Genomic DNA, 72,089 nt, shown 5'->3' with positions numbered 1-72,089 from the left:
TGGCAGTCAGATGTCCATGACAACAATAGCTCTTCTGGTGAACTTTCAAGTCGATTCTAATTGTTGTTTCAAACTCCAGATGAAGCATGCTACTTGGTTTCTGGTTTTATCCTTAACTGACTTCAAATGATGCTTGACTAAATTACATCTTCAAGTCAGGGGACAGGCAAGATCTCAGGACTTTGTTATGATAAAGCATTATATATAACCCCCCACAAATATTCCCTAAAGTATATGGAATATTTAACTATGTATTCAGCACTATGTTTCCCTTCTTTACGCAGCATAGTGTCATCTCCTTTTCTCATTTCTACTTCTTTTCACTTTCCCCTTTCCAGGTATCTGTACAAATCCTTTGTCTGAATTATCAGATATATATGACCACAAGTCATTTGATTTTTGGAGATTAAAAATGGGTAGTCTCTTAGAAATGCCAGCTGCTGTTGTTTATCAGGGATCCCATTACTTTGGAAATTCTGCATCAGCATTTGCTTGAGCAATAGTCCTGTTATAATTTTTTTCAACAGACCAGTCTGAGACAACCTTTAAACATCAGGAAGATGTGGAAGAAGGCAGGGGTGTGTAAAAAAAACACATATCCACAAGTTTAGTTTGCTTCCTCTATCCTGGAATTTATAAGTTTATCTAGCAATCCATGGTAAGTGGGCTTGACCTGGGTCCTTAATGCAGGACAGCATCAAGTACAAACTGCATGCTCATGTGTACAGGCACATGTTTACCTAATATAAACTAGTTCTAGCAATAACTTTCTATGATTCAAAAATTACGGCCATTTTAAATATAATTCATGTCGTAATCAGCTAGTGACTACTCATAATTAGTTTTATATTTAATGAAAGCATCTAAAAATAATTCTCCTTTATTTATTTTTTTTAGGCTATTTCTTCTCCTTCCCTCCACTACTATATCACAATGCCTAGGGATACTGAACAGGGAATTAAAATGTGTTATCAAAAGAAAGGTTATGGACTGTGAGTTAGCAAGAACAAAAGAACCAAATACATCATGTAAAAGGTAATAATATTTAGATAGGGAGCCCAGAATTTAGTATTTTCATTATATTTTTCAGTTAGCATGAAAGTTTAATCTTCCACTAATCATTTAAAATGTAAAACAAACAGGGCTCTCAGCATATCACTGTCTATACTTGGGTCCCCAGGAGAGTGAAAACCACAAAAGAAATCTAACAATATGATGCTATATATTCTGAGATAGTGCCATTCAATCTGATTTGCCATATGCCCATACATTTTAATGAAATCTCTTCTTGATTAATCATTGGTGAAAAATGACTAAATTGCACTCCAGCATCAGCTTGAACTGGGGCATTGTTAGCAGCAACATCCATTTGAAAAGTGTACCAGATGGGCCAAGGAAAGGTCAGTATGGTACTACCACAGACGCAATGGACAAAGCTCAGAAACCAGTGGCAGAAATAGTTGCACTGAAGGCAGCTTTACAGAACCCGCTGTGAGACTGTTTAATTTTTTAAATCATGTTAAAGAAATGTATTATCAAAATATTTTATAGTCTTCACTGCCTCGCTACTGTCAACAAAAAGACTAAAAGGCATATAAAGCTATTGAAACTTCTGAACTGTAAATAAAGGTGGATAGACTTTGGTATGGACTTCTGCACTTTAAGAACAATTAGTACAATTAATTGTATCTTCTATAATTGTACAGTTTTCCATGGTATTTGCATAGCTGCTTAGCATCTGAACCAGTCCCAGTCAGAAAGGTTCTTGGGTCCTGTGAGAAAGAGTTCCCTCATCCAGTTCTTTCCTCCAGTGTGTGCTAGCTTATTGCTTTTATGGTGAAGACCTGCATTTACAATCTCCAACAGAGCTTTTCATTATCACCCACATAACCCTCACTACTGTGAAACAAAAGGTGTGCTGTCATTTCCCCAATTTATAAATAGACAATCTACCTCTAAACATGGCAACCAACAGATACTTCCGAATCAAGAATCCTGCTAAGGTGCTGGAGTACAAAACTGTCCTAAAAGTTTCCACAACTGCCATTTCAACATTACAAGTGCCCCAGAGCATTCCTGATCGCCCTAAAATTTTGACAGACCTCCCTTTGTTTCAGCCTTATCTCATGCTCGAGTTTGGTAATGATCCTCTGGGACAGTTCTCCCAAGCCCTTTGAGAGTCTTTAGTTGCTCAGCATACTTAGAGAGCACCTACTATGCTTCTTCCTGTGCATGCTACATCAGGCACATGCAGGGGAATGGAAAACCAGTACAAAATACATGGAACCCCACACAAAGTCTCCTCAGGCCTCCTTTAACTGCTCAGCAGGCCACTGTCATGAGCGATAAGTGGTCAGAAGTTTGTAGCCCAGGCATGCCATTAGTGATTTTTTTTTCTTTCAAGTGAGGATCTACAATTGCTGTGTTTAGCCATGCTAAAAATGCTATTACTACAATGTCTCTACATTTTCTTTAAGTTTACATGTCCCCAAATACCTGACAAATACTGCCCATTTATTGACACTGATCTGTCATTTGAACAAATTCAAAAAAAAGATCATTTAATATTGGCTTTTTAACCACAATGAGAATTTGCATATTATGGGTAGTCTAGTAACTTCAAAATATCTATTTACCAGAACTTATTAACCTTGAAATATGTCTAGTGTAGTAAAGTGTATAAAGAAAATGTCATAAAATAACCTTATATTTGACATTTTAAGAGGAAAAAATGATCACAGGAAAATTGTAATCCGTGGCTTCTAAGCACCATCACTGTCTGCTAACAAACAAATGTAAGTAAATATTTTCTTAACACATCAGTTTCTCTTTTTTCTGCATCTACCTTTCTTCACATCAAATTCTAATTCATATAATGAACACACGACAAGTGGCTCGCAGACTGGGACTTTTTTCTTTTAATGCTTGAAGTTGTATGCAGAGGTACAGTCTACAAGTACACAGAGGAATAGTTTGAGATGTTTTAGGAGTCTTGGTCTTGTTTCAGTAATGCAAGATAGACAAACTTCACATATACAACTAAATTAGCTACTGGAGCTATACAAAACTATGTGAAGCCAATTAGAAAGATGCATTATTCTGCTAAGCTATGAAGTCCTCACAGCTGAATCATGGCAACTATAGGACAGGAAAGATAAAGTTGCCCACCCCATAGCTTGTAACTTAACCCGGTATATCTATTTTTGTTACATATATTTATGGGTCTTAAAATAATGCAGAAAACAGTGAGTATTGCTGAGATAGGCCTTTCTTGCTTGTTCAAGGGCTTTTCCAGTAACAGCAGCACATAGTATAAAACAATGGGGTTTGTTTTCAATAAGGTTAATATTGAACCTTTCAATAAGGTTCAATTGCCGAGGTGAGTACCTCCAGAGAGGACGCCTTCAACACCAGAGCGGGGGGAAGCACAGCGTCCAGGAGCCTCAGTTCGGAGCGGCAAGAGCGACCGAGGGAGCCTCAAGTCCTCGACAGGACTTGCACAGGAGCTGACAGCTCAGCTGACGTGAGCAGCTGACTCACAGGGGCAATGCCAGGAGTGAAGGCACCAGCCCTCAGTGGGTAAAAACCCACCCCAGGGAGCAAGAGCGACTAAGGCGGCCAAACAGGGCGTGGCGTGGCAGTTTGCACGGGCAGTGAGCAGGATGGTGAGCACTCGTCTCAGGACCACGGCCTGCTCTGGGAGCTCTGCTCTGGCTGCCCCGGTGGTGGCCAGTGTAGGCACCCAGACAGAGCCGATGAGAGGGGAGGCTGCTGCGCAGACCTAGGAGTGTAGTAAGTGCCTCCAATTGTCTCTTGAGGCAAGGGTAAATAATGGACAGGGCTGCACTTGGTGCACCCTGGTGGAGGTCCTCCTGCAGCAGGTGGCTGAGCTGTGGGAGGCTGTTGGAGAGCTAAAAGATGCCAAGGAAGCTGAGAGGAAGCTGGGCTGCTTGCTCCAGGCCCAAACTGTGCAGGGGCCACAAGCGTCCATCATAGCGCATACAGGAAAGAAGGAGGGCTTTAACCCAGGAAGCTGGGAACTAGTAACAAAAAAAAACCCCAAAAAAAAAAGGAGGAAGAGGACAACTAACAGCAAGGTGCTTCCTCCTAAATTCGATGCACCCAACCAGAACTGCTTCGCAGTTCTGCAGGGGGCTAACGAGGAAACACCCACCACACCAAATGAACAACCAGCTGATGCACTAGTAAAGAGGCCTACTGGTGCCTCCAGGAAAAAGCAGCGAGTCATAGTAGTAGGTGACTCTACTTTGAAGAGCACAGAGGCACCCATCTGTCGGCCTGACCCAGTCTCGAGGGAGGTGTGTTGCCTGCCAGGGGCTCTGATCAGGGATGTTGCTGAGAGGCTGCCTGCTCTAGTAAGTCCTGCTGACTATTACCCCCTTCTAGTGGTCCATGTGGGTGCTAGCAATACAGATAGCAGTAGCCTGGAGAACACTAAGAAGGACTACGGAGCCCTGGGAGAAGTGGTTAGGGGCTCTGGAGCTCAAATAGATAGTTTTTTCATCAATTCTCCAGGATAAAGGGGAGGACCTTAAAAAAACTACGCGCAGGTTAATAAATGGTTAGAATGGTGGTGCCATAGTCAGGGATTTGGCTATTTAGAACACGGGGCTCGATTTGGGAGTCCAGGTCTACTGGAGGTTGGTGGAGCTGGTCTGACAAAGAAGGAGAAGAGCTGTTTTGGTAGGAGGCTTGCTAGGCTAGTCAGGAAAGATTTAAACCAGATGTGTTGGGGGAGGGGGGCATTGATCCATACTGACACTCCCAGTCACTTGCCAGTACCTTTAATAAATGCTCGGAGCGATGCAGAGCTATTTCAGCTGCTCCAGACAATGAGTCAGCTTCATTTGGAGGTCGGCTCAGATACCTCTATACAAATGCCCATAGTATGGGGAACAAACAAGAGGAATTAGAGATGTGTGCATGGCTACAGGGATATGATATCATTGGTATCACAGAAACATGGTGGAATAGCTCCTATGACTGGAGTGTAGCTGAACCCAGGACAGTATCCACCCCTTAATCCGTAACATTCGCGTCATGCTCAGATCCCATATTTTTCAAAATACGATAGCTTTTGTCTCATATATATATATACACACAACCACAAACAAAGAGAGAGATATCATTCCATGGACCTCCCATTGGTCCATGGACCAATCCGTGTAAAATTGCTGAACTCATCCAGTCCATGATGTCCCATCTCTTGCAACAGTCTTTCAGGGCAGGAGGGACGGTATGTAGTGTTGGGTTGTTGCCTGCTGATGATACCGCCAAACTCTTCTGGTCACTGCTGAGCTCGTCTGGTTTCCTCAAAATTCATTCTTTGTTGAGGTGATGATCGGAGGGAAGTCAGGGTCAATTGCTGGTGACCTGAAGATATCTAGCTGGTGGGCTATAAAAGTCTTATAGAGCAGGCAACAGCGTACAATTGAGTTCATTGGCTGTTTTCCCCCAAAATCAAATCCCCTTGAGGTACACATCGGACTTCCCCATCTTCCCGCATTACCCACCAAGTATATCCAGGTCCCTGAGCAAAAGCAACCCCACGAGTGGGTTTGCCTTTACCTGAAGCAGGAATAACCCAGACTGTCTTCCCCAACAAATTCTTGATGTGCACCACAGGAACTTTATCCCCCTCTACAGTACGTAAAAGTTCTGATTGGGCTGGGCCAGCCCTGTTGGCAGATCCCCTAGTGTTGACCAACCAGGTGGCTTTTGGAAATGTGTATCCCAGTGTTTGAAAGTCCCACCACCCATTGCTCTCAGTGTAGTTTTTAACAGCCCATTGTACCGTTTGATTTTCCCAGAGGCTGGTGCATGGTAGGGGATGTGATATAACCACTCAATGCCATGCTCTTTGGCCCAAGTGTCTATGAGGTTGTTCCGGAAATGAGTCCCATTGTCTGACTCAATTCTCTCTGGGGTGCCGTGTCGCCACAAGACTTGTTTCTCAAGGCCTAGGATAGTGTTCCGGGTAGTGGCGTGGGACACAGCGTATGTTTCCAGCCAGCCGGTGGTTGCTTCCACCATGGTAAGCACATAGCGCTTGCCTTGGCGGGTTGGTGGGAGTGTGATATAGTCAACCGGGGTGCCAGAAGGAGCTGCGCGTCAGTTCCAATCACTTCTGAGGCAGCTCAAACCCCTTCATAGGCTGCCAGTATCTCTTTTTCAGTGGGAGTATAGCTGGCCTCGGATCCTTTATATCCCCAACTCCAAAAGCCAAGGGGTCGACCTCGAGTCTCCCCTGGAGCTTTCTGCCAGAGGCTCCGGGTAGGACCATTCTCCCCAGCTGCGGTATAGAGGACATTTTTCACATCTGGCCCGGCCCGGACTGGTCCAAGGGCTACTGCATGAACTATTTCTCGTTTAATTTGTTCAAAGGCTTGTTGTTGCTCAGGGCCCCATTTGAAATCATTCTTCTTCCGGGTCACGTGATAGAGAGGGCTTCTTAGAATCAGATTGTAATTTGGGATGTGCATTCTCCAGAACCCCACAACACCTAAGAAAGCTTGTGTTTCTTTCTTGTTAGTTGGTGGAGACATTGCTGTTATCTTGTTGATCACGTCTGTGGGGATCTGGCGACGTCCATCTTGCCATTTTATTCCCAAAAATTGAATCTCCTGTGCAGGTCCCTTGACCTTACTCTGTTTTATGGCAAAACCGGCCTTCAGCAGGATTTGGATTATCTTCCTCCCTTTCTCAAAAACTTCTTCTGCTGTATCACCCCACACGATGATGTCATCAATGTATTGCAGGTGTTCTGGAGCTTGCCCCTGTTCCAGTGCAGTCTGGATCAATCCATGGCAGATGGTAGGGCTGTGTTTCCACTCCTGGGGCAGTCGGTTCCAAGCGTACTGGACGCCCCTCCAAGTGAAAGCAAACTGTGGCCTGCATTCTGCTGCCAAAAGGATTGAGAAAAATGCATTGGCAATGTCAATTGTGGCATACCACTTGGCTGCCTTTGACTCCAGTTCATATTGAAGTTCTAGCATGTCCGGCACAGCAGCACTCAATGGTGGTGTGACTTCGTTCAGGCTATGATAGCCTACTGTTAGTCTCCACTCTCCATTAGACTTTTGCACTGGCCATATGGGGCTATTAAAGGGTGAGCGGGTCCTGCTGATCACTCCTTGGCTCTCCAGTCTACGGATCAGCTTATGGATGGGAATCAAGGAGTCTCGGTTGGTGCGATATTGTCACCGGTGCACTGTTGTGGTCGCAATTGGCACTTGTTGTTCTTCGACCTTCAGCAACCCCACAACAGAAGGATCCTCTGAGAGACCGGGAAAGGTGGACAGCTGCTTAATTTCCTCTGTCTCCAAGGCAGCGATACCAAAAGCCCATCTATACCCTTTTGGGTCTTTGAAGTACCCTCTCCTGAGATAGTCTATGCCAAGGATGCATGGAGCCCCTAGACCAGTCACAATGGGGTGCTTTTGCCACTTCCTCCCAGTCAGGTTGATTTCAGCTTCCAGCATAGTTAACGCTTGGGATCCTCCTGTCACTCCAGAAATAGAAATGGGTTTCACCCCTTGATACCTTGATGGCATCAGAGTACACTGTGCACCGGTATCTACTAGAGCCTTATACTTCTGTGGGACTGATGTGCCAGGCCATCTGATCCACACAGTCCAGTAAACCCGATTATCCCTCTCCTCCACCTGGCTGGAGGCAGGGCCCCTCTAATAGTGATCATAAAATTCTCCACTTCTGTCTTGTAGAAAAGGATTAGTATTCCTTATCACAGGAGCTGGAGTAAAATCAGCTCTTCCACTCCATCTGGGAAACTGCTCACCAGAGACTGGAGCAGCAGCTTTCTTGGGAGGATCATCCTTGACCATTGTTCTCCTCTTCAGTTCACGCACCCGTTGCTCCAGAACTGAGGTAGGTTTTCCATCCCACTTTCTCATGTCTTCTCCATGATCCCGCAGGTAAAACCATAGGGTGGCCCGTGGCGTGTACCTCCTATATTTTCTTTCTCAAGTAGTAGGGCGCCTTCTGTTAATAGCTGAGACATGGGTTGGTACGCGTGGGGAGCTGGATAGATCGGATAAATCTTCTCTCAATTGTTTGAACTCCTGGGACAGTTTTTCCACAGCTGAAATGATGGAAGGGGTGAGATTGTCTTCAAACTCTCAGAGTTGACAAATCAGGCAATCCACTGTTGGTGATATTCCGTCATTCCAGGTCATTGATGCCAATGTGTGGGCATATGATGATGGCGCACTCCGTGTAAGTTTCCGCCACATGGGTCGTGTACATTCGACTTCATCTGGATCTAGGGATGTGTTCCTGGCATCCGGCCTACGATAGATCATCTCTATAATGGCTGATTCCCTCAGGGACTGGATGCCTTTCTCTATCGTGGTCCAGTTGGCTGAGCGACTAGTAATATCGTCTTTGTAGGGAAACCTTTCCTTCACAGCTGCCAGGAGCCGCCTCCAAAGGCTGAGGGCTCGCTTCTCTCTTGCAATCGCTTTGTCAATTCCTCCTTCCCTAGGAAGTGATCCCGGCTGCTTGGCTTCCCTACCTTCTAGTTCGTGACCGTCGGCCCCATTGTCCCAGCATCGGAGCAACTAGGTGACAATGTGCTCCCCTGGAAGACGGGTGAAATCTTTTCGCATATTCTGCAGTTCGGTTGAGGTCCGGGGTCGAGAAGTGACCTCTTCTTCTTCTTCCTCTTCCTCTGACCCACGTAGTAGTAACTCTTGTTCAGATGCTGTTGCATGTAGTAATGGCACTGGGTCTTCATCTTTCTTCGCTTCGCGGGTTGCTCTTTGTGCCTCTCGTCTGCTTTTGCTTACAGGGGCAACAGACATTGTCACAAACTGGCCATTTGGTTTAGCTGCAGTGTTTGTCACTGTGGTTGGAGTGGCTGCAGTGTCTGCCACTAGGATTGGAGTGGTTGCAATGTCTATTGCTGGGGTTGGTGCAGCTGTTGTGCTTGGGAGTTGAGTAACACCAACAGCTGCATTGTCTGTTGCTGTCGGGGTTTGAGTAGCTACTGTGCTTGTCACTGGGGTTGGTGTGGCTGCTGTATTTGAAGTTGGAGTAGTTGCGTTGTCTGTAGTGGTCAGGGTTTGAGTAGCTGCTGTGCTTGTAGTTGGCATAGCTGCATTGTCTGTTGCTTTGCCATCAGATCCAGAGACATATTTTTCCCTTTGAAGGTGCTGGATAGTGTTGAGCAGGGCTCTGTAGGCGTAGGCCAAGCCCCAGCACGTTGCAACAAGTTGTCCCTCTCTGGTATAACCAGGACGACAGCACGCCTCGTTTAAGTGTTTTACTAGTTTTTCCGGATGTTGCACTTGTTAAGGTGTGAAGTTCCAAAGCACTGGAGGGGCCCACTGGCCTAGATACTTGCCCATACTATTCCACACACCCTGCCACTCATAACTGTCCAGCCTCAGGGAAAATCTCTTGGTGGACCTCCTATATCGTCGTCTAATCCTAGACCAGATTCGAACCTGATACTGCTGAATTTTTGAGATTAAATGAAATAGGATGTTCCTACGACGGGATGGCCGTGGGTAAAACACACTCCGTATGTGTGCCAACATGCTGATCCCCACCACAATCAGCAGGCAGGTTTCAAGGGTATTCAAAGGCCATCTAAAACCTTCAGAACTCTTAACTGCTGTTGCAAATAGGCTGGTGGGGGAACGGGGGGTGAAAGAGAATGCTTCCTTCATAAGTTTACCCCCCAAGGAGAAAAAAAAAGATATGCAATTGCTAAAATATTTCATTATATACCTCCCAATGTATAGAGGTGATGGCCACGCTGGAAGCACAAACCAGACCAGTTTCATGATCAATGAGTCTATTGTATTACAAGTCATTACCATGAAGTACAGTGAAACAAGAACCTTAGCCCAGGCCCCCCTGCAGATAAACGCTAAAACAGCAAATAGTGGCTGTAAGTAAGGTACAACATGCTGAAACTCTGAGATCAAGCGCAACAAGTCTGAGAGCCAAATAATCACCATTGTGATGAGTAGTAACAATGAATGCTTATCACAAATATGATTAAACACACTCTGGTCAGATCTGTCTTTATCTCAAACTTTCGTGCCCCACGTTGGGGGCCAAAAAGAACTGTCGTGGTTTGAGCCCAGCCGGTAACTCAGAACCACACAGCCGCTCGCTCACTCCCCCCCTTCTTCCTCCCCCCGCTCCCGGAGGGATGGGGAGGAGAATCGGAAGAATGTAACTCCCACGGGTTGAGATAAGAGCAGTCCTGCAACTAAGGTATAATACAAAACCACTACTGCTACCACCAATGATAATAATGATTAGTGAAATAACAAGGGGAGAGGATACAATTGCTCACCACCCGCCGACCAATACCCAGCCCGACCCGAGCAGTGATCTGGGCCTTCCGGGTAACTCCCCCTGGTTTATATACTGGGCATGACGTGCTGTGGTATGGAATACCCCTTTGGCTAGTTTGGGTCAGGTGTCCTGTCTCTGTTTCCTCCCGGCTTCCCCTCCTCCCTGGCAAAGCATGAGACTGAGAAAGTCCTTGGTTGGAATAAACATTAATCATAGAATCATAGGATAGTAAGGGTTGGAAAGGAACTTAAGATCATCTAGTTCCAACCCCCCTGCCACGGGCAGGGACACCTCGCACTAAACCATGTGGCCCAAGGCTCTGTCCAACCTGGCCTTGAACACTGCCAGGGATGGAGCATCCACAACCTTCCTCGGCAATCCATTCCAGTGCTTCACCGCCCTCACTGTAAAGAACTTCTTCCTTATATCTAATTTAAACTTCCCCTGTTTAAGTTTGAAGCCATTACCCCTTGTCCTACTGCTACAGTCCCTAAGGAAGAGTCCCTCCCCAGCATCCTTGTAGGCCCCCTTCAGATACAGGAAGGCTGCTATGAGGTCTCCACGCAGCCTTCTCTTCTCCAGGCTGAACAGCCCCAACTCTCTCAGCCTGTCTTCATACGGGAGGTGCTCCAGCCCTCTGGACTCGCTCCAACAGCTCCATGTCCTTCTTATGTTGAGGACACCAGAACTGTACGCAGTAGTCCAAGTGAGGTCAAGCATGGCACATCTCCTTGTTGGCTCCTCTATTACTTGCAAGAGGAACTTGTCTTCCACACAATTGAGGAACCTCCTGGATTGCTTGTGCTGTGCCGTACCGTCCCTCCAACAGATGTCAGGTTGTTTGAAGTCCCCCATGAGGACAAGGGCCTGCGAGCGTGAGGCTGCTCCTATCTGTCTGTTAAGCTTTTCATCCACAGAGTCCTCCTGATCAGGTGGTCTGTAACAGATCCCCACGGTAATGTCCTTCATTGCTGTTCTCCCTTAGACTCTGACCCACAAGCTCTCTGTTGACCGATGACCTGTCCCCAGACAGAGTTCCATACTTTCCAGCCTATCACTGACATAAATAGCTACTCCCCCTCCCTGTCTGCCTGGCCTATCTTTTCTAAAGAGCCTATAACCTTCCATTCCAACACTCCAACCATAGGAGCCATCCCGCCATGTTTCTGTGATACCAGTGATATCATATCCCTGTAGCCGTGAACACATCTCTAATTCCTCTTTTTTATTCCTCATACTACGGGCGTTTGTATGGAGGCATCTGAGCCAAGCTCCAAATGAAGCTGAGTCATTGGCTGGAGCAGCTGAAATCTCTCTGCATCGCTCCAAGCATTTATTACAGGTGCTGGCAACTGACTGGGAGTGTTGGGATGGATCGATGCCCCCCTCCCCCAACACGTCTAGTTTACCTAATGTTTACCTAATTCACATTAGTGTGCTTGCTTTTAGTGTGCTTATTGGCTTTAGTGTGCTTATATAATAAACTCTGCCTATTATGCAGCTAGTGTGTGGTCACTTTGTGTCATACCCCGTCTGTCGGCAGAACAGGAGACTAGATTCAGTATTCTGAGCAGTGTTGCTGTACTGGCCCCCTTGCTCTATAGCTCAGATTTCCAAAGTGTGCAAGAAGCAGCAGCTATCGAGTTCTCATTCAAAGTCAAAGAGTTCCAATACTGAACTCCATTAGACTTCATTTGTAAAATCCCAGCCTATTCTCCTTGACATGGGATATGTCTTCATTCTCTTCTAATCTGTGCCTGGTATGCATTGTACAAGTGTTAATTAACTGATAGTAACATAATTAAGAAAATGTTGCTACAGATCATTGTCATTCAATTTCATACACTGACAATGAAATAGAAATACAATTTTAAAACAGCAACTTGCTGCCAAGCACTATGGAAATAGAAATATCAACATGAGGTTATGATTAAAATTATGGAACCTTCAAAAGTAGCATTTTTAGCCTGTAACAACAGATAAGTTAACACTGTATTGTTTAGTTTTCTGTGTTTACACCTATATGACAGGTGATGACTTGTTTATACATTAGGAGTTTTAAATATATACTGATCAAATATTATCTAAAAACAGCTTAAATGGAAGTGGTACATAAAATAGATGTTTAATTGATTAATTTACTTTACAAGTCAGGGACTTATGAGACTAGAAGCTAAGATAAAGTGGAAGGCATAAACTAAATTATCCACCAGGTGGGTTCCATTCCATTTCTATGTCTGCACAATTAAAATCCTGAAAACACAAATAATAATGCTGCAACAGACAATAAAACACTACCTAGCCAGTAGGAAAGCAACAGAATGTTGTGTATTTCAATTGCCATTGTTTTCAATAGTGCTGTGAGGATTTATACAGTGAGGATGTGGTCCTCTGAAATCTACAAAATACCTCCCTTTTTATTTTTTCATCATCATTTTCTAGGTTCAGGTTTGGGTTTTTCAGCCCAAAAGTAATACTGTTGACAGGAAAAATAAACATATTTACACAGAATTTTTTGAAATTATTATGCAGATGAGCCAAACTTCTATATCCAAGAAACAAACTTCTAAGCCAAGTTTGCATTTAGCGTAAAAGGAACAAATCCTGATATGTTTTTAGTTCCAAGCTCCTAGAATTAACCAATACTCCTATTAGCGTCCTATACAGCCCTCTTCTCAAGAATTCTCCTAGTGCAGTGGCTATACAGTAAGTGGGACAACACAGACAGTGACAACATCAGGGAAGTAGAAATGAACAGAGTAATAATAAAAATAAGGATTTTGCTTATTCTGCTGCTGCTATAACCTGCAATCAATGCAATTATAGGAACTTCCAGAACTACTGTCAGTGCTCATTAAGGTAACAAAAGTAAAAACATGGCTCAGAACCACTTTCTATTTTTATCTTTCCCTTTTTTTTTTTTTTTTTGCCATTGGACTCAACCCAGCATGGAGTGATGATGCAAAATATTGATTCCCACATTCAGAAGCTGAAGCTGAATCTGGATTTTGGGATCTCTAGTTTCTGTATCTTCCCACATTTGAAACTCAAAGTTCTCTACACTGAAATATAAAGTCTATAGCAGAAACCATGATTCCTTATTTTGAGGGATATCTACCTGTCCCATAAGAGTCACATGAAGCATTTGAACCTTATCCTGCAAACAACTGTGCATGTAACTATATGCATGAAGAACCCCACTGAAATTAATGGAGTAGGCAAAACACCAAGTTACATGAGTAAATGTTGTGGGACTAGGGCTTTGAGCATTATACATCTGCTTCTTCCCAAAAGATAAGATGAAGCACATCATCTTTTCCACTTGTACATTGTGTGAAAATAGAGCTCAGGGGAGTAAGCATCCTAAAAAGATAAGTGACAACATCAAGAAGATGCCATACCTGAGAAATATATTCTAAAGTTATTCATAAGTTCCCCTATGACCTCATGGCTAGCATTTACAGATGACCAATATGGAACACAGAGAGAAATTGTACCCCCAAAAAAATTTCTTGTATATGCAATTTGGAAGACATTACAGGAAAGATGCCAAATATGTCTTGATTTTATTATCTGAAACAACTATTTTGTTCCTTTTTTTTTTTTTAATGTAGGAATTCTGTCTGTTTATCCAAGGTAAATATGCAAGATGCAAGCATTAATAACATAAGAATCATAGAATCATGGACATTGTTTGGGATTAAATTAAAACCATTTGCCTTATGCATGCTCATTTCCTTTTTTACTACTCAATTCCCCTATGATGCCATCTGATCGCTTCTTGAATGTCCCCTGTGCTTTTGCCTTAACAACCTTGCCTGGTAGGCCATTCCGCATGTTTGTGCTTCTTGGCATGAAAAAAATGCTTCCTGACATCTGTTCTGAATTTGTTTCTCTTTAATTTCCATTTATACTTCCTTATCCTAACATCTGTGTCATTGTGGAAACGGTAATTCAGATTGATGTTATCTGTGCCATTTAAGATTTTACATTCCCTAGCTAAAAGCTACTCATAACCATGTAGTGTTCTTGTAGTTCTTATTGATAGGTAGTTTATAAACATTTCCTAGTTGTAATTCATATGTTTTAGGTTATACTTTGACTTTGTGGTCATTGTTGTTGTTTTATTCTCCTTTTACGAACATTTCTTTCAAATCAAGGGCCAGCACTGTACTCAGTGGGCCCATTTCAGCCCATAGGTCTTCCTACAGCTGTTGTATAGGAAGAAAAGAAGTAGAATTTGGCCTAATAAGCTTAGGGGGGGTATCAAGAAGACTGTATATTGTGCTAATTCCTGCTGTGGGTTAATAGTGTGCCTTTGGTAGCTCTAAGAATCCAGCACTTCTTAGGAAATTTTTCAATTGTTTCTCTCAATGGCTTAAATATAGGGGCTGGGGGACCAAATTGTACTCAGTGAATGTTATGTTTCAATAATTTCACCCCATTTTGTCCAGACAGCAGAAATGGCAAAAAGATTATGAAAATTCCTTTTACAGTTTTCTTAAGTCTAGAAAATAATATGGGAATACTTTTTATATTCCTTTAAATCCCCAAGACTGGGACTCGAGTATCTCTTTTTACCTGCCCTTAATGAAACAGATAATTCCAAGAGATGAACTATCAGAGTCTGGACTTCACAACAAGCAAAGCAATTAATGGCACGCTTAACAGCAGTTAGCAAACAGTCCCATCTCACATGGTTGGTAATGATGATTCAGAGATTAAAATGCACCCTTTGTAATACTAAAAAAAAAAAAAAATTAAAATAGAAGTAAAGCAATATGGTAGCTGACTATGGAGTCTGGACTAGGACTTAGGATTCAAGCTAGAGAACCTAAAAACATCAACTACTGATCCCTTTCTCATGGTAATAAAGAGGTATGATTCATACAGAGCTGTGTCTGAAAGCACAGCCAAGGTTTACTTTTCTGCTTCCAAAATACACAAATTTGATTATTTGAAATTATCAGAGAATTAGCAGTACCTTGGGTATTCTTTGACCTTACTTATTTTTGATTGTTGAATTAGTGTCTCTAGTGTTTGTCCCAAAGGTGCTAGTGAACCCTGAAACCAGTACTGCCTAGAAAGGTTCATCAGTAATTGCTAGCACTTAATTGCCCTACATAAATTCCCCCCAAAGTAAAACCTTTTACAGTGACTATTTCTGAAAATATTGAAAAAAGATTCTATTTTATTGCACTGTGCTAACAGAGTGCTTTTGAAAATATACCTAGATACCAAGAAGATTTTGATACACAAGTTCCAGTTTTTCTTAAGTTCATAATTTTCTTTTGTGGCTAATACACTTCAAAGCATTATTATTCCATTTATTTCTCATAACAGAGTAAGAAAATGAGAACAGTCTGTTTCTCTATACTTAGAAAGAGTGTATGTTCCGTCTAACTAGGTTACCCAGGCTTTTGTAATGGAAAACTCTGTGTCCATAATTCAAAGCTTGTTTATTCTACAAGGTAAAAAAAGAAGCTAAAGGTGACATCTTATTTTGTAAAGGATTACCTTGATTCATTCATCTAGATGAAGTAGAGGACTTTGAAATACCCAAATATAATCCAGTTTTAATAATAATAAAAAAAAACCCAAATCAAAAGATATTGTGCAAGTAAACATGTTGGAGGCATGTGCGAATGTGTAGGAGGGGAGACTGATTTAAAAAATGAGGTATTCCAGAAGTAATGTGTCACCTAAAACGTGTTTCACAAAGTAACAATCCTGTTCCTTATAGCCAGCAGAGAACTGCATATTGAGCAGACTAACAGGGAAAAGGTGGAAGAGGAAGGAACTGATATCAATATCTGTTTTAATTAAATGTGAGGGAGGAAGAATTTTTACATATTATTCACAGTTTGTGCAGATTCCTTTCCTTTAAACAGGGAATGCAAACATGAAACACGGCATTCTAATTTCTTCTGCTGAAAAGCATTGTTTTTTAACAGTAGTCAATATTTTCTCAAGTAAATGAGAATTATTTTACATCATGTATTTTAGGTTGCTCAATTTAGGCAAGGAAAAAAAGGTATTTTCTCAAAATGTTTGATATTCTGGAACACCTGTACTTCCAAGTAATGCTTTCTGTCTTACAAAGCAGGCCTGGATTACTGACCCTGCTCTAACTAAGCTTCTTCCCTGATTAAAAGGTAAGTTTCTTTCATGGTTATATCATTTTAAAGCCTATTCAGATGTGATAACATTTTTGCTTCTGTATCTTGGCAACATGATTTATTCCATTAACACTGAGCATTACAGTCTGAAGAAACTATACCATCTGGGTTGAATTAATAGCCTACCCAGAAAAATAAATGAGAATAGTCTGCTATAATGAACATGTAGTTAAAGTATATTTAAGAGATTATTTTAATTAATATATCAGTTACTGATTTCATGCTAAACAGATTTGTGAACACAAGATATTAAGATTAGTTACCCTCTCTGTATGCGCCGAGTAAAAATGCAATAGAAGAATAGATCCAAAGAAACAATAAAATTGACCTTAACATTAAGAACATCAGATATGAAATTTCAAGCAGAGATGCAATGTACGGTATTATGAAATAGCAGTAGAAAATTATTAGTTGCATGAATTCAGAATTAACACCAGTAAAACTCAAATATGACCTTACACGAAACAAACACCCATCAAAATGCATGAGTAATGAATTTAAATGCTGCTAAAGGCATCCATCTATCAAGATCTGTTTCGTAAAGCTGTCTTAGTTTGTATTACATAAAACATAAGTTACAGTAGAAAGCAAACAAGAGATGTGGATTTGATCAAAATTCCATAAAGCACTCTCATCTAAGCAGGCTTTTCATAAAACACAGAAGTATTGGTTCGGTTTTCACAGGTTACCAAAAGACCAGTGACTTTTTTAGTGACTTCCTCCTTCCTAATGTGTCCCCAAAAATGTAAACTTCAATTTCTTTAGCTACCCCACAAGATGTATTTACCTTTATTTAGGGTCTCGAATGTCTTTTCAGCTGAACTGATATGACATTGCCAAGAGATATCAGAGAAACGATTACAACTTCACAATTACTATTTGTCTATCCTTATCTTTCTTATTCTTTACTAACAAATCTTGAAACTAATTGAAGATTAATATCTGAAACTAATGTCACTCATTTTGCACAGAAATTATATAGGTTAAAAAAAAATAAAAAGGTTTTCAACTGCCCACCTCCCCCCTTGCATAATTAGGGCAGATTAAATTCATGTTATAAATCTTGTTTATTACCGAAAAGACTAAGGGTCATTTGACAGAGGTGTTAGGCACATTATAAACAAAGTATGCAGGAGAATCCATTCCAAAAAGTTTGCAATTTAAATAGAGAAGAAAAAGAGGAGACTAAAGGGGCAAATTAAATTAAAATGCAGTTGGAGAGCCAGGGGAATTCTCTGCTTTTCTCCTGACTTTCACTTTATGCAAAGACACAAAAGTTAAATGCAATAAAATAGTAATATTTTTAAACACATTTGGGATGACAAAATCATGAAACACTTATAAACAAGGCTACAGATAATAACACAAAGAAACCTGAACGAGACATCACTATTCAGCACACAGGTCTCATAGAACAATAAGGAAAAGCACTGAATTTAATGAGGTTTAAAATATTTTTAAATTCAAATCATATTGGGGGGGGAAGAAATCCAAAAGCATTAATTGGCACAACTTTTTTCTAGTGGAATTCCACTTGGATATCAATAGGTTGTGGAAAACACTAAACACAGGACCAGCACATTGATCACAGGGAGCACGTGACAATTAGAGGGTATCACAATTATATAGCTGAAGAAGAATACTACAGTATTATACAGTAATTGTCACAATTTAAATAATTACTGCAGCTGATTATTGTAGAATAGGAAAAAAAAATCAGCCAAAGAGATAATAACAGGAATGGCAGAAAAAGTTTCTGTAGCTTCCACGTCAAAATTATGATAAAGGACAATACTCTTGCATTCGTTTCCAAGTCCATGTCAACTACAATGCTGCTGTTAATGTTCTCCAAGACTTTCACTTCCAATTCCTAGAGATACTCCAAAGTAATTACATTCATAGAATCATAGAATCATAGAATAGTTAGGGTTGGAAAGGAACTTAAGATCATCTACTTCCAACCCCCCTGCCATGGGCACTAAACCATGTCACCCAAGACTCCATCCAACCTGGCCTTGAACACTGCCAGGGATGGAGCATTCACAGCATCCTTGGGCAAACCATTCCAGAGCCTCACCACCCTCACTGTAAAGAACTTCTTCCTTATATCTAACCTAAACTTCCCCTGTTTAAATTTGAAGCCATTACCCCTTGTCCTACCACTACTGTCACTGATGAAGAGTCCCTCCTCAGCATCCTTGTAGGCCCCCTTCAGATACTGGAAGGCTGCTATGAGGTCTCCACGCAGCCTTCTCTTCTCCAGGCTGAACAGCCTCAACTTTCTCAGCCTATCTTCATACGGGAGGTGCTCTAGCCCTCTTATCATCCTCGTGGCCCTCCTCTGGACTCGCTCCAACAGCTCCATGTCCTTTTTATGTTGAGGACACCAGAACTGTACACAGTACTCCAAGTGAGGTCTCACGAGAGCAGAGTGGAGGGGCAGGATCAGATCCTCCTGCCTGCTGGTCACGCTTCTTTTGATGCAGCCCAGGATACGGTTGTCTTCTGGGCTGCAAGCGCACACTGCCGGCTCATGTTCAGTTTCTCATCAACCAACACCCCCAAGTCCTTCTCTGCAGGGCTGCTCTGAATCTCTTCTCCGCCCAACCTGTAGCTGTGCCTGGGATTGCCCCGACCCAGGTGTAGGACCTTGCACTTATCCAGCTACAGAGGGGGTTTTTTAATTCCAGATGAAGGTTGATTTTCTTAAGATAACAGACAATAAGTTTTCACCATCTCTTCTGGAGCATTTCTTTCGTTACCTATTGGCAAGTTTGTAAGTTTTGTTCTTGTGTTTTGTCTCATTCTTCGAACTCTGAAAGTCTGTACAATCAATCATCAGTTGTCTTGTTATAGAGATGATAAAATATTACCTTCTCACAGTTTTGTATCCCTATTCAGTTTTTATTGCAAGTGTGATAGATACTCAATAACTTATTTGCCTACAATGAATTTGAGGCATGCAGATTTAAACTGGACACTCATGATGTAATCCCATTAAGTTTAAGAAAGATGGTTTGGAAATTGTAGCATATTTATTAGGGTTTAGGGGTTGTTTAAAAAAACCCCTCAAATCCAAGTAGGCGAACCTTCCTTTCCCCCAGATCTTAAGAAAAGGGTCTTGCAATATGTATGGGTGCTCTTGAACTAGGCAGCTGCATACACGGTGCAGTGCAGATGTAGTTTCAGGCTTCAGCATAGACCGAAACACGGCACACTTTCCCAGAACCCTTCTGCTTGCTCTGGAGTTAGCTCGTACTGCCTGAAACTTGTGTCTCTATTCTTGCTTGGGTGTGCAGAGAGCTGCAGTCGGCTTTCCTAACTTCAGGGTAAAGGGCACTTTTTTAGGATGTGTGACACTGAAATGTGACTGCTGTGGAGCCTTCGCACAGCGGGCACAAGTACCTCCTCTGGGGAAAGCTGGCTTGTAGCTTGCTGATTTTGGCTCTCACAGTTCATTAGGCCTGATGGTAGCTGCTGTTAGGAGGGTGCTGGCTATTACAAAGGATCTTCAGAAGCTCAACTGTGCATGCTCTGGGTATCACGTCTCCAACTTGCAGTTTTAAGGACATAAAATATTTGTGCTCTTTGCTGAGCAGCAACATAGCTGATGTAGAGATTTCAACTGGCTAAATATTCAGCAGAGCCTCAAACTGCTTTCATTTTTCAAAAAGCTCCAATAAATTTCAGATTTTGGATTTGGAAACAACCATTCAGATGGTTAGCCAATAACTAACAATATGGAATTATTTATGTAGATGTAGTTGCAACACTTCTGCTGAAATGCTCTAAAATGTGACCTGGCCAGCAAAGAAAATCTTTAATCAATTCACAAATCACATGGTTTGACACGGTGGTTAAATCCTTATCTGAGGACTGGGGAGCTGAGAGCCCTGCATCTGCTGCAGGCTGAGGACTGTTTTGACAGCAATCCTGTAAGGGGTACTAAGTATTTGTTTTAAGATATATTTTAATAATGTAAGTGTGCAGTCTGTGGTTTATTAGATGTTGATCTTCTCCAACTGGGGACATTCAGAGAGGGAAAGCAGTTACTGCTTCACAAAAGAAAGGAATTTCCATGGATTGATGGCATCTTCTCAAAACATCCTGCTGTCACCATTTCCCTTCTGTGTTCGTAGTCCCCAACAGTACCATACTTGCAGGCATAATGAGAATAGAGCACCAATGTCAACTTTTCAGTTGTTCAAAATTTGTAATTTCATCCTCAAAAGGTGTTTTCTTATGAGAAAGGAAGCACACTTCCCCCCCCCCGAAAAAAAAAGGCCTTTTCTGCCAGGGACAGACTGAAGCTGAACACTTAGCTATGAAGGCATTCCTTGCTGGAATAATCAACTTTATTTTAATTAAAACTGACTTGGTGCTTGTGAAAGCTGCTGGGATTATGGTACTAGAGGAAAATGAATAGTTTTGATGAGTAATAAACTTATGTGAGAAGGTAGTTGTGGTTGCTATTCTTTAACTCGGTTCCAAACAAAAAACCCAAATGAACGGTGCAGTATGCGTTACTGGTAACTGAGAGAAGATAGTTTGTTGTGAGTTTATCAATTTATAAAAACAACCAGTTTGCTTTTCGTTAAATATATTTTGAAGGGAATTAATAGCCACCTTTCGAGAAACTGGTTGGAAAAATGTAAGCTGTGCTTCAGGAGTTGTTATTTTAGTTTTCTGTGGTGGCAGTTTAACTGTAAATCAGTGGGCAAAAGTGCATGCAGGCATCTGAAGACATGGCTTATCTTGTATGTGGGAAAGATGCTTTGTGTTCTACAGCTTGAATACACCTATCTGTATGTACAGCATAAATATTACAGCTAGAGTGGTTGAAAATTTTTGAACATAAATTTTAGGCAAGGAATTTTTTATTGGATTTTCACCAGTTTTCTGTAAGAGAGAAATATTCTTTGTCTGCCAGTTCATTTTTATGACGTTTTGCTGCAATTGCAAATGAAATCTCACTGTATCGCCAAAATCTGATTTATGTATGACAGTGGAGTGTGTGAGCTGTGGGTCAGACAGTAAATATTCTACCTGTAGCTAGGATGGTATTGTGTTTGTGGCATTATCCCTTTATTAGTCTGTGTTCAAATATGATCCCCACAATATGTTTTCTGAGCATTTATTTTAATTTCTGATATTAATGTAAATTTTCATAGAATCATAGAAGGGTTGGAAAGGACCTTAAGATCATCTAGTTCCAACCCCCCTGCCACGGGCAGGGACACCTTGCCCTAAACCATGTCGCCCAAGGCTCTGTCCAGCCCGGCCTTGAACACTGCCAGGGATGGAGCATTCACAGCATCCTTGGGCAAACCATTCCAGTGCTTCACCACCCTCAAAGTAAAGAACTTCTTCCTCATATCTAACCTAAACTTTCCCTGTTTAAATTTGAACCCGTTACCCCTTGTCCTATCACTACAGTCCCTAATGCAGAGTCCCTCCCCAGCATCCTTGTAGGCCCCCTTCAGATACTGGAAGGCTGCTATGAGGTCTCCATGCAGCCTTCTCTTCTGCAGGCTGAACAGCCTCAACTTTCTCAGCCTGTCTTTATACGGGAGGTGCTCCAGCCCCCTGATCATCCTCGTGGCCCTCCTCTGGACTCGCTCCAACAGCTCCATGTCCTTTTTATGTTGAGGACACCAGAACTGTACACAATACTCCAAGTGAGGTCTCACGAGAGCAGAGTGGAGGGGCAGGATCAGATCCTTCTACCTGCTGGTCACGCTTCTTTTGATGCAGCCCAGGATATAGAATCATAGAATCGTAAGGGTTGGAAAGGACCTTAAGATCATCTAGTTCCAACCCCCCTGCCATGGGCAGGGACACCTTGCCCTAAACCACGAGGCTCAAGGCTCTGTCCAACCCGGCCTTGAACACCACCAGGGATGGAGCATCCACAACCTCCCTGGGCAACCCATTCCAGTGCTTCACCACCCTCACTGTAAAGAACTTCTTCCTTATATCTAATCTAAACTCCCCCTGTTAAAGTTTGAACCCATTACCCCTTGTCCTACCACTACAGTCCCTAAGGAAGAGTCCCTCCCCAGCATCCTTGTAGACGCCCTTCAGATACTGGAAGGCTGCTATGAGGTCACCACGCAGCCTTCTCTTCTCCAGGCTGAACACCCCCAACTTGCTCAGCCTGTCTTCATACGGGAGGTGCTCCAGCCCTCTTATCATCCTCGTGGCCCTCCTCTGGACTCACTCCAACAGCTCCATGTCCTTTTTTATGTTGAGGACACCAGAACTGTACACAGTACTCCAAGTGAGGTCTCACAAGAGCAGAGTAGAGGGGCAGGATCACCTCCTTTGACCTGCTGGTCACGCTTCTTTTGATGCAGCCCAGGATACAGTTGGCTTTCTGGGCTGCGAGCGCACACTGCCGGCTCATGTTCAGTTTCTCATTAACCAACACCCCCAAGACCTTCTCCGCAGGGCTGCTCTGAATCTCTTCTCCGCCCAACCTGTAGCGGTGCCTGGGATTGCCCCGACCCAGGTGTAGGACCTGGCACTTGGCTTGGTTGAGGCTTCATGAGGTTGGCATCGGCCCACCTCTCAAGCGTGTCCAGGTCCCTCTGGATGGCATCCCTTCCCTCCAGCGTGTCAACCGAACTACACAGCTTGGTGTCATCGGCAAACTTGCTGAGGGCGCACTCGATCCCACTGTCCATGTCTCCGACAAAGATGTTGAACCAGATCGGTCCCAACGCCAACCCCTGAGGGACACCACTCATTACTGGTCTCCAACTGGACATCGAGCCGTTGACCACAACTCTTTGCGTGCGGCCATCCAGCCAATTCTTTATCCACTGAGTGGTCCATCCATCAAATTGATGTCTCTCCAATTTAGAGACAAGGATGTCGTGCGGGACAGTGCCGAACGCTTTGCACAAGTCCAGGTAGATGACATCAACTGCTTTGCCCCATCCATCAGTTCTGTAGCCCCATCATAGAAGGCCACCAAATTGGTCAGACAGGATTTCCCCTTAGTGAAGCCATGTTGGCTGTCACCAACCACCTCGTTGTTTTTCATGTGCCTTAGCATGCTTTCCAGGAGAATCTGCCCCAAGATTTTGCCAGGCTTGGAGGTGAGACTGACTGGTCTGTAGTTCCCCGGGTCTTCCATATTCCCCTTGAAAAAGGGGGTTATATTTCCCTTTTTCCAGTCGTCTGGAACTTCACCTGACTGCCATGATTTTTCAAATATGATGGATAGTGGCTTAGCAATTTGATCCGCCAGCTCCTTCAGGACCGGCAGATGGATTTCATCAGGTCCCGTGAACTTGTGCGCATTCAGGTTCTTAAGATGATCTCGAACCTGATCCTCTCCTACAGTGGGCCTAAGGTCTTCATTCTCACAGTCCTTGTATCTGCCTTCCAAGACTTGGGCGGTGTGGTCAGAGCGCTTGTCGGTGAAGACTCGGGCAAAGAAGTTATTGAGAACCTCAGCCTTCTCCAAATCCAGGGTGGCCAGTTATCCTGTTTGCTTCCGGAGAGGGCCCACGTTGTCCCTAGTCTGTCTTTTGTTTGCTACATAACTATAGAATCCTTTCCTGTTATCTTTCACATCCCTTGCCAGATTTAATTCTAACTGGGCCTTAGCTTTCCTGACCTGGTCCCTAGCTTCCCAGACAATATCCCAGTATTCTTCCCAGGCCGCTTGTCCTTGCTTCCACCTTATATAAGCTTCTTTTTTCCCCTCTAAGATTCCTCAGCAGGTCCTTATCCATCCATAGAGGCCTCCTGGCCTTCTTGCCCCATTTCCTTCTAGTCGGGACGCAACGGTCCTGAGCTTGGAGCAGGTGATCCTTGAATATCAACCAGCAGTATTGGGCCCCCTTGCCCTCTAGGGCTTTATCCCACGGAACCTTACTAAGGAGGTTCCTGAAGAGGCCAAAGTCTGCTCTCTTGAAGTTCAGGGCAGTGAGCTTGCTGCATGCTCTTCTCCCTGCCCTGAGGATCTTGAACTCGACCATCTCATGATCGCTACAGCCAAGCCTTCCCTGGAGCATTGCATTCCCAACCAGCCCCTTCCGTGTTGGTGAGCACGAGGTCAAGCATGGCACATCTCCTTGTTGGCTCCTCTATTACTTGCAAGAGGAACTTGTCTTCCACACAATCGAGGAACCTCCTGGATTGCTTGTGCTGGGCTGTACCGTCTCTCCAACAGATATCAGGATGGTTGAAGTCCCCCATGAGGACAAGGGCCTGTGAGCGTGAGGCTGCTCCTATCTGTCTGTGAAGCGCTTCATCCACAGAGTCCTCCTGATCAGGCGGCCTGTAACAGATCCCCACCATAATGTCCCCCATCGCTGTTCTCCTTTAGACCCTGACCCATAAGCTCTCTGTTGACTGATCACCTGTCCCCAGACAGAGTTCCATACTTTCCAGGCTATCACTGACATAAATAGCTACTCCCCCTCCCCGTCTTCCTGGCCTGTCTTTTCTAAAGAGCCTATAACCTTCCATTCCAACACTCCAACCATAGGAGCCATCCCACCATGTTTCTGTGATGCCAATGATATCATATCCCTGTAGCCATGCACACATCTCCAATTCCTCTTTTTTATTCCCCATAATACAGGCGTTTGTATAGAGGCATCTGAGCCAAGTTCCAAAAAAAGCCGACTCATTGGCTGGAGCAGCTGAAATATCTCTGCTTCGCTCCAAGCATTTATTACACGTGCTGGCAACTGACTGGGAGTGTTGGGATGGATCGATGCCCCCCTCAATGCTTGCTATGATTAATCCCAGTTTAAATGACTGGAGAATACAGTGGTTTTGCATTCTCATATTTTGCTGAGTATTTCTACAGCATGGTGTCATTGAGCTCATATAGTCTGAATCAGTCTTCAGAAGACAAAATATGGTCACGGTATTCTGTGTATCTCTTTTTGCCTCAAGGCTGTTTATTTGAGAAACCTCACGTACAAAATGATAATGCTAGTAACCCTGTCTTCCAGACAATCAAATCTTCTTAGTCATGCATGTACCATCTTTGGTTCTCTTTAATTTACAGTACTTAGAAACAGTCCAAGTGTCTGCTGATGACTCAGTCTCATCCTTGAATATCCTGAAATTCCCAGTAGCTGAAATGCGTGTTGTGGTGAAACTCGAGGATTTATCTCTCAGTAGCATTCATGTCTGTGGTAGAGACAACTTCAGAAGAATTTGTAAGAATAAGTGTCTTATGCCTCTTCTATTAGTGATAAACTTCTAAAATTAAACACATGAAAACTTCCAGGGACAATTCATACTGCATAAAGTTACTAAATGAGACAAGGAAGTGCAAAATGAAATGCAATCCTTTGTAAATAAGAAAATTCAGTTTTAAGTAACTTTAGGCTTGGTGGCTTTGTACATAGCAACAAAACTTTCCAGACCTAAAAAGCCCAACCAAAAGAACATAATAAGGATCCTTGTATAAGATAAATCGGTTTAGCTGACATAGTTTTAGAACCTTATGACCTTCGTACAGAATTTATTGTAAGCAAAATAGGACTGTAGATAAAGAGTATCTGAAACTAGCAAATGTTCAGGATGTGCTGTAGCTAAGTTAACTGGTAAGTAGAAGGACGGGAAGAAATCACTCACCTATTTGGAGCGAGTCCAGAGGAGGGCCACGAGGATGATAAGAGGGCTGGAGCACCTCCTGTATGAAGACAGGCTGAGAGAGTTGGGGCTGTTCAGCCTGGAGAAGAGAAGGCTGCGTGGAGACCTCATAGCAGCCTTCCAGTATCTGAAGGGGGTCTATAAGGATGCTGGGGAGGGACTCTTCCTTAGGGACTGTAGTGGTAGGACAAGGGGTAATGGCTTCAAACTTAAACAGGGGAAGTTTAGATTAGATATAAGGAAGAAGTTCTTTACAGTGAGGGTGGTGAAGCACTGGAATGGGTTGCCCAGGGAGGTTGTGGATGCTCCATCCCTGGCGGTGTTCAAGGCCAGGTTGGACAGAGCCTTGGACCACATGGTTTAGAGCGAGGTGTCCCTGCCCATGGCAGGGGGGTTGGAACTAGATGATCTTAAGGTCCTTTCCAACCCTTACTATTCTATGATTCTATGATTTCAGCAGTGTTACCGAACTAATTAAACTGGTGTAAGCTCTTATCTATCTACTGCGCAGACCTCAAAGACTACCAGAACAAGAGTTCAAGGAACGGAAGTAAAACGACCACTAAAGACCACTACCACTTTGTTATGCACATGCGAAAATAGGCGTGGAATTATGTAAAACAATACTCGGAAAACTAATGAATATGTATGACGTTTACCGGAAATGTAATGAATATGTACGTTAAGCAACAATATAATCCCGGTCTGTTTGATGCTTAAACGAGACACATTAGGAGGAGATATCCCCTGTGTCTCCCGGCACCGCAATTAAGAATACCTGCTTGTCAACTTAAAACTTTGTTGGCGAGTTCTTAACGAGTTCTACGAATCACTAAATTAAGCTTTGCTTTGCCCAATAGTCTTGATTTTCAAACAGTTTCTGAAAGCTAGACTTGCAAATAAGCAGGCATTTTAAAAGTAGTTACAATATCATATTTTTCAACAGGTTTATGTACTCAAAACTGTAGAGCTATTGCCTATGTTTTATCCTGTAAAAAAAATGCACTGAAGCACTGTATTTTTTGTAAATAAATTAAAATAGTTATTTCCTTCATTTGAATCAACCAAAAGTAGAAATCATTTTGATGCAACTCCACTTAATAAATTTATCCATTGAAACATCAAACATTTTAAGGGAGGTTTTAGAACTGAAGAGGAACACACTGTGGATAGTCATAGATTTAAAATTGCTGTATTATGCAAAGTTTTTAGAGTGCATTAAGCACATTTGAGCATTCCAGCAAAAGCAATGATAATGAGGAAAGAATCTTCAGGTAAGATACTTAAGCACCATTAGCAAGCCCGGGCTTACACTGTAGCAGTTCTTGCTCCTGGGTTGTTATTTTCACTTTTGCGGCCCAAACTGACTATTTTTCTATTCGCCATTTAGAAGATTTTTTTTTTCCCCTATGCTTTATTGTAGCACGTGTGTGTGTAAAAGTCATTTTATGAGACTTCGGAAGAAATAAGCAGTGGTAGTGCTACTTTTCTTCAAGATGTTTGTCGTTGTTTAAGCCCAGCCGGTAACTCAGAACCGCACAGCCGCTTGCTCACTCCCCCTGCTTCTTCCCCCCGCTCCCAGACGGATGGGGAGAAGAATTGAAAGAATGTAAATCCCATGGGTTGAGATAAGAACAGTCCAGTAACTAAGGTATAATACAAAACCACTACTGCTACCACCAATAATAATAATGATAAGGGAAATAACAAGGGGAGAAAATACAATTGCTCACCACCCGCTGACCGATACCCAGCCCGACCTGAGCAGGGATCTGGCCTTCCGGGTAACTCTCCCCAGTTTATATACTGGGCATGACGTGATGTGGGATGGAATACCCCTTTGGCTAGTTTGGGTCAGGTGTCCTGTCTCTGCTTCCTCCCAGCTTCCCGTGCCCCTCCTCACTGGCAGAGCATGAGACTGAAGATTCCTTGATCAGAGTAAGCAATACTTAGCAACAACTCAAAACATCGGTGTGTTATCAGCGTTGCTCTCAGACTGAAATTGAAAACACAGCACTGCACTAGCTACTAAGAAGGAGAAAAAATGACCACTTTGTGAATTTGGGAAAAATCACAGAATCATAGAATCATAGAATAGTAAGGGTTGGAAAGGACCTTAAGATCATCTAGTTCCAACCCCCCTGCCATGGGCAGGGACACCTTGCCCTAAACCACGTGGTCCAAGGCTCTGTCCAACCTGGCCTTGAACACCGCCAGGGATGGAGCATCCACAGTCTCCCTGGGCAACCCATTCCAGTGCTTCACCACCCTCAAAGTAAAGAACTTCTTCCTCATATCTAACCTAAACTTTCCCTGTTTAAATTTGAACCTGTTACCCCTTGTCCTACCACTACAGTCCCTAAGGAAGAGTCCCTCCCCAGCATCCTTGTAGACCCCCTTCAGATACTGGAAGGCTGCTATGAGGTCTCCACGCAGCCTTCTCTTCTCCAGGCTGAACAGCCCCAACTCTCTCAGCCTGTCTTCATACGGGAGGTGCTCCAGCCCTCTTATCATCCTCGTGGCCCTCCTCTGGACTCGCTCCAACAGCTCCATGTCCTTTTTATGTTGAGGACACCAGAACTGTACACAATACTCCAAGTGAGGTCTCATGAGAGCAGAGTAGAGGGGCAGGATCACCTCCTTCGACCTGCTGGTCACGCTTCTTTTGATGCAGCCCAGGATACGGTTGGCTTTCTGGGCTGCAAGTGCACGCTGCCAGCTCATGTTAAGCTTCTCATTAACCAACACCCCCAAGTCCTTCTCTGCAGGGCTGCTCTGAATCTCTTCTCTGCCCAACCTGTAGCTCTGCCTGGGATTGCCCTGACCCAGGTGTAGGACCTTACACTTGGCTTGGTTAAACTTCATAAGGTTGGCATCAGCCCACCTCACAAGCGTGTCAAGGTCCCTCTGGATGGCATCCCTTCCATCCAGTGTATCAACAGAACCACACAGCTTGGTGTCGTCGGCAAACTTGCTGAGGGCGCTCTCAATCCCACTGTCCATGTCGCCGACAAAGATGTTGAACAGGACCGGTCCCAACACTGATCCCTGAGGGACACCACTCGTTACAGTTTTCCAACTGGACATCGAGCCATTTACCACAACTCTTTGCGTGCGGCCATCGAGCCAGTTTTTTATCCACCGAGTGGTCCATCTATCAAATTGATGTCTCTGCAGTTTAGAGACAAGGATGTCATGTGGGACAGTGTGATGATCTCGCACCTGATATTCTCCTACAGTGGGCCTAAGGTCTTCATTCTCACAGTCCCTGCATTTGCTTTCCAAGGCTTTCGTGGTGTGGTCAGAGCATTTGCTGGTGAAGACTGAGGCAAAGAAGTCATTAAAAACCTCAGCCTTCTCCAAATCCATGGTAGCCAGTTCTCCTGATAGCTTCCGGAGAGGGCCCACGTTGTCCCTAGTCTGTCTTTTATTTGCTACGTATCTATAGAATCCTTTCCTGTTATCTTTTACATCCCTTGCCAAACTTAATTCTAGCTGGGCCTTAGCTTTCCTAACCTGGTCCCTAGCTTCTCGGGTAATGCTCCTATATTCTTCCCAGGCCGCCTGTCCTCGCTTCCACCTTCTATAAGCTTCTTTTTTCCCTCTAAGTTTCCTCAGCAGTTTCTTGTCCATCCATGGAGGTCTCCTGGCCCTCCTGCTGCACTTTCTTCTAGTCGGGATGCAACACTCTTGAGCATGTCGCAGGTGATCCTTGAATATCAACCAGCAGTCTTGGGCCCCTCTGCCCTCTAGGACTGTATCCCATGACAACTTACTAAGGAGGTTCCTGAAGAGGCCAAAGTCTGCTTTCTTGAAGTCCAGGGCAGTGAGCTTGCTGCATGCTCTTCTCACTGTCCTGAGGATCTCAAACTGAACCATCTCGTGATCACTACAGCCAAGGCTGCCCTGGAGCGTTACATTTCCAACCAGTCCCTCCCTGTTGGTGAGCACAAGGTCCAGCATGGCACGTCTCCTCGTCGGCTCCTCTATTGCTTGAAAGAGGAAGTTGTCTTCCACACAATCGAGGAACCTCCTGGATTGCTTGTGCCGGGCCGTACCGTCCCTCCAACAGATGTCAGGATGGTTGAAGTCCCCCATGAGGACAAGGGCCTGCGAGCGTGAGGCTGCTCCTATCTGTCTGTAGAGCGCTTCATCCACAGAGCCCTCTTGATCAGGCGGCCTGTAACAGATCCCCACCGTAATGTCCCCTGTTGCTGTTTTCCCTTTGATCCTGACCCACAAACACTCTGTTACCTCATCACCTGTCCCCAGACAGAGTTCCATACTCTCTAGCCTATCACTGACATAGATAGCAATGCCCCCTCCCTGTCTGCCTGGCCTGTCTTTTCTAAACAGCCTGTAACCTTCCATTCCGACACTCCAGTCATAGGAGCCATCCCACCATGTTTCTGTGATACCAATGACATCATATTCCAGTAGAGATGTGTGCAAGGCTAATTCCTCTTGCTTGTTCCCCATACTATGGGCGTTTGTATAGAGGCACCTTAGCCGAGCTCCAAATGCAGCTGACTCAATGCCTGGGGCAGCTGGAACATCTCTACATCACTCCAAGCACTTATTACAGGTGCTGGCAACTGACCAGGAGTGTTGGGATGGATCAATGCTCCCCTCCCCCAACACATCTAGTTTAAAGCTTTCTTGACCAGCCTGGCAAGCCTCCTACCAAAACAGCTCTTCCCCTTCTATGTTAGACCAGCTCCACCAGCCTCCAGTAGATCTGGCCTCCCAAATGGAGCCCCATGTTCTAAATAGCCAAACCCCTGACTATGGCACCACCATTCTAACCATTTATTAACCTGCCAAACACGCCTAGCTTTTTTAAGGTCCTCCCCTTTGTCCTGGAGAATCGATGAAAAAACTATCTGAGCTCCAGAGCCCCTAACCACCTCTCCCAGGGATCTGTAGCCCTTCTTAACGTTCTCCAGGCTACTGCTATCTCTATCTCTAGCACCCACATGGACCACTAGAAGGGGGTAATAGTCAGCAGGACTTACTAGAGCAGGCAGCCTCTCAGCAACATCCCTGATCTGAGCCCCTGGCAGGCAACACACCTCCCTCGAGACTGGATCAGGCCGGCAGATGAGTGCCTCTGTGCCTTTCAAAGTAGAGTCCCCTACTACTATGACCCTCCGCTTTTTCTTGGAGGCACCAGTAGTGATCCTCTTTACTGGTGCATCAGCAGGATGCTCATTAGGTGTGGTGGGTGCTTTCTCATTAGCCCCCTGCAGAACCGCAAAGCGGTTCTGGGTGGGGACATCAGATTTAGGAGGAAGCCCCTTGTCGTTAATTGTCCTCTTCCTCCTTTTTTTGTTAGTTTTTCTCATGACTAATTCCCAGCTTCCTGGGTTGCTGCCCTCCTTTTTTCCTATATGAGCAATGCTGGACGTTTGCAGCCCCTGCACAGTTTGGGCCTGGAGCAAGCAGCCCAGCTTCCTCTCAGCTTCCTTGGCATCTTTTAGCTCTCCAACAGCCTCCCGCAGCTCAGCCACCTGCTGCAGGAGGACCTCCACCAGGGCGCACCTAGCGCAGCCCTGTCCATTGTGCACCCTCGCCTCAAGAGACCAGTCGAGGCACTTTCTACACTCCGAGGTCTGCGCCGCAGCCTCCCCTCTCATCGGCTCTGTCTGGGTGCTTACGCTTGCCACCTCCGGGGCAGAGCTCCCAGAGCGGGCCCTGGTCCTGAGGCAAGTGCTCACCATCCTGTTCGCTGCCTGCTCGCCCTGCCTGCGCCAACTGCCGCGCCAACTGCCGCGCCAACTGCCGCGCCAACTGCCGCGCCAACTGCAGCGCTACGCCCTGACTGCCGTGCCACGCCCTGTTCGCCGCGCTCCCGGTTGCCGCGCTCCCTGGGGTGGGTTTTTACCCAGTGAGGGCTGGTGCCTTCACTCCTGGCGCCGCCCCCTGTGAGTCAGCTGCTCGCGTGAGCTGAGCTGCCGGCTCCTGGGCAAGTCCTGTCGAGGACTTCAGGCTCCCTCGGTGGCTCTTGCCGCTCCGAACTGAGGCTCCTGGACGCTGTGCTTCCACCCGCTCCGGTGTTAAAGGCGTCCTCTCTGGAGATCACAGTATAATTCATATCTGCATCCTTAGATACCTAATACTTTCAAGATATAGTCTCAGGTATGTCAAGCTGCAAGTCCCAAAGCTGGCACACTTAGCAACACTTTGCTCGAGAATCCAGTTTATTGACAACTTGCAGTGGTACAGGCATACGCATTGCATAGAAATGTAGCCCTGCTGAGCCCCTGTTGCAGGAATTTCACTTGCCTTTTTGAACTTGGTGGCTAGACATGAATGATACTTTGTTTAGCATCATAGATACTTTGCAGTCTCAGTAGGTAGTGAAGAGAAAGGAGAAATGACAATTTCTTTGGGAAGTGTGGAGAAGGATGGGAATTACTGGGGAGAAGAGTAATAGGTTTTCATTGATATGCCCATACTACAGTGATTTGAATATCTATTATTGAACTTTGAATAGTTGTACAAGTTGTACTACAGCTGATCAACCACCTTTTTCATACTTCTCAAACCATGTTTAAAGTTAGAATACTGAAATAGCTGTACTTCTCTCTACACATGGTCCAAGCACAGTAGAAATCCAATGCTAGTACAGGGAGAAGGCAGTGAAAAGTCACATCCTGTCATCTTCGATGAGTATTAAATATGCAGTTTTGAAAACTATTTGCAGATAAAAACAGTTCCTTAAACTAAAATTAACATCATAATTTGCCTTATGAACCTCTAATTTCAACAGAAATGTTTGCTACCATTTTTTGACCTTTGATTAACATCTCTTATTATGTAAATGGGAGAAGGCCCTGTAAAAAGTGCTGCTCTGCATTTACAGAATGATTTGCTTTCCTAAGATGGGCAGTTAAAACTAAATAGTTCTACAATTTCATTTGTTATGGCTGTCTCTTTATTTAATTCAAAGGTAAGAGGAGTTGAGTGGTTTATTCTAATAAAATTCTCTTTAAACACTACCTCTGTAATTTTCAGGGAAATAAAACCTGCAGACTTTAAATATCTGAAAACAAGACTAGCAGGATTCTTATTATATACAACAGAAGAGAATGGGTAGAAGGCTCACAGTATCCACATTAATAGTTGCTGTGGTACAGGCAAAGATTAATTCTTTTTTAAGTTGGTAGGAGCATTCTCGATGAATGAATTTGTGCAGCAAACATGTCACTAAAAGAAAAAGCTATATGAGCTTTCATTTTTGAAGAAAAAATATGAAATGTAATTTCTCTGAAATTTCTCAGGGAATTCTTTATAAAAGATGTTTTGCATGCAGAGAGATTACATGCCAGAAATGCAAAATGGAGTACAAAATAAGCTAAATAATGGTGAACATCCTAAATGTAGAAAATAATAATATATAATGCATGATACTTTAAATCTCATTAAAAACAGAAGCATGTGTAACTTCCTAGCAACCAAAACTCCAGAGTCTCCCTGGAAAGATGTTCCTTCTCTAAGGGCTCCCTTGTATAAGTGCTTTAATAAACAAAGCACATATGAAAAGTATATCAGTGTTCCCTGTATGCAGAATATTTCAGTATTCTCAAAAACCTCATATATGATTGTATAATTTCCTAATCTGATATAATCAACACAAAAACTCGACATTAAATTAATGTTAAAGATCTAATTTTAGCCAATAAGAGCCATGACAACTACACATAAAGCTGATACTCCAGCCTTAATTTCCTTTTTGCTCTACACCAAAAGTGGTGTCCCAATATGGTCTTAGAGAGCTCTGTGCCGCTTGAGATGCCATCTCCTGGCTGAGCTATAAAACCAACTTGCAGATTTATTGTGGTTATTCAAGATGCTATAGTGACTGTTTCCTGGCCCAAATCCAACCCTGGTAATTATAGTTAGATTTTTTAATTTCTCTTTCCACTTCCATCTCAATAGGGTATTCTTCCTCGCCTCCTGTCCTAGACTGCTGTGTCGTGTTAATGTGGGCTGTTAAACAGCTGCTGTGTTTCTCACTGCAAGTGGCTGCATTTCAGTGGTAGGTAAATGACTATATTGTACAGTGCCTTGAGAATTTGCAGGAAAAAGGACACTGTTTTTATTTTACCACTTGGTGCCTAAGTTTTATTGGGGTCTTGCCTAATAGGTATTTGTGTGACATATGTATGTGTTTGAAGGGCTAAGAACAACAGGGCAAGCCAAAGAAGAAATGACCAGCATGATTCTTAAGGTCCTAAATGTTGAGAATTTTATTTAAGAGTCTCTATATAGATATCTCAATTTTTTTAAAATTTGGAACTGCAATCCTAATCAATGGAATGTAAAATACAACCCTGCATATAGATCCAATTTCTATTGTAAAAATAATGAGTTTCTGTACGTGGCCTGCACCCATTTTACATACTAGTTCAAAAAATTATATATTCAGAACAGGGTACAGTGAAATTTTTTTTTATTTTTTTTTTTTTAAGGCAAACACTATTTATTAATGTGGTTGGGGTTTTTTTTAAAGCTTTGAAGAAGCAAAATCTGAAGCTGAACAGATAACAAATTCCATGATATATTTAATAATCATGAATGCCCAGTATGGGGCATTTTTGCTGAACTGCTAATGGTTGTTCAAGTTATGATACAGTATCAGTGGAATGGAGAAAATTCCCACATTCATAAACAGGTGAGATTTTACTGGCAATCTGTTTGCTCCCTTATCCATCACACAATGTCACTGCTACTGCATTGGACACTTCTGTTGACACCTTACCAGGCTCATGGGGCCTTTAAATATGATATGAGGGCAATGGGACTATTAAGATTTTGTCAGAACGTGTTATTGTCTTTGCAGTAGCATAAAACTATGTATTTGGTGTGTGAAGGTCCCTTTGTGAAGATGACTGGGGTTTTTGTTATGATGGCAAAACAAACCTATATAACTAGAAGCTGGCATTTTAATTGTCACATCCAGGTTCTTGTAATTATAAACCTGAAATCTTGTTTTATCTGTTGTTGCTGATTGAAAGGAACAGTTTAGCTGACAAATACTTTTTTTTTCCTTTAAGGCAATTAATTCACACTAACAGCAAGTATGTGGCATCATTCTTCACTCTGATATGAGTTAAAATGGCCAAACTAGAAGCTCCTAGAAGTCCAGCTTATGTTGGGGTGATGACTAACCTTTAGCACTGCAATCCATTCAGAGCAGAGTATGATGTTCGTTTTGTCTTTAAACCTTCCAGCTTGCTACAAGTAGCTTTTCTTTAACAACATAGCCTTCAGTTGTTTTTGAATCAGAAACTTACAATTGTCTCATTAGTACAGACAATGAATTTTTGTTCTGTCAGTTCCTGTCCTTAGCCTGCATTTTGGCAGGTCTTTGTTGTATGTCTTGAGTATTTATCTCACTCTTTCACTAAATGCAATTAAAATTTTGACTTAGCTTACGGTGTTAGTGTAATGTCCATACATCTAATTGATAAGTTATAATGCATTTTTTGGTAGCTTTAACCAGTCATTTAAAATAAGATCATAATTATCAGTTTCCATTTACCCATTTATTAAATAACGATGTTCACACTGAGCAGTTTGATTTTGTGTTACAATAAAGCAGTCTCTACATGATGACAGATTGTGTTTCATTTTGCCGCTACTGTGCTAAAGTGCTGTGAGTTGTGATGTGTTTGATTTTATTAGAGAACAGATTTAACACGCTACATAACTGCAATAGCATTCCCATTTCTCATCTGTTGGAGAAAATGAAACTGTGATGAAATGTAATATACTCACCCTCAGGCAGAACTAGTGGGTTTGGGAATTGCAACATAATAAATCTAATGGATATTGCACTACAGGACACTAGAAATTTACTGTTATTTTCAGGGAAGGAACTTGGTTTTGTAAAACTCGCTTTTATTTCACTGGCATCAGTCCAATTTCACATTATTTAACCATTATATCCCAACAGTTTGCTGCATTGAAAAAGTAACCTAGGTGCAGAGGAACAGAGTAAAAGAACCCAAAAAGGGAAAATACAAATTCTGAATAAGAAAATGCCTGAAATTATTAAATGCAAATTATTGTCTGACAAAACAGGTATAATTAATACTGTCTTATAGTGATATGCATTTTTAAACTCCATTTATAATTTATAATAGACCATTAAATATAGATATTACATATCCATACAAATGAAAATTCCCAATTTATTTAATCAAACCTCTTTTGTACTTGAACTCTGTTCCAGTTTAACCAATTTACCAATCCTTGTCCTAAAAGAGCTCACTTGGAGGACTGCATTTAGCTCCCTGTCCCTTGAGGAGAAGCAGCAGAATGCATCTACTGTGGAAAGTAAAGCCAAAGCTTTCAATAGTAGCTGTTAATTTGGAATATCTATTATTATATTAAACAGTGTTTAGACCTTTTATTAAATTCACCTTTTGTTTGTTAGTCTTAGCATTCTTGCTATAATCATGAGTTGTGAAGTGAAGCTGTCAGTGACAACTGAATTATTTTGGGCTTTATTGCTTAAACTTCTTAGTAGTGGGGAATGTTGAGCAGCCCTGTTGTAGAAAAGGTAATAAATCACATCAGGTTTAAAATAAATATCACACAGCCAAGTAGAAAAAACTAACATACTGGGAACTAGGAACGCTATAGGAATGCTTGAGGTAACTGGGAAGGTGCAGTGCATGCCAAGGCAGCTGCTTCCCTCTTGGGTCACAAGATGATACTGCTTCACGTGATGCTGGTGCTCTGTATGTACATATGGGTTTGCTGGGGGTATCTAGTGGGACACAGGTAGATATGCTCTCTGATAATACATATGCCTTAATACAGCACATCAACTTGTACATTTTACTAGAACAGCTACTTTTGTGTAGAGTTAGTTTCTTCAAATGAAGAAACAAGCAGGATGTGGTACTTCACTTGTAAGTACAGCTAGAGGCTGGTATAGCTACTACTCATTGTTCACAAGTTGTGTGGGAGGCCAGAGAAAAGTCAGTGTGAGCAACAACTCAAACTTGGCACCACAGGCTTAAAAATACATACATTAGTTTTTCTCATAAGAATGAGAAATACAGTAAATATACGTTTTTAAAAGCATGATGATGAGGTGACAGAAAGGGTGCTTTCTTTCTTATTTTTTATACATTAATTCCATCAGCTTGGCAACAGGATGTTTTGTATACTTCTTGCACAGTATTGTCCCCATACACTTGTTTATGGCTCCTAGATGCTATGGTATTGAAGGTGTTTTAATTTTGATAGGCTAATGTCCTTTATGATATGTTAGGCTTCTATTATTCTTTCACTTTCCATTATTCCTTTTAAGGAAAAATACTTAGCATAAAACAATTTTATAGTTTTACAATTAAAGATAAAAGCTATTTTCAGTTTTATTACAATTTAGCATTGTTCTAAAATTGTCTGCCAATGTATTCTTGAAAATATATATAAAAAATATTTTCCCAAATCTAAACTACACTGAAAAATATCTGAAACATTTCTACTGTTTGCAAACAGTATGTGCAGGTGATAGGTCAGTCCATAGAGTTTTGTTAATTTTATGCTTCTGCTCTAAAGAGAAGTAATGAAAGCAGTTTCAAAAAAACTAGGTGTGTAAAAGGATTAATATTCTATATGGAATATTCTCTTAACCACTGCTTTACCTTTTTAACCATAGTACTGTAATCTCTCTGTTAGTAGTGCTGCTTTGGTTGCATGAGTAGAAACAATGACAGTAAATCACATATATACCTATGAATTAATCAGTAGTCCTACAAAATGCCCATTTTCTCTGTCAGGTGTACTGTAAACATAGTCTGTGATGCTCTCTGTTGAGAGAAGCTCAATTATAATGTTAATTTTTTTGTTTGACCAGAAGTTCAATATGTTAAGTGCTGGCCCCAGAGTGCTGGCAGTTAAATTACCATAATGTTAACTGCTACTGAAATGAAGATGATAGAAATTTGGGCAATGTCAAGAAAATGAAGCAGGACCACACCCAGATCTTAAAATCAGTTTGGATTTCCATCTCCATTTATAACTGATAGTCTTGGTATATAAATCGATGTCATGGTTTGAGCCCAGCCGGTAACTCGGAACCACGCAGCCACTCGCTTACTGCCCCCCATTCTTCCTCTCCCCGCTCCCAGACGGATGGGGAGGAGAATTGAAAGAATGTAACTCCCATGGGTTGAGATAAGAACAGTCCAGTAACTAAGGTATAATACAAAACCACTACTGCTACCACCAATGATAATAATGAAAAGGGAAATAACAAGGGGAGAGGATACAGTTGCTCACCACCCGCCGACTGATACCCAGCCTGACCCGAGCAGCGATCTGGCCCTTCCGGGTAACTCCCTCAGTTTATATACTGGGCATGACGTGCTGTCGTATGGAATACCCCTTTGGCTAGTTTGGGTCAGGTGTCCTGTCTCTGCTTCCTCCTGGCTTCCCCTCCTCCCTGGCAAAGCATGAGACTGAGAAAGTCCTTGGTCGGAGTAAACATTACTTAGCAACAACTAAAAACATCGGTGTTATCAGCGTTGTTCCCAGGCTGAAAGTTAAAAAACATGGCACTGCACCAGCTAGTAAGAAGGAGAAAAATGACTGCTATAGCTGAACCCAGGACAATCAATTTAAAGATGAAAGTTTAAATATATAGGAAAAACATTGTCTTCAGTTTCAAAATCAAATTGCAGCTCAAGTGACTTGTTTTTCTGAGGTTTTAGCTATTGCCAGGCAACTAGCAATGCAGCTCTCCCACTGTAAATCCCTAGGGTAGACAGGCAAAAGTGATGGAAGTTACTATTTGCTTCTGTGCCTCTTAGTCCTGGGTATCAAGCCTGACTTGTACCTGTTCCTCTTCTAGACAATGTGGGGGTCTCAGCCTCAGGAGTGCTGGGGTATGAGCACTGATGTCTGTCTTATTTTGTTGTTTTGGTTTTCTGGTTGTTTTGGTTTTTTTCTTCTATAGCAAGTCCACAATGCAGAGAGCATCCTACCAGCTCCTCTTCTATCACTTTTATGTGATTCTGCTTGCAGTTAATTATGTGTTGGTATTATCATGCCTAATGCAAAAGTTATGTTGTCATCGCAAGGTCACAAAGAACTTTTCTTTCACACCATGTTGGCAACATCCTACAGCTGAAAAGGTGGAAGTGTTGATGAGTTTCATAGGGATCCATAGTGCCAGCCCCACTTCAAACCAGTGCGTGATAAGAGAATTTAAGGACATAATCCTGTTGTGGCACTATTATGGCAATGTGGATATTGGTCTTAAGGTTTAAGAAGGAGGTTTGCAAAGGCAAAGCATCAGGAACATTTTTGGGTAAATGCTGTAGACCTTGATTGTAAGGTCTGAAACTTTTTTTTGTATACTTGCATTTCTAATATGAAAAGCAACTACAACAAAGAGTGATTTCTTCCAGTTATGCTGGGTATTTAACTACTTCCTCCTCACCCTCCCTTAGGTCTGGAGGAGCTAAAGTGTGATCAGATTAATAAGATCTCTGGCTGGTAAACATGGAATATAGCTTGAAGTGGCTTCTGATGTCAGAAGGGTCTCTCATTTCAAATACTTGTTTCAGTGTCATGTGTTACTCATAAGGGTACCTCCTTACTCCTTCTGTCATCGATTAGCTTTTGTGACCTGAAATAAGTAATATCTCTGAGGATGCTATTTTAGATGCTCCATATATCACACTCCTTTTAGTTTCCTCAGTGTTACAAAAAGTGAATTGTTAAAGAAAAAAAAAAAGGGGGGGGGGGGAGGGGGGCATTCAGTGGAACATCAGCTTTTGAGTCAAAGATCAATATATTATATCCTATGGTTATATTTTTATCTTCAATAACCTATATTAAACTTTTTCAGTTGCTTCTTAGGAAAAAAATCTAGCATATCATTCACTGCTGGAGTTTGTTCTTTATTTAAACTTTATTGTTGCATTTCCTGCCCTCCATCCTCTTTCTCATTCTTTATACTTCCCATTATCCCTTTCATTGAAATAATTCCCTTCTTTTGTCAGAAACTCTTCCAACACTTCTTCAAAGGTGGAAAAATAAAGGATTTTTATCAGCAATTTAAAAATGTTTTCTGTGTTGTATTCATTGTATTGAGAGTCCCAGCAGTGACTGCAAACCAAAAAGCCCAGTAATGGTGGTTATTGCCCATACAGGACTGAGACTTGACAGGGAATCTGGGTAATGCCCTCACAATACCAAGCACTGATACTTTATTCCTTTTCTGTTTTGTACAGATCTCATCCCTATCACTACATATAAAACAGAGTCTCTGAAAAGGTGTCCTATTTATGGAGAAATGGATGATAGCTTCTACTTGAGAGGGTTGGTTTTTTTCTTCCTTTTTTCAACTTTTAATTGCAGATGAAGTAAAAGCACTGTAAATTGGATCTGATTTGCATGAAACTGCACAGGCATGCTGGTCATGGTAGCAACCGGGGACTCTCTATTAACATGAACATCTACAATATTGATTCTTTACCAAGGTGTTCATGGAAAAAATACAAGAGCCCTCCAGTGGTGGAAATAATACCATAAAACTTGGTGGTGCTTAACCAAAGCCTGTCTAAGCTCTTGATAAGCTTGTGGCACTTAAGCAGGCTGTGTGCTGTGACCTAAGTTTGTCATGCTGCTTCTCTTATCTTTCCTTGTTATCCTTTGCTTTCTTTTTTTGTTCACCTGCTCTTCTCATCCTTCACTTAGCTTGATGTCTTCTCAAGAATAAATCTTATTTTCATTAGGTGTGTATTGTCCTTGCTGCAGTAGGGCTGCAGTTCCTGTATTGGGACTCTCACTGCTCCTGTAATTCAAATGCTATAGTTATGTCATACTTTATTTTAGTGATATCAGAACTGTGTGTTATATGGATTTGACTGTAATGTCAGCCTTTCTGTTCTTCAATTAGAATAATACTCTTCTACTTCTTAGAAAGGTGACGTTGATTGTGGAACAAACACAACTCATCTGTATGAAGTTGTCAGGTTAAGTTATCTGAGTTTTGGACTATGATTTAAGACCAGGAGTGTGTCTTTTGTTTTTTTCTAGAAAAAAAATACTGCTGGAAGTATTACCTAGTATGTATTAATATACTTATCTTGCTAATAGGGAATAAGACCTGATAGAAAAAAATACCTTAAATTTCTGGAAAGGTTTTGATTGCAGAAATCAAATATTTACAATGGGAACTCACACAATGGCAATAGACAACTCTGTCCAATTGTGGATCATTGCCTGTATAGTAGCATGTAATGACAGTTTTTAGCTTGATAAAAATTAATTTATGGTAAAGTGAAAAAGACACCACTGATGTTTTACTTTATAGTATGGCTGGCTCAGTTAGTGGACTGTGCTGAAATTATCTTCTCTCACCCCTTTCTACAGTGAAAATGCACAGCAGGAAGACAACATTGACTCTTTAAATGTCCAAAAGGCATCTGTGTTATGAATAAGTTTCCAGTGTGTGACCAAGTGTCCTGGGTTCGGCTGTAGTAGTCATTTTTCTCCTTCTTAGTAGCTGGTGCAGTGCTCTGTTTTCAACTTTAGTCTGAGAACAACGCTGATAACACACCAATGTTTTTAGTTGTTGCTAAGTAATGTTTACCCCAATCAAGGACTTTTCAGTCTCATGCTCTGCCAGTGAGGAGGGGCATGGGAAAGCCGGGAGGAAGCAGAGACAGGACACCTGACCCAAACTAGCCAAAGGGGTATTCCATCCCACATCACGTCATGCCCAGTATATAAACTGGGGAGAGTTACCCGGAAGGCCAGATTGCTGCTTGGGTCAGGCTGGGTATCAGTCAGTGGGTGGTGAGCAATTGTATTCTCTCCCCTTGTTATTTCCCTTATCATTATTATTGTTGGTGGTAGCAGTAGTGGTTTTGTATTATACCTTAGTTACTGGACTGTTCTTATCTCAACCCATGGGATTTACATTCTTTCAATTCTCCTCCCCATCCCTCCGGGAGCAGGGGAAGGAAGAAGGGGAGGAGTGAGCAAGCGGCTGTGTGGTTCTGAGTTACCAGCTGGGCTTAAACAATGACATCCTGTCAGATATGACTTTGCTTCCCTAATCCTGTGTCCTATGTGTATTAAGGGACATATGACAGTAAACATGTTACAGCCATCACAGTTTATTAAAGTCCACACCAGTGTCAAAGTGGCATTCCTGTAAAACCTTTCTGATAGCTTTTATATATCGACAGTAAAAAATAATAATTTAAGGCAATTATACCAAAATTTACTTTCCAATTTGGGCAAAAACTATCTTGAAAAACTTATGCAAAAAAAAAAAAAGTTTCTAAAATATTTATTTTAAATCTTCACCTATAGCAGATAAATGTGCAGAAATAGAAATCCATTGCTAATTGTTAGCAACATTAGTATACTTCTAGAACGTATGAGAACAATTGCTAATGGTCCAGACTGCTTTTCGCTTAGGTGTCACTGTGTATTACCTTATACTACTGCAGAAGAGTCTGGATGGGTTATAGAAATGACGACTTACAGCTTTAGAACAGATTGCAGATCCACCTTGTTTAGAATTGTGTCAGAGACTAATACCAGATGTTCTAGAGTAAAACATAAATCGTATAATATGTTTGATTTCTCCAAAATCCTAATAGTTGCTCTGGTAATGTTAAGGTAAAACTACTTTGCAAAACTTAGATGCGATGATCTATTGACATAATAACATGTGACAATATTGTTAACATTTTACATTAAAATGCAAATTTGATTGAGCTGGGAATGACTGAAGGCTGAGGTTCTTAATGACTTTCCCTCAGTCTTCACTGGCAAATGCTCTGACCACACCACCCAGGTCTTGGAAGGCAGATGCAGGGACTGTGAGAATGAAGACCTTAGGCCCACTGTAGGAGAGGATCAGGTTCGAGATCATCTTAAGAACCTGAACGTGCATAAGTCCATGGGACCTGATGAAATCCGTCCGTGGGTCCTGAAGGAGCTGGCGAATGAAGTTGCTAAGCCACTGTCCATCATACTTGAAAAATCCTGGCAGTCAGGTGAAGTTCCCGATGACTAGAAGAATGGAAATATAACCTCCATTTTCAAGAATGGGACTATGGAAGACCCAGGGAACTACAGACCAGTCAGTCTCACCTCTGTGCCTGGCAAAACCTTGGAGCAGATTCTCCTGGAAAGCATGCTAAGGCACATGGAAAACAATGAGTGGTTGGTGACAGTTGGTTACACGTAACCAGAATTCAATCATATTGGTTTACTCCGATTCTTGAAAGATAACAAAAAGCAACCACTATGATCTGACAGCTACCCAGGTGTTTGACAAACATATGTCTCAGTTACACAGTCATACTATACATTTGCACATTCATTTTTTTTAAGCCCTAGAAAAGAAAATGCTTGTAGCTATTCCAAAAGAGAGACTGTCTATATATCATCAAATCAAGGTGATCGTCTATGTGAACAATCCCTGCAAATATATTTTTAGGTGTGGGAAACTTGTGCCCTATATCCAGAGTGCCACATCATTCCTTGGTTAGGCAGTTTCTATGAAATTGCTAAATAACATTGTCCTGGGTTCAGATGTAGTGGTCATTTTTTCTCCTTCTTAGTAGCTAGTGCAGTGCTGTGTTTTCAATTTCAGTCTGAGAGCAACGCTGATAACACACCGATGTTTTGAGTTGTTGCTAAGTATTGCTTACTCTGATCAAGGAATCTTCAGTCTCATGCTCTGCCAGTGAGGAGGGGCACGGGAAGCTGGGAGGAAGCAGAGACAGGACACCTGACCCAAACTAGCCAAAGGGGTATTCCATCCCACATCACGTCATGCCCAGTATATAAACTGGGGAGAGTTACCCGGAAGGCCAGATCCCTGCTCAGGTCGGGCTGGGTATCGGTCAGCGGGTGGTGAGCAATTGTATTTTCTCCCCTTGTTATTTCCCTTATCATTATTATTATTGGTGGTAGCAGTAGTGGTTTTGTATTATACCTTAGTTACTGGACTGTTCTTATCTCAACCCATGGGATTTACATTCTTTCAATTCTTCTCCCCATCCGTCTGGGAGCGGGGGGAAGAAGCAGGGGGAGTGAGCAAGCGGCTGTGCGGTTCTGAGTTACCGGCTGGGCTTAAACAACGACAAACATCTTGAAGAAAAGTAGCACTACCACTGCTTATTTCTTCCGAAGTCTCATAAAATGACTTTTACACACACACGTGCTACAATAAAGCATAGGGGAAAAAAAAAATCTTCTAAATGGCGAATAGAAAAATAGTCAGTTTGGGCCGCAAAAGTGAAAATAACAACCCAGGAGCAAGAACTGCTACAGTGTAAGCCCGGGCTTGCTAATGGTGCTTAAGTATCTTACCTGAAGATTCTTTCCTCATTATCATTGCTTTTGCTGGAATGCTCAAATGTGCTTAATGCACTCTAAAAACTTTGCATAATACAGCAATTTTAAATCTATGACTATCCACAGTGTGTTCCTCTTCAGTTCTAAAACCTCCCTTAAAATGTTTGATGTTTCAATGGATAAATTTATTAAGTGGAGTTGCATCAAAATGATTTCTACTTTTGGTTGATTCAAATGAAGGAAATAACTATTTTAATTTATTTACAAAAAATACAGTGCTTCAGTGCATTTTTTTTACAGGATAAAACATAGGCAATAGCTCTACAGTTTTGAGTACATAAACCTGTTGAAAAATATGATATTGTAACTACTTTTAAAATGCCTGCTTATTTGCAAGTCTAGCTTTCAGAAACTGTTTGAAAATCAAGACTATTGGGCAAAGCAAAGCTTAATTTAGTGATTCGTAGAACTCGTTAAGAACTCGCCAACAAAGTTTTAAGTTGACAAGCAGGTATTCTTAATTGCGGTGCCGGGAGACACAGGGGATATCTCCTCCTAATGTGTCTCGTTTAAGCATCAAACAGACCGGGATTATATTGTTGCTTAACGTACATATTCATTACATTTCCGGTAAACGTCATACATATTCATTAGTTTTCCGAGTATTGTTTTACATAATTCCACGCCTATTTTCGCATGTGCATAACAAAGTGGTAGTGGTCTTTAGTGGTCGTTTTACTTCCGTTCCTTGAACTCTTGTTCTGGTAGTCTTTGAGGTCTGCGCAGTAGATAGATAAGAGCTTACACCAGTTTAATTAGTTCGGTAACACTGCTGAAATCATAGAATCATAGAATAGTAAGGGTTGGAAAGGACCTTAAGATCATCTAGTTCCAACCCCCCTGCCATGGGCAGGGACACCTCGCTCTAAACCATGTGGTCCAAGGCTCTGTCCAACCTGGCCTTGAACACCGCCAGGGATGGAGCATCCACAACCTCCCTGGGCAACCCATTCCAGTGCTTCACCACCCTCACTGTAAAGAACTTCTTCCTTATATCTAATCTAAACTTCCCCTGTTTAAGTTTGAAGCCATTACCCCTTGTCCTACCACTACAGTCCCTAAGGAAGAGTCCCTCCCCAGCATCCTTATAGACCCCCTTCAGATACTGGAAGGCTGCTATGAGGTCTCCACGCAGCCTTCTCTTCTCCAGGCTGAACAGCCCCAACTCTCTCAGCCTGTCTTCATACAGGAGGTGCTCCAGCCCTCTTATCATCCTCGTGGCCCTCCTCTGGACTCGCTCCAAATAGGTGAGTGATTTCTTCCCGTCCTTCTACTTACCAGTTAACTTAGCTACAGCACATCCTGAACATTTGCTAGTTTCAGATACTCTTTATCTACAGTCCTATTTTGCTTACAATAAATTCTGTACGAAGGTCATAAGGTTCTAAAACTATGTCAGCTAAACCGATTTATCTTATACAAGGATCCTTATTATGTTCTTTTGGTTGGGCTTTTTAGGTCTGGAAAGTTTTGTTGCTATGTACAAAGCCACCAAGCCTAAAGTTACTTAAAACTGAATTTTCTTATTTACAAAGGATTGCATTTCATTTTGCACTTCCTTGTCTCATTTAGTAACTTTATGCAGTATGAATTGTCCCTGGAAGTTTTCATGTGTTTAATTTTAGAAGTTTATCACTAATAGAAGAGGCATAAGACACTTATTCTTACAAATTCTTCTGAAGTTGTCTCTACCACAGACATGAATGCTACTGAGAGATAAATCCTCGAGTTTCACCACAACACGCATTTCAGCTACTGGGAATTTCAGGATATTCAAGGATGAGACTGAGTCATCAGCAGACACTTGGACTGTTTCTAAGTACTGTAAATTAAAGAGAACCAAAGATGGTACATGCATGACTAAGAAGATTTGATTGTCTGGAAGACAGGGTTACTAGCATTATCATTTTGTACGTGAGGTTTCTCAAATAAACAGCCTTGAGGCAAAAAGAGATACACAGAATACCGTGACCATATTTTGTCTTCTGAAGACTGATTCAGACTATATGAGCTCAATGACACCATGCTGTAGAAATACTCAGCAAAATATGAGAATGCAAAACCACTGTATTCTCCAGTCATTTAAACTGGGATTAATCATAGCAAGCATTGAGGGGGGCATCGATCCATCCCAACACTCCCAGTCAGTTGCCAGCACGTGTAATAAATGCTTGGAGCGAAGCAGAGATATTTCAGCTGCTCCAGCCAATGAGTCGGCTTTTTTTGGAACTTGGCTCAGATGCCTCTATACAAACGCCTGTATTATGGGGAATAAAAAAGAGGAATTGGAGATGTGTGCATGGCTACAGGGATATGATATCATTGGCATCACAGAAACATGGTGGGATGGCTCCTATGGTTGGAGTGTTGGAATGGAAGGTTATAGGCTCTTTAGAAAAGACAGGCCAGGAAGACGGGGAGGGGGAGTAGCTATTTATGTCAGTGATAGCCTGGAAAGTATGGAACTCTGTCTGGGGACAGGTGATCAGTCAACAGAGAGCTTATGGGTCAGGGTCTAAAGGAGAACAGCGATGGGGGACATTATGGTGGGGATCTGTTACAGGCCGCCTGATCAGGAGGACTCTGTGGATGAAGCGCTTCACAGACAGATAGGAGCAGCCTCACGCTCACAGGCCCTTGTCCTCATGGGGGACTTCAACCATCCTGATATCTGTTGGAGAGACGGTACAGCCCAGCACAAGCAATCCAGGAGGTTCCTCGATTGTGTGGAAGACAAGTTCCTCTTGCAAGTAATAGAGGAGCCAACAAGGAGATGTGCCATGCTTGACCTCGTGCTCACCAACACGGAAGGGGCTGGTTGGGAATGCAATGCTCCAGGGAAGGCTTGGCTGTAGCGATCATGAGATGGTCGAGTTCAAGATCCTCAGGGCAGGGAGAAGAGCATGCAGCAAGCTCACTGCCCTGAACTTCAAGAGAGCAGACTTTGGCCTCTTCAGGAACCTCCTTAGTAAGGTTCCGTGGGATAAAGCCCTAGAGGGCAAGGGGGCCCAATACTGCTGGTTGATATTCAAGGATCACCTGCTCCAAGCTCAGGACCGTTGCGTCCCGACTAGAAGGAAATGGGGCAAGAAGGCCAGGAGGCCTCTATGGATGGATAAGGACCTGCTGAGGAATCTTAGAGGGGAAAAAAGAAGCTTATATAAGGTGGAAGCAAGGACAAGCGGCCTGGGAAGAATACTGGGATATTGTCTGGGAAGCTAGGGACCAGGTCAGGAAAGCTAAGGCCCAGTTAGAATTAAATCTGGCAAGGGATGTGAAAGATAACAGGAAAGGATTCTATAGTTATGTAGCAAACAAAAGACAGACTAGGGACAACGTGGGCCCTCTCCGGAAGCAAACAGGATAACTGGCCACCCTGGATTTGGAGAAGGCTGAGGTTCTCAATAACTTCTTTGCCCGAGTCTTCACCGACAAGCGCTCTGACCACACCGCCCAAGTCTTGGAAGGCAGATACAAGGACTGTGAGAATGAAGACCTTAGGCCCACTGTAGGAGAGGATCAGGTTCGAGATCATCTTAAGAACCTGAATGCGCACAAGTTCACGGGACCTGATGAAATCCATCTGCCGGTCCTGAAGGAGCTGGCGGATCAAATTGCTAAGCCACTATCCATCATATTTGAAAAATCATGGCAGTCAGGTGAAGTTCCAGACGACTGGAAAAAGGGAAATATAACCCCCTTTTTCAAGGGGAATATGGAAGACCCGGGGAACTACAGACCAGTCAGTCTCACCTCCAAGCCTGGCAAAATCTTGGGGCAGATTCTCCTGGAAAGCATGCTAAGGCACATGAAAAACAACGAGGTGGTTGGTGACAGCCAACATGGCTTCACTAAGGGGAAATCCTGTCTGACCAATTTGGTGGCCTTCTATGATGGGGCTACAGAACTGATGGATGGGGCAAAGCAGTTGATGTCATCTACCTGGACTTGTGCAAAGCGTTCGGCACTGTCCCGCACGACATCCTTGTCTCTAAATTGGAGAGACATCAATTTGATGGATGGACCACTCAGTGGATAAAGAATTGGCTGGATGGCCGCACGCAAAGAGTTGTGGTCAACGGCTCGATGTCCAGTTGGAGACCAGTAATGAGTGGTGTCCCTCAGGGGTTGGCGTTGGGACCGATCTGGTTCAACATCTTTGTCGGAGACATGGACAGTGGGATCGAGTGCGCCCTCAGCAAGTTTGCCGATGACACCAAGCTGTGTAGTTCGGTTGACACGCTGGAGGGAAGGGATGCCATCCAGAGGGACCTGGACACGCTTGAGAGGTGGGCCGATGCCAACCTCATGAAGCCTCAACCAAGCCAAGTGCCAGGTCCTACACCTGGGTCGGGGCAATCCCAGGCACCGCTACAGGTTGGGCGGAGAAGAGATTCAGAGCAGCCCTGCGGAGAAGGTCTTGGGGGTGTTGGTTAATGAGAAACTGAACATGAGCCGGCAGTGTGCGCTCGCAGCCCAGAAAGCCAACTGTATCCTGGGCTGCATCAAAAGAAGCGTGACCAGCAGGTCAAAGGAGGTGATCCTGCCCCTCTACTCTGCTCTTGTGAGACCTCACTTGGAGTACTGTGTACAGTTCTGGTGTCCTCAACATAAAAAAGGACATGGAGCTGTTGGAGTGAGTCCAGAGGAGGGCCACGAGGATGATAAGAGGGCTGGAGCACCTCCCGTATGAAGACAGGCTGAGCAAGTTGGGGGTGTTCAGCCTGGAGAAGAGAAGGCTGCGTGGTGACCTCATAGCAGCCTTCCAGTATCTGAAGGGCGTCTACAAGGATGCTGGGGAGGGACTCTTCCTTAGGGACTGTAGTGGTAGGACAAGGGGTAATGGGTTCAAACTTTAACAGGGGGAGTTTAGATTAGATATAAGGAAGAAGTTCTTTACAGTGAGGGTGGTGAAGCACTGGAATGGGTTGCCCAGGGAGGTTGTGGATGCTCCATCCCTGGTGGTGTTCAAGGCCGGGTTGGACAGAGCCTTGAGCCTCGTGGTTTAGGGCAAGGTGTCCCTGCCCATGGCAGGGGGGTTGGAACTAGATGATCTTAAGGTCCTTTCCAACCCTTACGATTCTATGATTCTATATCCTGGGCTGCATCAAAAGAAGCGTGACCAGCAGGTAGAAGGATCTGATCCTGCCCCTCCACTCTGCTCTCGTGAGACCTCACTTGGAGTATTGTGTACAGTTCTGGTGTCCTCAACATAAAAAGGACATGGAGCTGTTGGAGCGAGTCCAGAGGAGGGCCACGAGGATGATCAGGGGGCTGGAGCACCTCCTGTATAAAGACAGGCTGAGAAAGTTGAGGCTGTTCAGCCTGCAGAAGAGAAGGCTGCATGGAGACCTCATAGCAGCCTTCCAGTATCTGAAGGGGGCCTACAAGGATGCTGGGGAGGGACTCTGCATTAGGGACTGTAGTGATAGGACAAGGGGTAACGGGTTCAAATTTAACCAGGGAAAGTTTAGGTTAGATATGAGGAAGAAGTTCTTTACTTTGAGGGTGGTGAAGCACTGGAATGGTTTGCCCAAGGATGCTGTGAATGCTCCATCCCTGGCAGTGTTCAAGGCCGGGCTGGACAGAGCCTTGGGCGACATGGTTTAGTGTGTGGTGTCCCTGCCCGTGGCAGGGGGGTTGGAACTAGATGATCTTAAGGTCCTTTCCAACCCTTCTATGATTCTATGAAAATTTACATTAATATCAGAAATTAAAATAAATGCTCAGAAAACATATTGTGGGGATCATATTTGAACACAGACTAATAAAGGGATAATGCCACAAACACAATACCATCCTAGCTACAGGTAGAATATTTACTGTCTGACCCACAGCTCACACACTCCACTGTCATACATAAATCAGATTTTGGCGATACAGTGAGATTTCATTTGCAATTGCAGCAAAACGTCATAAAAATGAACTGGCAGACAAAGAATATTTCTCTCTTACAGAAAACTGGTGAAAATCCAATAAAAAATTCCTTGCCTAAAATTTATGTTCAAAAATTTTCAACCACTCTAGCTGTAATATTTATGCTGTACATACAGATAGGTGTATTCAAGCTGTAGAACACAAAGCATCTTTCCCACATACAAGATAAGCCATGTCTTCAGATGCCTGCATGCACTTTTGCCCACTGATTTACAGTTAAACTGCCACCACAGAAAACTAAAATAACAACTCCTGAAGCACAGCTTACATTTTTCCAACCAGTTTCTCGAAAGGTGGCTATTAATTCCCTTCAAAATATATTTAACGAAAAGCAAACTGGTTGTTTTTATAAATTGATAAACTCACAACAAACTATCTTCTCTCAGTTACCAGTAACGCATACTGCACCGTTCATTTGGGTTTTTTGTTTGGAACCGAGTTAAAGAATAGCAACCACAACTACCTTCTCACATAAGTTTATTACTCATCAAAACTATTCATTTTCCTCTAGTACCATAATCCCAGCAGCTTTCACAAGCACCAAGTCAGTTTTAATTAAAATAAAGTTGATTATTCCAGCAAGGAATGCCTTCATAGCTAAGTGTTCAGCTTCAGTCTGTCCCTGGCAGAAAAGGCCTTTTTTTTTCGGGGGGGGGGAAGTGTGCTTCCTTTCTCATAAGAAAACACCTTTTGAGGATGAAATTACAAATTTTGAACAACTGAAAAGTTGACATTGGTGCTCTATTCTCATTATGCCTGCAAGTATGGTACTGTTGGGGACTACGAACACAGAAGGGAAATGGTGACAGCAGGATGTTTTGAGAAGATGCCATCAATCCATGGAAATTCCTTTCTTTTGTGAAGCAGTAACTGCTTTCCCTCTCTGAATGTCCCCAGTTGGAGAAGATCAACATCTAATAAACCACAGACTGCACACTTACATTATTAAAATATATCTTAAAACAAATACTTAGTACCCCTTACAGGATTGCTGTCAAAACAGTCCTCAGCCTGCAGCAGATGCAGGGCTCTCAGCTCCCCAGTCCTCAGATAAGGATTTAACCACCGTGTCAAACCATGTGATTTGTGAATTGATTAAAGATTTTCTTTGCTGGCCAGGTCACATTTTAGAGCATTTCAGCAGAAGTGTTGCAACTACATCTACATAAATAATTCCATATTGTTAGTTATTGGCTAACCATCTGAATGGTTGTTTCCAAATCCAAAATCTGAAATTTATTGGAGCTTTTTGAAAAATGAAAGCAGTTTGAGGCTCTGCTGAATATTTAGCCAGTTGAAATCTCTACATCAGCTATGTTGCTGCTCAGCAAAGAGCACAAATATTTTATGTCCTTAAAACTGCAAGTTGGAGACGTGATACCCAGAGCATGCACAGTTGAGCTTCTGAAGATCCTTTGTAATAGCCAGCACCCTCCTAACAGCAGCTACCATCAGGCCTAATGAACTGTGAGAGCCAAAATCAGCAAGCTACAAGCCAGCTTTCCCCAGAGGAGGTACTTGTGCCCGCTGTGCGAAGGCTCCACAGCAGTCACATTTCAGTGTCACACATCCTAAAAAAGTGCCCTTTACCCTGAAGTTAGGAAAGCCGACTGCAGCTCTCTGCACACCCAAGCAAGAATAGAGACACAAGTTTCAGGCAGTACGAGCTAACTCCAGAGCAAGCAGAAGGGTTCTGGGAAAGTGTGCCGTGTTTCGGTCTATGCTGAAGCCTGAAACTACATCTGCACTGCACCGTGTATGCAGCTGCCTAGTTCAAGAGCACCCATACATATTGCAAGACCCTTTTCTTAAGATCTGGGGGAAAGGAAGGTTCGCCTACTTGGATTTGAGGGGTTTTTTTAAACAACCCCTAAACCCTAATAAATATGCTACAATTTCCAAACCATCTTTCTTAAACTTAATGGGATTACATCATGAGTGTCCAGTTTAAATCTGCATGCCTCAAATTCATTGTAGGCAAATAAGTTATTGAGTATCTATCACACTTGCAATAAAAACTGAATAGGGATACAAAACTGTGAGAAGGTAATATTTTATCATCTCTATAACAAGACAACTGATGATTGATTGTACAGACTTTCAGAGTTCGAAGAATGAGACAAAACACAAGAACAAAACTTACAAACTTGCCAATAGGTAACGAAAGAAATGCTCCAGAAGAGATGGTGAAAACTTATTGTCTGTTATCTTAAGAAAATCAACCTTCATCTGGAATTAAAAAACCCCCTCTGTAGCTGGATAAGTGCAAGGTCCTACACCTGGGTCGGGGCAATCCCAGGCACAGCTACAGGTTGGGCGGAGAAGAGATTCAGAGCAGCCCTGCAGAGAAGGACTTGGGGGTGTTGGTTGATGAGAAACTGAACATGAGCCGGCAGTGTGCGCTTGCAGCCCAGAAGACAACCGTATCCTGGGCTGCATCAAAAGAAGCGTGACCAGCAGGCAGGAGGATCTGATCCTGCCCCTCCACTCTGCTCTCGTGAGACCTCACTTGGAGTACTGTGTACAGTTCTGGTGTCCTCAACATAAAAAGGACATGGAGCTGTTGGAGCGAGTCCAGAGGAGGGCCACGAGGATGATAAGAGGGCTAGAGCACCTCCCGTATGAAGATAGGCTGAGAAAGTTGAGGCTGTTCAGCCTGGAGAAGAGAAGGCTGCGTGGAGACCTCATAGCAGCCTTCCAGTATCTGAAGGGGGCCTACAAGGATGCTGAGGAGGGACTCTTCATCAGTGACAGTAGTGGTAGGACAAGGGGTAATGGCTTCAAATTTAAACAGGGGAAGTTTAGGTTAGATATAAGGAAGAAGTTCTTTACAGTGAGGGTGGTGAGGCTCTGGAATGGTTTGCCCAAGGATGCTGTGAATGCTCCATCCCTGGCAGTGTTCAAGGCCAGGTTGGATGGAGTCTTGGGTGACATGGTTTAGTGCCCATGGCAGGGGGGTTGGAAGTAGATGATCTTAAGTTCCTTTCCAACCCTAACTATTCTATGATTCTATGATTCTATGAATGTAATTACTTTGGAGTATCTCTAGGAATTGGAAGTGAAAGTCTTGGAGAACATTAACAGCAGCATTGTAGTTGACATGGACTTGGAAACGAATGCAAGAGTATTGTCCTTTATCATAATTTTGACGTGGAAGCTACAGAAACTTTTTCTGCCATTCCTGTTATTATCTCTTTGGCTGATTTTTTTTTCCTATTCTACAATAATCAGCTGCAGTAATTATTTAAATTGTGACAATTACTGTATAATACTGTAGTATTCTTCTTCAGCTATATAATTGTGATACCCTCTAATTGTCACGTGCTCCCTGTGATCAATGTGCTGGTCCTGTGTTTAGTGTTTTCCACAACCTATTGATATCCAAGTGGAATTCCACTAGAAAAAAGTTGTGCCAATTAATGCTTTTGGATTTCTTCCCCCCCCCAATATGATTTGAATTTAAAAATATTTTAAACCTCATTAAATTCAGTGCTTTTCCTTATTGTTCTATGAGACCTGTGTGCTGAATAGTGATGTCTCGTTCAGGTTTCTTTGTGTTATTATCTGTAGCCTTGTTTATAAGTGTTTCATGATTTTGTCATCCCAAATGTGTTTAAAAATATTACTATTTTATTGCATTTAACTTTTGTGTCTTTGCATAAAGTGAAAGTCAGGAGAAAAGCAGAGAATTCCCCTGGCTCTCCAACTGCATTTTAATTTAATTTGCCCCTTTAGTCTCCTCTTTTTCTTCTCTATTTAAATTGCAAACTTTTTGGAATGGATTCTCCTGCATACTTTGTTTATAATGTGCCTAACACCTCTGTCAAATGACCCTTAGTCTTTTCGGTAATAAACAAGATTTATAACATGAATTTAATCTGCCCTAATTATGCAAGGGGGGAGGTGGGCAGTTGAAAACCTTTTTATTTTTTTTTAACCTATATAATTTCTGTGCAAAATGAGTGACATTAGTTTCAGATATTAATCTTCAATTAGTTTCAAGATTTGTTAGTAAAGAATAAGAAAGATAAGGATAGACAAATAGTAATTGTGAAGTTGTAATCGTTTCTCTGATATCTCTTGGCAATGTCATATCAGTTCAGCTGAAAAGACATTCGAGACCCTAAATAAAGGTAAATACATCTTGTGGGGTAGCTAAAGAAATTGAAGTTTACATTTTTGGGGACACATTAGGAAGGAGGAAGTCACTAAAAAAGTCACTGGTCTTTTGGTAACCTGTGAAAACCGAACAGTGACAGTAGTGATAGGACAAGGGGTAATGGGTTCAAACTTATACAAGGGATGTTCTGTTTAGAGATAAGGAAGAAGTTCTTTACTGTGAGGGTGGTGAGGCACTGGAACAGGTCGCCCAAGGAAGTTATGAATGCTCCATCCCTGGCAGTGTTCAAGGCCAGGTTGGACAGAGCCTTGGGCGACATGGTTTAGTGTGTGGTGTCCCTGCCCACGGCAGGGGGGTTGGAACTAGATGATCTTAAGGTCCTTTCCAACCCTAACTATTCCAATAGTACGGTATAGACTAAGATCAAAATACCATCCATTTACTGCATATGAAAAGCAAAAGATCAACGTAGGAGATGGAACTATCGCCAACCCATCATAGGAAAGAAAATATTTTATTAAAATAATAATTATTAATTACTAAAACCCTCATATTAATTCTTTAATTATTGTCCATAAAGAAACTCCAGAAAGGAACTTGCAGACACATATAACTTCCAGACAATGAGAAGGTAGCCCAGAGATCTTGAGAGAACCAGAAAAAAAGTAGAATTTTGAAAAGAGAAAATGTCGCCGAAAACAACAAATTATCCTAGATGGATAGAAAGACCTTTTATAGCTACTTGGTATAAAACTTTTAATTGCTTAGATTAGAACTGCTTGTAATATGAGAAACACTTGTTGTGCACTGTCCCCTTTCAACTTAAATTAAAAAAAAAAGTCTGACTTCCTTCTTTTCTTGCCTTACTAACCAGGGGTAACTTGCATGCTTTCAGGATAGATGGCTTTAAAAGTACAAATGAAATAGTAACCAAAAATCATTAAATCAAAATAATTTCTAAACAAATAACTAAATTATAATCTTGAGGTAGCAAGCTGTGAGTTTACCTTCAAGAGTAAAAACAGATGTAGAAGAACTACCTGAAAAAAACCTAAATTTAATTGAGGATACACAGCAGAAGGAATTTAAGTTGCATGGATTTCAGAAAGGTCACTAAGTCTCTGCTTCCTCTTCCACTCCCTTTCTGCCCTTCTTTCATCTTTTATTTCCCTCTGCACCACACAACTCAAAAGAGCATTTTGCCCAAAGTCATTAAGTACAGTATTGAGGTGAGCCACATATGTGGATAGGGAACTGGCTTAAATGTCACAGACAGAAGTTGTTTAGGAGACAGAGCAGTTTGGGAGAGAGGGATTAGTGGAATGCCACAAGAATCAGTATTAGGCCCATTTTTGTTCATTTATATTGTTAGTCATATCACTAACCTAGGACATGAAATATGTATGAAGATGAAGAAATTTGCTGATGAAACAAAACCAGAGAATAGAGCTTGTAAAGACAGAAAGAGAACGGCAATAAAATTCTGAATGACAAATAGACTAGGATCACAGGCTGATACTGTTAGTGGTTTCACTAGCATCTGCAATTCATTGTAAAGAAAGATAGGGTTATGAGATAAAAATAATAAAAGGTAGTACTCTCTTAATGGCCATATGCCACAAAACATTTAACAGGAATTGAATATGGTCTTGGAACTGGAAAGAATTTTAAAACCATCTGCACAAGGATTAACAGTATTTAAATTAATAAGATGAGAGATTCTAGGATAGATACAGTAAACAAGAGTAAGACTTGGAATAAATAATTCTAATAATAGAGAGGGGACTTGAAGCCACATTTGGAATGCAGCCATAGCTCTTGTCCCTTTAGTATAAGAAGAATATTATAAGAGTGAAGATATTAAAAGTACAATCAGAATGTTACAGAAACTCTAAAAATTTAGTTCACAAAAAAAAGGAAAAAGTATTCTTCTAGAAAGATCCTAGGAGATGAAAATCTTTTTTAAATTTACAGAATATTGAGGAGAATATGCAGGAAGGAATACATCCACCTAGGGTAAAGGAAGTATAGTGAGTTAAAGGGAATTTAGGAAAGCTATTTGCCTCAATAAATCTGTTTATAGATTAAAGCGAGAGAGAGAAAACCTGAGTATCATGATGACCAGCACTATCGGAATGGCTATATCAAGTGATGGGCAGAAGTGCTGGATGTCATGCAGCAGTACTGCTGTAACAAAAGGAATTTCATATCATGCTATATGGGTGACCTGGAAGATGATGGCCAGCACCACAGTTACCCAGAGGAAAAAAAATTGAGATGAGAATTAATAACTCATCTACTCCTACTGCATGCTTGTCCAAGCCCATATTAATGGCACAGATACTCCATAAATAAAGCCCTATTAATGAGCTTTTGAAATTGCAAGGAATTGTTTATGACTCAGATAACATACCTTGTCACAGTACATCCTTTGAAATCACACATTACTCCACAAGGACTACACAATATGCCAGTGGTAACTCATTCCCTCAGCTTGCTGGCTTTCTTTCCAAAACAGCCTTGGTTCTTTACTCCAGGTCTGATCAAACTCTTCTTGGAAATCAAAGATTCTTACCAGCTTCAGAGGAAAATTGATTGACCCTCAGATGTTTACACATGTTCTCAATATATGCAATATCTTCAGAATTACTACATAGTGTTAAGTGACCAGATTTATAAAACATTATATGATTTTTTGTTGCAATGCTGCCAATTGGGTTTTTTTTAAATCTACCATTTTCTTAGCCTGAATAGTCTTTTCATACCTGCCTTAGTAGCCACCAAAACCAGCTTAATATTATTACAATATTATCAAATTTCATTATGATTAATTTGAGAATCTAAAAAGAGATAATGTTAAATACAATTTCACTGGAATTAAAACTACAAATTGTAAAATTAATCTAGAAGTATCAGCTATAATGTAGTTTCAGTTTCCTTAAAGTGACTCTTTATTACCTACCAGATGGTAGCAGTAAAATAATTAAAATACCACACTATGTACCAACCAGCCAGGTAAAGTGAATTGGGAAAGATTTGATAACCACCTGCAAATACACAGGTTGTGCTCCTGTAATGGATGGGAACCTAGCTGGGAGTTAATTCCCTCTCATGGCTGAGAACCATAACAAAGGATGTTGTCTGCCACAGTGTATTCGGCAGAGTATATACGTTTATGTTCATCGTGACTGTTTGTTGGAAAGAGGCAGGAAAACATAGGTGTGCAGCTGTTCCATGACATTCATACTTGGCCGCACTGGGGCACCTGGCCAACGCTCTCAGAGTGGACAATGGTGAGATAATGAGAAACTGCATGGTCCCACGAGTAAACAATTAGAGATCTGGCATAAAGCCGGTTGTTTTGATAAGGGTATAAAAGCGGAACCCTCTTGTGGCCATGAGAGAAGCCTCACCTATGGGTGGACGCACTGCGTAGGAATTTTTCCAATTACCTGAAACTCCTGGCATCGGCTGCAATGGGGCTTCCCAGTTGGAAGTGTAGGCCTAGATGATGATTCAGTGGTAGTTGGTAATGTATTTCTTCTTAATCTCTGTTCTTTCTATGCAGTAATGATCTAATGCATTGCTAACTTTCTTCGGTACTTTACTTATATACCTATATCTCTGATTTGCCTTATTGTACTTATTCACTAAAGATAGATTTACCTAATTCACATTAGTGTGCTTGCTTTTAGTGTGTTTATTGGCTTTAGTGTGCTTGTTTAAACAACTCTGCATATTATACAGCTAGTGCGTGGTCACTTTGTGGCGCACCCTGTCTATCAGCAAAACAGCTCCTGTCATATGCATTAATTATCCAAACATGGCTGGCTCCCATTAGTTCTAATACCATCTCAAAGGAATTCAGCAGCAATGCTTTAGGTTGAAGGTGGAGAGGGAAAGAAGAAAAATAAAAGTGAAAGAGTTATTACTCTGATGTATTGCCAAATTTTATCTGAAACCCCTTACTGGGAGAGCATGAAGTGCTACAAAAAGCAGAGTTAAGAGTTCAGAGAATGACACTCTTCCCCTAAAGACCTTCCTTATCGTATTGGCCAAGTAGAATAATCATAGAAAACATTTTTTTGGGGGGAAACCCTTGTTACAAAGGGTCTCCTGCATTTGATCTATCTCCTCTGCCAGGAACTGATCACTAGAAGTAACCCAAAACCAGGAGAGGAGCCAGCAATCAGAGTTGGGAGTACTCTCTAGTTTTATCACCTGGCAAGTAAGGAAAATATTTGGAACATTTCTTTTTGTTAACTTTTATTATTTGTTGTATTTCCTAGTCAGATCATGAAAAGTTTAGGATATAAACCCATATTTTACATCCTCTTAAATTGAGATGTTAGATTAATAGGAGATGACTAGTTTTACTGATTGTTAGCTGAACCAAACCGCCAAGTTGAAATTTAACTAAACAAAACCATACATATGTCAAGGAACAAGACAACAGGTAAAGAAAATTCTTTGCCTATCCAGCTCATTGAACTGGGAACCATTCCTCACAAAGTCAAAAGAGAAGCCAATCTAAGGCCGTAAAAGGAAGACAACAAGAGTTCAGTCAAAGGTCGACAAAGATAGGACCACCAGGGGTCCCTGTGAGAGACTGATCTGAAATCAGACTCTGCTGTCCATTGTCTCAAAGATTGGTGGGAGGAGTTCAGATAAGACTCCAATATTCATTGCCTGGGAGAAAGGTGTGAGGAGCTGAACTGGGACTCCACTGCCCATTGCCTGAGGGATGAGTGGGAAAGAGCTGAAATAAGACTCTTCCATCCATTACCTCAAGGATTGGTGTGAGGAACTGCTGCCCATTATCCCAAGAATTGCTGCAGACACCTGCAGTTGAAGAGCTGGCTCCAAGACCAGGGAAACGTCCACCAGGAACGTGTAATGCATGACATGAAGAACAGAGGTACTCCCCCCAGCTCATTATAAAAGGGGGAAAAGGTAATCATGAAAAGGAGCCATTGCCATGAGGATGACTCCAGAAGGACACCTCTGTGAGGACACTCTCCACCGATGACTACTACAGACCTTGAGGGACACCCTCCATGAGACATCACTATAAGGGCAACTCCACCAGGACATCTCCAAGGGTACCTTCAAGGGGACGACTCTAGAAGGACGCCTCCATGAGGACGCCCACCTCCGACAACTACTACGGACTCCTGGGGGACACTCTGCTCCAATAATGACTGCAAACCCTGAAGGACTCCCACCACCTCTGACGACGGATCCCCAGGGCACCACTAGATCCACAGTGGTGATTCTCTCTCTCTGCACCCCAAATTCTTTATTCATTTCCATCCTTTTTCCAATCTGTCCTATCGCTACCCCCTTTATTACAGTAATTTCCCTTTTAATACTGTCCTGGGTTCAGCTATAGCAGTCATTTTTCTCCTTAGTAGCTGGTGCAGTGCTGTGGTTTTGACTTTCAGCCTGGGAACAACACTGATAACACTGATGTTTTTAGTTGTTGCTAAGGAATGTTTACTCCGACCAAGGACTTTCTCAGTCTCATGCTTTGCCAGGGAGGAGGGGAAGCCGGGAGGAAGCAGAGACAGGACACCTGACCCAAACTAGCCAAAGGGGTATTCCATACCACGGCACGTCATGCCCAGTATATAAACCGGGGGGAGTTACCCGGAAGGCCCAGATGACTGCTCAGGTCGGGCTGGGTATCGGTCGGCGGGTGGTGAGCAATTGTATCCTCTCCCCTTGTTATTTCACTAATCATTATTATCACTGGTGGTAGCAGTAGTGGTTTTGTAATATACCTTAGTTACTGGACTGCTCTTATCTCAACCCGTGGGAGTTACATTCTTCCGATTCCCCTCCCCACCCCTCCGGGAGTGGGGAGAGAAAGAAGGGGGTGAGTGAGCGAGCGGCTGCATGGTTCCTTGTTGCAGGGGAATCCACACAGCTGCCTTCCATCTCCAATGCTTTCCCACAATATGGCAGGACCCATCAAGAAACAAGGCATATTGCTTTTCACTCTCTGACAGTTCATTCTATGGTGGGGCCTCTTCAGCACGCGTCACCTCCTCTTCTGGTGACATCCCAAAATCTTTGCCCTCTGGCCAGTCCATGATGACTTCTAGAATTCCTGGACGACTGGGATTTCCTATTCGAGCTCATTGTGTAATTACTGCGGCCCACTTATTCCATGTAGCATTAGTTGCATGATGTGTAAAGGAGACCCTGCCTTTGAACATCCAGCCCAGCACAGGCAACCGGGGTGTCAGGAGGAGCTGTGCTTCAGTTCCAATCACTTCTGAGGCAGCTCAAACCCCTTCATAGGCTGCCAGTATCTCTTTTTTAGTGGGAGTATAGCTGGCCTTGGATCCTTTATATCCCCGACTCCAAAAGCTGAGGGGTCGACCTCGAGTCTCTCCTGGAGCTTTCTGCCAGAGGCTCCAGGTAGGACCATTCTCCCCGGCTGCAGTATAGAGCACATTTTTCACATCTGGCCCTGTCCGGACTGGTCCAAGGGCTACTGCATGAACTATTTCTCGTTTAATTTGTTCAAAGGCTGGTTGTTGCTCAGGGCCCCATTTGAAATCATTCTTCTTCCGGGTCACGTGATAGAGAGGGCTTACAATCAGACTGTAATTTGGGATGTGCATTCTCCAGAACCCCACAACACCTAAGAAAGCTTGTGTTTCTTTCTTGTTAGTTGGTGGAGACATTGCTGTTATCTTGTTGATCACGTCTGTAGGGATCTGGCGATGTCCATCTTGCCATTTTATTCCCAAAAATTGAATCTCCTGTGCAGGTCCCTTGACCTTATTCCGTTTTATGGCAAAACCGGCCTTCAGCAGGATTTGGATTATCTTCCTCCCTTTCTCAAAAACTTCTTCCGCTGTATCACCCCACACAATGATGTCATCAATGTATTGCAGGTGTTCTGGAGCTTGCCCCTGTTCCAGTCCAGTATGGATCAATCCATGGCAGATGGTAGGGCTGTGTTTCCACTCCTGGGGCAGTCGGTTCCAAGTTTACTGGGTGCCCCTCCAAGTGACAGCAAACTTTGGCCTGCATTCTGCTGCCAAAAGGATTGAGAAAAATGCATTGGCAATATCAATTGTGGTATCCCACTTGGCTGCCTTTGACTCCATATTGAAGTTCTAGCATGTCCGGTACGGCAGCACTCAATGGTGGTGTGACTTCGTTCAGGCCACGATAGTCTCCTGTTAGTCTCCACTCTCCATTAGACTTTTGCACTGGCCATATGGGGCTATTAAAAGGTGAGCGGGTCCTGCTGATCACTCCTTGGCTCTCCAGTCTGCGGATCAGCTTATGGATGGGAATCAAGGAGTCTCGGTTGGTGCGATATTGCCGCGGGTGCACTGTTGTGGTCGCAATTGGCACTTGTTGTTCTTCGACCTTCAGCAACCCCACAACAGAAGGATCCTCTGAGAGACAGGGCAAGGTGGACAGCTGCTTAATTTCCTCTGTCTCCAAGGCAGCAATACCAAAAGCCCATCTATACCCTTTTGGGTCTTTGAAGTACCCTCTCCTGAGATAGTCTATGCCAAGGATGCATGGAGCCCCTGGACCAGTCACAAGGGGGTGCTTTTGCCACTTCCTCCCAGTCAGGCTGATTTCAGCTTCCAGTATAGTTAACGCTTGGGATCCTCCTGTCACTCCAGAAATATAAATGGGTTCCACCCCTTGATACCTTGATGGCATCAGGGTACACTGTGCACCGGTATCTACTAGAGCCTTATACTTCTGTGGGACTGATGGGCCAGGCCATCTGATCCACACAGTCCAGTAAAACCGATTATCCCTCTCCTCCACCTGGCTGGAGGCAGGGCCCCTCTAATAGTGATCATAAAATTCTCCACTTCTGTCTTGTAGAAAAGGATTAGTATTCCTTATCACAGGAGCTGGAGTAACATCAGCTCTTCCACTCCATCTGGGAAACTGCTCACCAGAGACTGGAGCAGCAGCTTTCCTGGGAGGATCATCCTTGACCATCGTTCTCCTCTTCAGTTCACGCACCCATTCCTCCAGAACTGAGGTAGGTTTTCCATCCCACTTTCTCATGTCTTCTCCGTGATCCCGCAGGTAAAACCATAGGGTGGCCCGCGGCGTGTACCTCCTATATTTTCTTTCTCGAGGAGTAGGGTGCCTTCTGTTAATAGTTGAGACACGGTTTGTTACACGTGGGGAGCTGGATAGATCGGATAAATCGTCTCTCAATTGTTTGAACTCCTGGGACAGTTTTTCCACAGCTGAAATGATGGAAGGAGTGAGATTGTCTTCTAACGAAGTTGAGGAGTCAGTTCATCCACTGTTGGTGGTGCTAGGTCATTCCAGGTCATTGATGCCAATGTGTGGGCATATGATGATGGCGCACTCCGTGTAAGTTTCCGCCACATGGGTCGTGTATATTCGACTTCATCTGGATCTATGGATGTGTTCCTGGCATCCGGCCTACGATAGATCATCTCTGGAATGGCTGATTCCCTCAGGGACTGGATGCCTTTCTCTATCGTGGTCCAGTTGGCTGAGTGACTCATAATATCGTCTTTGTAGGGAAACCTTTCCTTCACAGCTGCCAGGAGCCGCCTCCAAAGGCTGAGGGCACGCTTCTCTCTTGCAATCGCTTTGTCAATTCCTCCTTCCATAGCAAGTGATCCCAGCTGCTTGACTTCCCTACCTTCTAGTTCGTGACCATCAGCCCTATTGTACCAGCATCGGAGCAACCAGGTGACAATGTGCTCCCCTGGAAGACGGGTGAAATCTTTTCACATATTCCGCAGCTCGGTTGAGGTCCGGGGTCGAGAAGTCACTTCTTCTTCTTCTTCCTCTTCCTCTGATCCACGTAGTAGTAACTCTTGTTCAGATCCTGTTCCGTGTAGTAATTGCATTGGGTCTTCATCTTTCTTCGCTTCGTGGGTTGCTCTTTGTGCCTCTCGTTTGCTTTTGCTTACAGGGGCAACAGACATTGTCACAAACTGGCCATTTGGTTTAGCTGCAGTGTTTGTCACTGTGGTTGGAGTGGCTGCAGTGTCTGCCACTAGGATTGGAGTGGCTGCAATGTCTGTTGCCGGGGTTTGAGTAGCTGCTCTGCTTGTCACTGGGGTTTGTGTAGCTGCGGTGCTTGGAATAGCCGCATTGTCTGTTACTGTCGAGGTCTGAGTAGCTGCTGTGCTTGTCGCTGGAATTGGTGTAGCTACGGTGCTTGGAATAGCCGCATTGTCTGTTGCTTTCGGGGTTTGAGTAGCTGCTGTGCTTGTCACTGGGGTTGGTGTAGCTGCTGTACTTGCAGTTGGAGTAGCTGCGTTGTCTGTTGTGGTCAGGGTTTGAGCAGCTGCTGTGCGTGTAGTTGGAGTAGCTGCGTTGTCTGTTGCTTTGCCATCAGATCCAGAGACATATTTTTCCCTTTGAAGGTGCTGGATAGTGTTGAGCAGGGCTCTGTAGGAATAGGCCAAGCCCCAGCACGTTGCCATGATCTGTCCCTCTCTGGTATAAACAGAACAACAGCACACCTCGTTTAAGTGTTTTACTAGCTTTTCTGGATGTTGCACTTGTTCAGTGGTGAAGTTCCAAAGCACTGGAGGGGCCCCCTGGCCTAGATACTTGCCCATACTATCCCACACACCCTGCCACTCATGACTGTCCAGCCTCAGGGAAGATCTCTTGGTGGTCCTCCTATATCGTTGTCTAACCCTAGACCAGATTTGAACCCGATACCGCTTAACTTTCGAGACCAGACGAAATAGAGTGTTCCCAGGGTGGGATGGCCATGGGTAAAACACACTCCGTATGTGTGCCAACATGCTGATCCCCAGCACAATCAGCAGGCAGGTCTCAAGGGTATTCAAAGGCCATCCAAAACCTTCAGAACTCTCAAATGCTGCTGTAAATAGCCTGGTGGGGGTGTAAGGGAATGCCTCCTTCGTAGGTTGACCCATCGAGGAGGAAAAAAAAAGATATGTAATTGTTAAAAAATTTCATTATATACCTCCCAAAGTATAGAGGTGATGGCCACGCTGGAAGCACAAACCAGACCAGTTTCATGATCAATGAGTCTGTTGCATTACAATTCATTTCCATGAAGTACAGTGAAACAAGAACCTTAGGCCAGGCCCCCCAGCTGATAAACACTAAAACAGCAAATAGTGGCTGTAAGTAAGGTACAACATGCTGAAACTCTGAGATCAAGCGCAACAACTCTGAGAGCCAATAAATCAACATTGTGACGAGTAGTAACAGTGAGTGCTTATCACAAACATGATTAGACACACTGGTCAGATCTGTCGTTATCTCAACCGTTTGTGCCCCACGTTGGGTGCCAAAAAGAACTGTCTTGGTTTGAGCCCAGCCAGTAACTCAGAACCACACAGCCGCTCGCTCACTCTCCCCCCCTTCTTCCTCCCCCCGCTCCCGGAGGGATGGGGAGGAGAATGGGAAGAATGTAACTCCCACGGGTTGAGATAAGAACAGTCCAGTATCTAAGATATAATACAAAACCACTACTGCTACCACCAATGATAATAACGATTAGTAAACATTCCTTAGCAACAACTAAAAACATCAGTGTTATCAGCGTTGTTCCCAGGCTGAAAGTTAAAAAACACAGCACTGCACCAGCTACTAAGAAGGAGAAAAATGACTGCTATAGCTGAACCCAGGACAACCTCCTTTTCCCCTGTCCTCATATTGTTGCTGGCTGATCCTACACATTGTTTTCCTCTGATTTCTTAAAGAGAATTCTCTCTGAATGTCAAACCAGCAAATCCCTGACAGCACAGCTTCTTCCTTTCCCTCCTTAAATCATCCACAAGTTCTTCTGCAGATAACTTATGTCACATCTTGCAACTAACTGCACACAACCAAGAAAAGTTTCATCATCTCACATTTGAAAAATCTTAAAGCAAGCGATTTTTTTTCTTTTGAGGAAGCAATAATACATTTTGTCAGCTTAAGAATGGCTTTACAAGATACCATTTAATCCTCTACAGTAGAGAGAACTAACACAAATCTTTTCCATATTACAGCTACAAGACTATTACCTCTTAACAGAATTTCAATTTCTACCTAGAATTCACTAAATATTACAAGAAGAATCTGCCAACTGGAAAGTGACTTGCCTTACAAATATGGTCCACAGTGCTGCAGTACAGTATTGACCCCAATGCTAAAAGTGATACCACAGAAAAGCAAGCAGCATCGGAGAGGTGAAAAAGACAAAATAAAAACCCCACTGAAACATGTTCATTTATTATTTTGCACCATTTCCAGAGATAATCCTGATGTCAGTTAACTAGTAAACTAGCTATTAGTAAGCTGGAAGCAATTTTAGCTACTTTCAGTATCCTTGATAAACTAGTGATTAAAGATGCCAGTGTGGGAGTGATGAATTTCAGTGGTTTCAGAATGAATCCTACAGTATATTATACATGTCATAACAATCCCACACTCTCCAGAAGTGAGTAGTCATGGAATATATTACACAGTTTGACAAGCAAATCTCTCAACAAGATCTACGTTTATCTCCTATGACCTACAAAGCAACTCTTATCACAACAAATAGAGCAAGCTCAGCACATTTCAACATAAAGACAGATTGAGACAAATTATCTACTTTGAGGAACAGCCCCAGAGGACTCTCAAAGTAAGCTAAAGATATATATTTTTTTGGTCTAAAAATCACAGTGAAGATAGAGCAGATTCTCATATAGCACAGTAACCCACTGGATATGCACAATCTCATATTGTGGATGGCAGACTCCAATTGCCCTCATAAAAGACTTCTGCCTCAGACAGATGAGTGTGATACTGAGAGCAGCCTCCTGAGATGTTTTAAACAAACACAGGGCTGAGAATGGTCAAAAACCCTCTAAGCAGCAGCAGTTGCAGAATGGTTTTGTTTATTTGCAGCACTGCATTGCAAGCTTTCTTTGCAGATCTGAGTGGCAACATGTTTTTTAATAACCTCAAAAACTAATACTGCAGATGGCTTTTTAGATCTAACCTCAAAAACTCCCAAGAAACTTCGATACAGAGTACATACATCACTAAAACATGATCCAAATTCTTTAGTCAAGACATGCATAACCCCGTTGTTTTGTCTACATGTTTTACAGATAATTAACTGCTACCAGCTCATTTACAAGGTATAAATTACTAGTTCTACTAGTTTTAATTTACAGAATCACATATAGTACCAATTTCCATCCATGCTTCAATAATACTATCAGCAACCAAAAATATTCTTATTTTCCATAGGAATTTGAGCATATCTACATGAAAAGATCATGCACTCATTTCTTGCTAAAATTGCATCTACCTGCCTTTCAAGAGACCAAGATTGCCTTGACTACAATGAATATCTTATTACTCAAATATGAAGGCTATTAATGAGTGGCTCGGGACAGAACCAAGTTGAGAGATAGTTTTTGCTAGTGTTAACTACAGTAGTTTTTTTGGTCAGTTCTTCCTTAGATTAGCATTGTCACTTTATTATTTACTTACTCTATAAAATTATTTAAAACTTCCAGAGTATTCTGAATTAATTTGTGTGTAAATAATAGATATACTAGCAAAATAAATATAGTGGCAGAATATAGAGTGCAATACTGTTTAATTGTTCTGATGCTTGTTGGTAATGAGTAGTAAAAAATAGTCACTGTATGATTGGCTGAATCATAATTAAGTTTTGGCTGGGGGTATTTTGGTTGGGTTTTTTTTTAATTAAAAATAATTAAATGGATTATAGCACTGCAGCTGTATTGGAATAGAGAGAAGCAAGAGGGATGTCTTCATGCAAATTCACAAGCAGAGGGAACAGTTTTCAACAACTTAAAAAACAGCTGCACAGCTAATTTACCAAAATACTGTGGGTTTTCCTCTTAAAAAAATCCCAAACAACTCAATTTTACAGCCATATGTGACCATCTCCCAACTCCTACCTGTCTGATAGTTTGGAATGGGATGCTACTGTCTCTGTGCATTTATCTATTTAGGTGAAGTGGAAAAAAAGTCAAATAAAAACAAAGAGTGGAAATCTGTGTGAATCTATGCGTAATTCAAGAGGCAATGCTACAGATGAGAAAGAGAGATACTGATGAAGCAGAAGAAAAATAAAGATGGTTGCAAATATAATTTCTGGAGGGTAAGGGGAAAGACATCAAGATTGCTCATTTTTTGACCTAATGAATAAATAATTTTAGTTTCCTCTCCCCATGCACCTGCTGCTTTGAAAAGCCCCTTCCACAACCAGCAACTGAACAGAAAATGCTGCACAATGACTCAAATGTTGCTCGAGCCACACCAGCAAAAATTACCACTCTTCAACCAAGATAAACATCATATTACTTCATTACCCTTTAAAAATATAGGCAAATTAAACCCATTATTTTTTTTCTTACAGAAATGAAGTTCCTTTGGCTGAAATTCGACAGCTCCCTTTGTCATCAATGACCATGAATGGATAAACTTCATGTAGATGATGCTCATTACCCATCATTGAATGAAACATTAATAGCATTTGACAGTAACAAATAACATTTATCATAATAGGGATCTACTACTGATTTTCCCACTAAGCCGGCTCATCAGAACCTATCAGCTGACAACCGGTTAAATGAGATAAGCGTAACAGCTGCCAATGACAAATGTATCTAAGTCATTTCAATGCCAGCTAGCTCTTTGATCTCCCTATCAATCACGTTGATGCCAAAAGTAAATCCATTTCTTCAAAATACACAGTTTTTTTACACATACATGTGTAAATACAACATTATGTACTCTAGAGATTTCAGTAACTGAAAAAGAATTAAAAATACTGATTGGATACTGCCATTAGAAAGTAAACTTGCAAAGATGCACTTGAAAGTAGCATTCCGCTGCCTACTTAATTCCTCCCCTAACACTCCAAATTGTAGGATCCAGTGTTTAATGTCTGGGTGTTCCTCTGTGTCATAGGTTCAACTACGGCAGTCATTTTTTCTCCTTCTTAATAGATGGTGAAGTGCTCTGTTTTTGACTTTGAGCCTGGGAACAACACTGATGTTTTTAGATGTTGCTAAGTAATATTTACTCCAACCAAGGATTTTCTCAGTCTCATGCTCTGCCAGGGAGGAGGGGTAGCTGGGAGGAAGCAGAAACAGGACACCTGACCCAAACTGGCCAAAGGGGTATTCCATACCAGGGCACGTCATGCCCAGCATATAAACTGGGGGGAGTTACCCAGAAGGCCTGGATTGTTGCTCAGGTAGATCTAGGGATCGGTCAGCGGGTGATGTATCCTATCCCCTTGTTATATTTCCCTTTTCATTATTATTATTGGTGGTAACAGGAGTAGTGGTTTTGTATTATACCTTAGTTACAGGACAGTTCTTCTCTCAGCCCTTGGAAACTACATTCTTTTGCATCTCCTCCCCATCCCTCTGGGAGCTGGGGGAAGAAGAAGGGGGGGGAGCGAGGGAGTGGCTTCGTGGCTCCGAAATATGAACTGGGCTTAAACCACGACAGTTCTTTCAGAAGGACTGTGTGTAGTCTTGGATTGTTGCCTGCTGATGACACTGCCAAACTCGTCTGGTCACTGCTGAGCTCGTCTGGTTTCCTCAAAATTCATTCTTTGTTGGGGTGATGATCGGAGGGAAGTCAGGGTCAGTTGCTGGTGACCTGAAGATATCTAGCTGGTGGGCTATAAAAGCGTTATAGAGCAGGCAACAGAATACAATTGAGTTCATTGGCTGTTTTCCCCCAAGATTAAATCCCCTTGAGGTACACATCGGACTTCCCCATCTTCCCGCATTACCCACCAGGTATATCCAGGTCCCTGAGCAAAAGCAACCCCACAAGTGCGTTTGCCTTTACCTGAAGCAGGAATAACCCAGACTGTCTTCCCCAACAAATTCTTGATGTGCACCACAGGAACTTTATCCCCCTCTACAGTATGTAAAAGTTCTGATTGGGCTGGGCCAGCCCTGTTGGCAGATCCCCTAGTGTTGAACAACCAGGTGGCTTTTGGTAAATGTGTATCCCAGTGTTTGAAAGTCCCACCACCCATTGCTCTCAGGGTAGTTTTTAACAGCCCATTGTACCCTTCGATTTTCCCAGAGGCTGGTGCATGGTAGGGGATGTGATATACCCACTCAATGCCATGCTCTTTGGCCCAAGTGTCTATGAGGTTGTTCCAGAAATGAGTCCCATTGTCTGACTCAATTCTCTCTGGGGTGCCGTGTCGCCACAAGACTTGTTTCTCAAGGCCCAGGATAGTGTTCCGGGCAGTGGCGTGGGGCACAGCGTATGCTTCCAGCCATCCGGTGGTTGCTTCCACCATGGTAAGCACATAGCGCTTGCCTTGGCGGGTCGGTGGGAGTGTGATAGACTCAATCTGCCAGGCCTCCCCATACTTGTACTTCAGCCATCGTCCTCCATACCAGAGAGGCTTTAATTGTTTGGCTTCCTTAATTGCAGCACGTTTCACATTCGTGAATAACCTGGGCAATAGAGTCCATTGTTAAGTCCACCCCTCGATCACGAGCCCATCTATATGTTGCATCTCTGCCTTGATGGCCTGAGGTGTCATGGGCCCATCAGGCTAAAAATAATTCACCCTTATGTTGCCAATCTAAGTCCATCTGAGCCACTTCAATCTTAGCAGCTTTATCCACTTGCTGGTTGTTCTGGTGTTCCTCAGTGGCCCGACTCTTGGGTACATGAGCATCTACATGGCGTACCTTCACCACCAGGTTCTGCACCCGAGCAGCGATATCTTGCCACAATGCAGCAGCCCAGATGGGTTTACTTCTGCGTTGCCAGTTGCGCTGCTTCCATTGCTGCATCCACCCCCACAGGGCATTTGCCACCATCCATGAGTCAGTATAGAGATAAAGTACTGGCCATTTTTCTCGTTCAGCAATGTCCAAGGCCAGCTGGATGGCTTTCACCTCTGCAAACTGACTAGATTCACCCTCTCCTTCAGCAGTTTCTGCAACTTGTCACAGGGGACTCCACACAGCTGCCTTCCATCTCCGATGCTTTCCCACAATACAGCAGGACCCATCAGGAAACAAGGCATATCGCTTTTCACTCTCTGACAGTTCATTCTATGGTGGGGCCTCTTGAGCACACATCACCTCCTCCTCTCGTGACATCCCAAAGTCTCAGCCCTCTGGCCAGTCCATGATGATTCCTAGAATTCCTGGATGACTAGGACGTCCTATTCGAGCTTGTTGTGTAATTAGCGCGGCCCGCTTACTCCATGTAGCATCGCCTGTGTAATGTGTAGATGAGACCCCGCTTTTGAACATCCAGCCCAGCACAGGCAACTGGGGTGCCAGAAGTGCCAATCACTTCTGAAGCAGCTCAAACCCCTTCATAGCCTGCCAATATCTCTTTTTTAGTGGGAGTATAGCTGGCCTCAGAACCTCTATATCCCCGACTCCAAAAGCTGAGGGGTCGACCTCGAGTCTCCCCTGGAGCTTTCTGCCAGAGGCTCCAGGTAGGACCATTCTCCCCAGCTGCAGTGGTATACAGCACATTTTTCACATCTGACTGGTCCAAGGGCTACTGCATGAACTATCTCTCATTTAACTTGTTCAAAGGCTTGTTGTTGCTCAGGGCCCCATTTGAAATCATTCTTCTTCTGGGTCACGTGATAGAGAGGGCTTCTTACAATCAGACTGTAATTTGGGATGTGCATTCTCCAGAACCCCACAACACCTAACAAAGCTTGTGTTTCTTTCTTGTTAGTTGGTGGAGACATTGCTGTTATCTTGTTGATCATGTCTGTGGGGATCTGGAGAGGTCTGTCTTGTAATTTTATTCCCAAAAATTGAATCTCCGGTGCAGGTCCCTTGACCTTACTCCATTTTATGGCAAAACCGGCCTTCAGCAGGATTTTATTATCTTCCTCCCTTTCTCAAAAACTTCTTCTGCTGTATCAACCCCACACGATGATGTCATCAATGTATTGTAGGTGTTCTGGAAATTGGCCTGTTCCAGTGCAGTCTGGATCCATCCATGGCAGATGGTAGGGCTGTGTTTCCACCCCTGGGGCAGTCGATTCCAAGTGTACTGGATGGCCCTCCAAGTAAAAGCGAACTGTGGCCTGCACTCCGCTGCCAAAGGGATTGAGAAAAATCTCTTCTGAGATAGTCAATGCCAAGGATGCATGGAGCCCCTGGACCAGTCACAATGGGGTGCCTTTGCCACTTCCTCCCAGTCAGGCTGATTTCAGCCTCCAGTATAGTTAACTCTTGGGATCCTCCTGTCACTCCAGAAATATAAATGGGTTCCACCCCTTGATACCTTGATGGCATCAGGGTACACTGTGCACCGTATATACTAGAGCTTCATACTCCTGTGGGACTGATGTGAGAGGCCATCTGATCCACACAGTCCAGTAAACCTGATTGTCCCTCTCCTCCACCTGGCTGGAGGCAGGGCCCCTCTAAGAGTAACCATAAGATTGTCCTCTTATGTAT

At 42.9% G+C, this 72,089-nt stretch overlaps 2 long non-coding RNA genes across 2 annotated transcripts; one reads left to right on the top strand and one right to left on the bottom strand.

Moving 5' to 3' along the window:
- Positions 1–26,833: 26,833 nt before the first annotated feature.
- LOC115619130 lies at positions 26,834–46,723 on the bottom strand. The gene is made up of 3 exons (XR_003994927.1): positions 46,712–46,723; positions 46,129–46,131; positions 26,834–26,981 (listed from the first exon to the last, which is right to left on the bottom strand). It is a non-coding gene; the product is annotated as an uncharacterized LOC115619130 (long non-coding RNA).
- Positions 33,619–45,156, top strand: LOC115619131. The gene is made up of 3 exons (XR_003994928.1): positions 33,619–33,629; positions 38,363–38,366; positions 44,992–45,156. It is a non-coding gene; the product is annotated as an uncharacterized LOC115619131 (long non-coding RNA).
- Positions 46,724–72,089: the final 25,366 nt, after the last annotated feature.

This window comes from Strigops habroptila, chromosome W (genome assembly GCF_004027225.2).
Source record: "Strigops habroptila isolate Jane chromosome W, bStrHab1.2.pri, whole genome shotgun sequence".
In the NCBI taxonomy this organism is placed as follows: domain Eukaryota; kingdom Metazoa; phylum Chordata; class Aves; order Psittaciformes; family Psittacidae; genus Strigops; species Strigops habroptila.
This window is presented reverse-complemented; position numbering and strand designations above follow the sequence as displayed.